Below are 60948 nucleotides of genomic sequence, written 5' to 3' on the forward strand. Positions count from 1 at the left end.
ACTGTTCAGTCACATTCAGCTTTCGTTGGCAGCAGAGGAACTGCGGAAATGAACCATCTTTTAAAAAACAGCTGTGAAGGTTCTGCTGCCACTTCGGCTGAGCAACAACAGCTCTGTTGTGTGTTTCACACTCTGCTGGAGGAGCCAGGTGGGACGGCTGTAAAGGGCAGGGCGGTGTAACGAGGCCGGCGTTGTTTTTTTCCCCCCCTCGAAGCCGAACGAAAACGGCCACCGCGTTCAGTAAGAGACATACAAAATAATAACACTTTATGATGAGACAGTGTTTACAGACTGTCCCGATACAACAGTACTCTGCTCATAGCGGCGAGCGGCATGCTTCTTCCTCTATGTAGCATCGGATGAGGTTATTATAATGTCCGCCACGGCAAATCCAATACACCTCATGCACATCGTGAATGTACAGCTTCAAAACATCACATTGGCAGGCAGCTACTGGAGAGCAACTGATGATCCTCGTGTAACCAACAGAACACTCCTATCTCTAAGTCAAAGTGCATTTTTTTTTTTAAAACTATATAGATTTTACATGAAACAAAGAGGAAATGCATCAAAAGTACAAAACATTCAATGGGTTTCTGCTCCAATGGACTCACCACTGCAGCTAAACCGGCGCCACTTCTGACGACATTTGGTGACCTCGGCGGTGTAAAGAGCACTCGCCAGGATCCGACTGAGGATACATTCATCTGTATACAACAGTAAAACAAAAAAAAAGAAGCCATGGCAGGTCGGAAATGACGTTTTCACAGCTGATGCTGCACAGCTCGGTTTGGCGGTGGGTGAAAAAAAGAAAAAGTGAAAGGAGGTGAACGTTTCTTGGTTTTAAGGATTATCACCAGTGTAACTATTACTAAAGTATTTTTCTTTTCAATAGCAGATCAGAATGGTTTGGTCCCACTGAGTTTAGGAGTGCTGATTCTACTTTTGAGACCTTGACAAAAGAAAAAAAAAAACAAACAAAAAAAAAACCTAAATTCGTGCAGACAGGTGAACTCAATGTTTTAGTGACATAAGAGAAGGAATTAAGATTAAAAATGCTGAGTGAGTCCTTCTACACAACTTGATACCGTATGACCTCCAGGTTTATCAAACTATTTTTGTGCTCCTGTTACAACTGAAACATGTGACTGTGCGGCTACATCTCTACTATTATGAACAACATGGACTTTCAAAAACAAATCAATCCCCCGTGTTCTGGTTATGTCTGAGTGGCGCATTAGAAAAGCTGGACGCAAGAGCAGGTCTGCGAAATAATCCCAAAATCCAAAGGCAGCGAACCAAAAGGCAACAGCTGAAGAGGACATAAGCAAAAACAATGACTGGATTTCTATATATAAATACAACAAAAATGGAAATAGGCTGAGAACCACGTTTGTAAACCTGTAGAAGCTTTTCTTTAAAGAAATTTAGATAACCTCCTGGCAAAGTTTTGAACAGCTCTCACTACATCACGGGTCTGTGGTCCTGTTCTGTTCAGGGAACCAAATGGACGAGCACAGACTCCGCCTTTCGCATCGGGTTTGTTAGGAATGACACTGAAAAGGCCTCGATCTCCAACTCTGCTGCAGAGCTCATAGAAAAAGTGGCAATGAAAGGTAAACACCTCGCCCATTGGAGTCAGCTGGGACATCATTTCTCCCTATCAAAGCTGGAAAACAGGACACATGGTTGTAAAACTACTTGAAGAAAGAGCCACCCTCGTTTCACTGCAGACACTCGGCGTTAGGGCGTTTGGTATCCATGTAATGGCGACTCAATTAAATCAGAAAAAGGCTCATGTAGATGTCGCTTCCTTACTCCTAGAGGTACACGAGAAGTGGGATCTTAAAAATCAGCTTCACCTTCCCACTACAGATCAATCGGCTGTGGATCTGACACAGTTGTAACATGTGAGGGCCTCTGTGTGCCACTTCTGTGCTTCTTTACACAAAACCTAAAAAAAAAAAAAAAAAAAAAAAAAAAAAAGGGTCTTCTGGGGCTGCCCAGATGGTTATGTAAGTATAAAATCATCACAAAAAATGTTCTCATGAAGGTAGCAAACACATCAGAGCTGTTTTCTGTTTGCTCCCTCAGAGGCTGCGTCCCATTATGATGACGTCTTTGGGGAAGCCCTCCATTTTGGCCACTTCGAAGCATCCCAGCTTACTATAGAAGTCCAACATTCGCTTATCAGTCTGACGGACCTTACAGAACGCACCGTGGGACCCTGAAAGCGAGACAAGAAGAAAGAACAAGCGATCAGGACACTGTCTGCTCAAGTGACCACGATGATAGACATTCTGTGAGCAGAGGGCTCTTAAAACCCCAAATGGACGACTGAGACACGGCTGTCATGCTACCTACCATTAGCCTTCAGAGAGGATAATAAACATCCCATCATGCTCTTTGCCACACTGGGGTCGGTTACTTTGGCGTGAACGTCGACCTTGATCAGGGACGGGAAGTTGGAGAGGAAAGAATCGGGCAGACCCTCCTCTTCTTCGTGGAAACTCAACATCATCTTCTGCAGGAGATCATGAGGCAAATTCAGCATGAAGCGACAAACTGGTGGCGATACTGACGACCGACCGGACGGTGCGGGATCCTACCTCAGCCTCCGTCAGGTCTTTCTGGTCGTCGGGCTTGTGGTACTTCTCCTGCATGAAGGGGAGCCAGTTCAGCTTGCACTTCTTGACGAAGGGTTTGACGTCCACCGTGCCGAGCGCGTAGCCGCAGATCCCGTCTTCGTCCTCCAGCACGAAGCCGTAGTCTGAGCTCAGCGTCAGGAGACCGCCGACTAACCTGAGGAGCGGGCACCGAGGAGAACGTCACCGCTGCGCAGCAAAGACGAAACACGAAAGCGACCTTACGAGAGTAAGGTCGTCTCACCTGTCTCCGATGAGGTCCGGGTCGTCGTCAGAGAACGGGGCGTCCTCCATTCCCTCACAGTACATCTCTTTACAGATTTTGTAAACTGCAACCTACAAACAGAAGCACATATGTGACGAAATTACACAAGCTTACCTTCTGTGTAAAACCTAAAAAAATGTTTAATAGCTGCAACATGTATTCAGTATCTAATCTAATTTGCAATATATTTCCATACATGGTCCAGGACCAGCTGTAAAGTCACCCTCGAGTGTCTCACCTCATCTTTGGGAAAGTACGGCCTGATGGAATAGATTTTGGAGGTTGGCATTGACGGTGGAGGCTGGTAGAAAAGATCGTTTGCCCCGTCTATTGGCAACAACCTCTGTGGGTATCAAGACAGACAGGGTCAGGTGGACTGAGGCGAGGCGGCGTGGCGTTGCGGCTGACAGCCTGGCTGTGTATTTGCTCAGCCGAACCACTGCCAGCCCAACAAGGAAAGACCCGAGACAGCAAAACTGCTTTTGGAAGACAGAGAAAACACATCGCGCTCTAAAGTGGGAGTTCCTTGCTGGTCTGACAGTGGACGGCCGAAGCAAACTGCACATCGTTCTGCTTTTCGCTAAAGGAACATGGCACAACAAACACAGACATTTGCTTTGGAGATCTAACAAACGAGGGCTGCATTTTGGTCTGACCAAGGCTTTACTGACTGAAGGAGATGCTCCTTTCCCATTGTTTTTTTTTTTTTCTAAAGGCATCGCAATATTTCGCTGCGCAGGACCCTCCTGTTGAGAAAAATAATGATGCTGGCGCAGGGAGACAGAGGGAACTCCAGGAAAAAAAAATCAAAGTGGAAAATGAGAAGAATTCAATGAATGTTAACCGAGTTACTCTGCATCAAATGTAAGTCTTGACTGGGAGGCCGTTTGACTGTACAGGTGTGTGTTTTTTTTTTTCGTGGAGTTCTCCCATTGCATACATGCTTGCGTACTCGCTGGCGCTGCGATGCTTTTTGCGCGTGCGCTTGCAAAGGGGCTGACGTGGTAATTTGCGCGCTGTGCTTTTCCTGCAAAGAAATGAGATGTCATGAAAATAAAAACCTAGCCATGCTCGCTTGCGCTGCGCGCGCCCAGGGAAAAGCAGCATCTCCTTGGACAGTCGCTGAAAGAGACTATGAAAATAAATACAATGAATGAGAAAAACGGGCTGCGCCAAACTCTGGCTGCAGAGGACGGGTTTTCAGGTCACCCGCTCCCCTCACGCAGGCTGATAAAATCCCAAAAATAATGCAGGGACACAAGCCTCTTTGGTTTTACAAGTCTCAGGGAGTGAACCCGCATGTTATTAAGCCTGGCCCGATGCAATCAGCTCACCTTTGACAGACCAAATCCCTTCATACCTTTGCATATATCACCATAGTCGTCTTTGCTCACAGCACTCTTTTCTCTCTTTTATTTATTTTTTTTTTCCATTTGATTGCTGTAAATTCAGTGCATTAGATACCTGGAACTCTCCTGCTAGACCTCCCCTAAAGGCCCAGGGCTCTTGGTCTCCTCTAAGGAATTGTGCTGAGGACTGACTACGACACCCTGTTAGGAGCAGAGCCAAGCGGACATTGTTACCACAGGATGGGGCTCTCTTACAAAGATGAAGGGAGTGGGGGGATGGGAATGAAGGGGGGAATATGTATCTAGTAGCATAATCAGTATAGGTCAATTAATTTTGGTTTTAATATATTAAAAAAAAAAGGACTGAATTTGGATTACATTGGACTCGGAGAAAACATCTCAGGATGAAATGGGGCTCAAGCACCTAAAGCTTAAGTTTGCAAAGAGGAGCCATGTGCGCGATTTCAATTCAAACTTCATCTCTGCATGTTTGAATATCAAACCCGTGGACTAGGACGTTCAGGTCTGAGGTTATTATGTGCAGTTTTGTGCCAGAGTACGGGGCAAACTGTCTGAAAAGCTGATCCACTACTTCAATAATACAGAGACCACCAGCACTGACACTCATGCCCTCCGTGAACAACAAAGGTAAGCTTTAGCTGCTGTCACCCCACCGAGCTCAGCACCCCGTGTGAAGTCACATTCTCATCTTATCTGCCTTGTCACATGACGAGGGAGCATGAGCCATTAAAAACCAGGAGGACAGTGTGATAGGTAGCAGGGACTCGTCTCGAGTGGGGGGGGGGGGAAGAAAATGCCTTTCTGCTCACTATTGAAAGCCACAGTGAAAACAGACCAAAGACAAAAGACGCTACAGGGACAAAGCAAATCATATGACTACAGCACTTCGAGAGTACGTACGGAGCAGCTCGCTGCTTCTAACAGAGCCTAACCCTGGTTGATGAGACGCCCTGTCATGTGACCAGACAAATGCAGCGCGTGCGCAGGGCACCTAGACATCGCTTTACATTGGAACCTCGCTCTGAGCCCTAAAGCAATTCCTCTGACGAGTGGACATGACGACACCCAGATGCACCCACAAGAAGGAATTCTCTACTTGGCTGTACGGATTTTTTTTAAAACAACAACCCGTAAGGAAGATCTCTTCCTGGATTCTATCCACCCGAGTCCTCTATTCAGACGGCTCCCTCCTACTACAACCAGTAAAAGTGGATACTTCTTGTTTTGTGGCTCTCAGGTTGTGTATGAGACTGTAGAGCGAAGACCCCAGATAGGGGCGGGTTGCATTTTCAAAGTCAAGCGGACATTCCCTTGAGTAGGTGCATCAGACTGGTCTGAGCCATTTCTACTGACAGAAACAAAAAAACAAGTTAGAGGGGGATGCTGCCGAAGAGAAATTTGGGAGTTAACACTTAGAATTCAAACCCAGATCGCTGCGCAAAATGTGACTTCATCCAGAGGGCTGCTTCCTTTTCTCCAAATCAGTCTTGTAACATTTTTTACTTTTAGTTCAAGAAAAGAAAAGAAAAAAAAAAAAATCTAAAAAAAAAAAAAAATCATTTCAAAACACAAAAGAAAGAGACAACGCCTGCACTGTGCATACATCGGCCACTGTCGATCCAATAGCAGTAGAAACTTGTACTGAGGATTCTTCCATCTGTACATAATGAAGGGAGAAAACAGTAGAAAATAGTTATTAGTAAGTGTTCTCAGTACAATAACCAGGGAGGCTGTGACCAAGTGCCGGCTGCACAGCTTCCACATTTGGGGGGGGGGGGGGGGGGGGGGGAAACACGGGGGGCTTATTAAGAACCTTTAAGAGTGACAGCATGTGTCAGCATCCAGGAAGTGACACGGCAAATGCAGTTGCCACAAATGCTGGAGAAACTTGACATGAGGCACTGCTTTTCAGTGATGGTGGAGGTTATAAACACACTCATTAGTGCGTGAGGTCCGTTGTGTTGATGTTTGATGTGGCAGTGCCCGTGTGGGTATGCTGCCTGCTGTGTACTACGGGCCAGAGGCCTCAGCTTTACCATAGAAGCCGGGCAGGACAGAAACCTGTGAATGAAACTGGGTTACAGGGAGTAACCTACAGGCCATGCTGGTGCTTCAGAAACATTCAAAAAGAAAAGCACTCCAGAGGAGTTGGAGGGATTATCACAAGGCTGGATGTCACTCAAACTGTATAACAGTGCACCATCTGACAGAACAGAGGACGAGAGAGAGAGAGAGAAAGAGAGAGCAAGAGAGAGAGAGAGAGGTTTGTTTTTGAGGCGATGGATCACACCGTGATACAGATCGAACAGAGTTTAAAATTCACCAAGTGCCTCATTATGGAGACTGCTCACAGCGAGGCCACATCCTAAGTGATAGAGTTATACACTCAAGTTCCTTCCTGTTAAAATCATTTCCAAATCTTTGCCGTTTATGCACCAGAATGGCCTTCCACAGTTGGTCAGTCAGTCGACTTGCTCTCCAAGCTCGCGTGCGCGCAAGGGCATGGAGGAGGGTGAGGGGGTGGGGGGTGGGCGGGGGATGGGGACTTCCCCCTGGCGCCCATCCCCACAGACGGAGAAATGGCAGCAAGTGTGTCTGTGTGGGAATGCAGCGGTAACGTTACTGGATACACAGCAAGCAGCAGTAACCCTGCTGGGACGTTCTCCACAGAGGCCCGGATTAGATATCGTCAACATGATGAGAGAATAAAAGAGGGAGGGGGTGGGGGGGGCGGTGTTCGCCGTGCAAGCGGCACATAGTCATGGCAGAACAAAAAAAAAAAAAAAAAAAAAAAAAAGAAAACACTCAATACGACTGAAACAAATCAATTAATAGAAGCAGAACTACAGAGTGGTGGTGCGTTTGAAAATGACTGAAATAAGCTGATTAATATCAAAATGCAACTTATGAGTTTTAACTGCAGATCCGCAACCTGCTTACAGGTCCAGAGGATGATCAACAGGAGCTGCGCTGTTTTAAGACTCTGATCAGGAACACTACCATCTGCTAACAGGCGGTCAAATATGTGTAATGCAACTTAGATTAGGTTACAGAGGTTTGGACTACAAAAAAAAAATAAAAAAAGAAATAAGAAATAGGATTCCATGCAGCTAATTATTACTTCAGCCTCATCTGAATGCTTTCTAATGATTTGTGTGTGAGTGAATCTCCGGGATCTAAAGATTTGAATCCGTGCTGCTGCTCTGTAGGGAAAATGTCCCGAAGGTTCCCCTCATACATACCGAGCCACTGGACAAAAGACTTGACCATAGAAATGATGCTCTTGATGTCCCAGATGTAAGGGTAGAGGTCATAGAGGATGGTGCGATTCGCTGTGTTAGACAGCCGTGTGAACATCTGGATGACCGAGCAGCACATTTCTTCAAACTTCTCGGCCCTTGACTGCCATTCTGCGACCTGCATCATGGGAGGAATTAAAAAAAAAGAGAAAGATTTAAACAGTAAATCTCAAATTATTTTTGACAAACATTAGTTTTACATCAATTGTTATAATTGCTCTGACCTACATATACAGTTCCTGTGAAACAAAAAACTCCATTCAACGTAACTACACCCCCCAATGGCCAGGATTGGTACTACACAGCCACCATTTTGTTTTGATCTGCAGCACAAGCAGGTTGATTTATCACACCGTTTTTATTTTTTTCTTACTAACACAGCTTTCTCTGAATTCGACCAGTGTTGCCGTTTACTCCAATCCGCCCACCTTTTCGGATTCCTTCCTCTTGCAGTTGACGCTGACGACGCTGCTGTTCGCCCGGAGCCAGTTGAACTCCTTCAACATCTGCATGGCCTTGGGCCCGTGTTCGTAAGGCAGGTAGAAAAGCTCCGCCAACAAGCACAGGTCCTCGATGGTGATGGGCTCGGCTGTGAACAGTGGCTTCTCGTTGGGCCCGGGCACAAACACTTCCTGAAGACCCACAGTGACAAAAATGACTTTACAGCCAATTCAAAATCTCATTTTTTTTGTTTAAATTGAAATGGCATATCGAGGCGATGACTCACCAGCGTTTGAGGCACCTGTTTGAGCTGATCGTCCGTCTGCATGGGTGCAATATCACTCCCAGAGTCCTCCTGGATGGATTCCTCGGGAGACTTGGACTCCGCCAGACTCTCTTTGTCCGTGTCCATCGGCTTGAGCTCTTCGGACATCTTGTCGGCGAGGATGGGGCCGACGAGCTTGTCCTCTGGTTCGGCTTCTGGTTCCGCCTCGTCCTGCTTCTCAACCACCATCTCCATGGGCTCTTCATCGGAATCCTTCTTCTCCACCTCCACCTCCTCCTGCACAGGATAAAAATGATAATAATAAATCACTTTATTCACCACATTAACATCTTTAATAGAAGATTAGCAACGGCCTCGACGTCATCTTTTCTCCTGCGGTCTCATTAGCCTCACCTCCTCTACTTCTTGAGGTCTTTTCGCCAAGGGGTGTGACAGAGGATCGAGACAGAGAGGAGGCATTGCCGGAGACATGATGGGCTGCTGGAACACAGTCGTGACTGTCGTAGAGGAGCACAGAGACGGAGCGGCCATGGATGACACATCTATGACTGTGCTTTTGGCACCACTCTGAGGCACCTGTCGGCCTGAAAAGAGAACAGCATTATTACACCCAGTCTGGACATACTCCGTGTGTTTCAAGTAACATTTCTAGGAATTACTATGTATTATACAATAATCGAAAAGCACTTACTGTTGTACTGGTGAGGCACACCAAATTCTCCGAGCCACTCGGTGAGAGCCAGTTTGAGAGCAAGCTGTGGACTGTACAGTATGTCTGTCTCCAGCTCTTCGTCACTGCCTTCATTCTCCAACTTGATCTGGATGGACACGGTGCTGTCCTCGCCATCGGCTGAAAGAAGACGAGACACAGAACCTTGATGAATAGCCGGTCTCCTGGTACATCTCATGGATTCACAATCACCAGAACACAAGCGGTAAGAATCAAGAATCATACTTACTCATGACCACGTCCTTTCGTACCCCGTTCATATTTGACTTGTACCAGGTAGCCAAAGTGTGGATTGCCACAAAGTTTGACTCAAACTCGCAGTTGGGATTCGTGAGGACTCCCTTCAATCTGGGGATGAGCTCTGTGGAGCGTCCCTTGTATGGACCCAGAAAAAGCCTCTTCTGATCATAATCATTAGCGTGAATATTGTCCCAGATTACAGGAGCTCTCCTAAGGATTTTAGACACCTCTTCGATGGACTCAACCGAGATGTCTTTAGACACCACTTTGGGGCCTGTGACGAAAACGACAAATTACAATTAATCCCAATATGTTTGACACTTATAGCACATTCATATCAGAGGTAATGTTGTTGATAATATGCAAATACACCTTACCTGTCCAGAGCACGTCAATGCCAGGCAGGAGCTTCTCTCCGACTGTGTGGAGGTAGGGTGACTGAGAGACACTTGGGTAACAAAATGTTCCACAATACTCTGAAGTTTAGGGAAAAGTTTAGGGAAAAAAAATCCATGCAATAAATGTCAAGTGGTCAAAACAGCATGCTAATGTATTTCACAAAAAACATTGATGAAGCTACAATACCTGTGGGGCAGAAAAGGAAGGTTTCAGGTTCTCCCAGATACTGGTAGATTTCGTTGGTAATGGAAACCTGAGCGTGTGCAAATGAGCTGAAGACCTCCTTGTCAGCAGGGCACATGTTGTGATCAATGTCGTCAAAAAGTAAGGCAAATGATTTGCAGCCAAAATGAGTAACCTGCAACAGATGAACAACAAACAAAGTTAACCTGCCATCTTGTCGCGTTATTTGATCATTATTGTCAAATTTGATCATAATACCTGATCAAGTTTCCTCTTAAGTGCAGAAACCTCTTTTTGATTAGAGAAGGTGATGTCCAGTCCAGGAGAAATGGCATAGATGAACTCTATTGCATGCTCCTTTGCAGCACCAATTAATGTCATGAGTTGTTCTAGGAGACAAACCCCACCCCAAAATCATTATGCTCTAACAAACTGTATCAGAAATGTGCAAACTATTCTTCATCATTGGTGTCAAAATTGTTAAATACCTGCTTCTTCGACTGAGTACAACTCTCTCCAGAACATTCGGTGTTTGTAGTCATCCTTGGGAGCATAAAGGTATGTGTTCAGCCCCCATTTCTGCTGCCTGTTTAGAGAAATGTTGCACAAAATCAGTACAATTCAGTATATTCCTGCAATCAAAACCATTACCATGTGTCTGAAAACAATGCACCATACCTTCTAAATAACTCTTTCCTCTGCTCCATTGTCCAGGGTCGACCATAGAAACCTGCAGGAGGACAGCCAAACATTCAGCTTGCATGGTGAGGAATGTGGCCTGTGCTGCTGGCAGCGCAGCAGGATGTAGGCTTTGTTTCGTGTCGTTACTTCTTGGGCCTGACCAATTACCAATTAATTCCGATTGGTATATAAACCTGTTTTTTAATGTGAAAATAACGATCGATCGACAACCAGGTTCTCGATATTTTACAAGATGACAAGGGGGATTGCATTTTAAATTACAACCAAAGATTATCGCAGCATTTCTACATTCTGCTCCTTTGCAATCATCGAATTGATTCACACTGATATCTTATTTGTCAAAAATACCTTCAACGACTCCACTGATGAATTTCCTGAGGCCCATCTGCTCCACGACGATGCCGGATTCTTCCACCGGGCCGGGGGCCTCCACACAAGCCTCTCCGGAGACTGGGCTGGGGCTCGACTCCCCGTCCACCTGCGGCGTGTCTAACGTCTTATCTTTCTGAACCATTTTTTTTTCTTTTTTTGCAGATTCACTTCGGTGCCAAGCGGAAAGATTAATATAAAGCGCGAGAGAGCGCAGAGGCGAGTTTTAATGCGGGTTAGCGCGGCTGATGCGCCGAGCAAAACCAGCGAGAAATAAATCGCGTCACCGACCGTCTGGCGCTGGCTAGGTTATTAACGAGTCTATCAAATAAAATCGAAAATACAATCAGGTTTTGCAGAACATCGTTCGCGCCGGTTAATATCTGGAGAAAACTGCGCGGTTGTTTGGTTCTGGTTGGATCATTCTGTCGTCTCTTTATGGCAGATTTAACCTACTTTTTCTCCTTCTCTTCCTGTTTACACCGAGTGCGCATGCTCAGGGGACCGGCTCGAACCGGTTCACTCCGGATCTGCGTGACAAAACAGAGCAAAGATGTCCAACTGCGAGCGAGATGTTTCACTCCGCTACTGGGAAACGACACAAACCAACCACAGTTACACACTATAAAGTGTTTGTTCCTGCTACCTTGCACAGGAAGCTAATGAATATGTATTTACATTACGTTTCCACAGGATCTGACACTACTTCCCTGTTTAAATTTGTGATAATCACAATAAACGTCCATTCTATCAAAATCAGAAGATACTCAGTTTACCTTTTAGACTTTTGAAGATAAAACATCAACTGGCTGATCAAAACAAAACATTAAATTACACACTATAGGGGGGAAGTTCCCGATCTTGCTGCAGACGTTTATTTATCGGTTCATTTCAGAAACTGAGTTGACGATGTGTGGAGCCGCGAAACATCTTGACATTCCTGCCCATGCTGGGAATGCAGCGGAGCTCCAAACCTCTTTCAAACAGAGAGGAGGAGCCGCTGCTGCAGCTCATAACATCAGCTTCGTGTTCCGTCAGCGAAAAAAAACAAAACAAAAAACACTCGCTTTGTTCTTCACAACTGGATACATTTTTTAAAGAAACCAATGCATAATGCGCATTAGGAAATGCAGGCATGCGCAAGAGGAATGGGCTTTCTGTTGCCAGCCGTCTTCCCAGTAGAAATAACCTATTGTGAGGTGTTATTTATGTATAAATATTTAATGAAATTGTTTCCCCAACATGCCCTAGAAAGAAATGTTGATTAAAATTGACAAAGCGGAGTTTGAAACCAATGCATATTTTATTATAAAACATCAGAACTCTATGTAACTGTGATTATATATGCCAAACTCTTTAGACAGTTTGATACAACAGGGCCAGACCAGTAAAACTAGGTCAACCTAAATCATGAAAGACAGCAACTTCAAATGTTTCAAACTCTTTTTGAAAACACACACATTTGTTTCACAAATGTCAAGCTGAAGGCAAACACTATTTCAAGCATGTTGGTGCAGTAGTTAGTGCCTACAGTGAAGTTGCCATGGGTTTAAATGCTGGCCTTATTGTTTGTAGTCTGTATATTCCCAGGTGTGCATGCGTTTCTTTGTTTGCCCTGCGATGGCCTGGCAGGTTATCCCGGGTGAATCCTGCCCTCGCCCTGCATGAAATAATGTGATATAGAAGATCGATGGATGCTATTAATCCTGATTTATTATGCTTTGAAATTTGAAATTTCGTTGCACTTGTAACTTCGGTAACCTGTTGCGATGACAATAAATATGATCCTGCTTCTTGCTGATCAAGTTTTAATCTGTATAAAATAGTTAAAAAAAGGAGCAAAACTGGGGCATACAGACAGCACTCCCCATCTCTCGCCCCCAAAATTGCACTCTCTATCAATGTTAATGATGGGAAGAACATAAAAAAGCACCACAGACCTGAAAATAAACATGACTCCGTATGCAGCAGAAGTTCAATTTTATCATTGAAAAGACAGGTGCAAGTATGAAAACACTGGGGTGCCAAATTTAATTAGGTGCCACACACACAACCCAATCCCATATACAGTGAACCAGACCAGGAAAGCAATGGCATTGTAAAACGTCAAGTTTCTCTCCAACTGCTTCACAGTTCGATGTTGCCTCTCAGATCCAAATTTTTGCATGCTGGAGTCCAGCATCTATTTTCAAATGCTTCTACATGACATTATTTTGCCAATCTATGCAAGTATATATCTTTCACTGCATTACTGATCTGTTGCAATAAGTACAGCAGCCATCTGCTGTTTACTTCATGTCTCAGTTATGACCTCCATACATGCATCACTGCTCTGCCCATTCTGGGACTGCAGCTTGAAACTTAGTGGGCGATAATCAGGTTGCTTTGGACGGGTCAGTTTTTCCTTACTGTTTTTTTTTTCCTCAATCACTTTTCACCTGATTCACCTTCAAACCGAATCAACTCTGCCAGTGAATCTTTTTTGCTCTTTAGATTGATGCTGTTTTTGAACTACTTCAACAAACATTTCATTCTTAAATGAATTCTTAAAGTAAAAAATAAACCACACACGTTTCAGTATCACCTTTTATTTTGGTTTATGATACAATACAATCTCCCAGCAATCAGGGACTTCAATTTCATCCATTTTAAAAATTATTCTCTGTCCATACAATTCAAATGTATTTTACATTTAAATAGCTTTAAAAAAAATTACTTCCCATATTTATCTTTTTTTTTATAACTTCTTTTGCTTAGTTTCATTATAAATCTTCACTTCAATAGAAGGTGTTAGCTTGTGGGAAACAAATGATGAAACATGCAGTAAAAGGAAAAAAAACAAAACAAAAAAAATGCAACAACTAAAATGTAAAAAGTGTTGCAGGGGGAGGAGCCCACCGCCGGCTCTGAGGTAATGGTCAGCTGAGTTCTGCTGCAGGCCTCCTGTTACCTCTTCAAATTCTGCTGGGCCTGTTTCAGTAAAGTGTCGAAGTCTAGTGCATGATACTTGCCTTTCCCAGGCAGCGGATCGTACTCTCTATTCGAATCTGAAAGAAATGAAGGCAAGAAGAAATACTGATGAGCTTTTACGTACTTTTACTGATAATGTTGCGTGTAAGAATTGAAAGCATACCCAAGTCAGCATAGCTGGACTGACAGAACTGTCTCCTTCCACCAAAACAGAGATCGAACGGGAGCTCGTCCGGTTTGCGCAGCTTGCCCCCATTCTCGATGGCCGTGAAAGCAGCCTTTTTGTCGTAGTAAGTGACGAACCCATAGTTGTCCCTGTGACAAACAGTCAAGACATTAACAAGTGTTTTACAGTTTGACATGAGCTACTGAAGCAGTGCTAAAACGTTCAAACAGATTTGACATGTAACTTGCTTTTAAAAGAGCGACCTGGGAGTGTTGCCAGGAGGCCCCAGTTATGAACAAGTCTGAGTTTGCTTTGGCACTGTAGCTTGGCCTAAGAGGTCATGGGCAAGACCAACAAGGTTCAAAGACAGTGCGTGTTTCTATCATTAAAATCCTCCTGCAAAAACGCTCAGTAAGTTCTGTGTGGACTCACCCCTGATCTCGAAAGTGCAGGGTACATTCCTCAATTTCGCCAAAGTAGGAGAAGCGCTCCTTCAGTTCTTTCTGGGTCATGGTTCCCCGAATCCGACCCACGTAAACAACTCTGCGCTCCTCCTGAAACAGATCATTCATCATTATAATACTCCAACAGGAATGTTGATTTCAACAAATGTAAATCCAGATAATATCCACTTACAATGGCTTTCTCCTTGCGTCTTTTCACCTCTTCCCCATTGGACTTCGTACCTTGACTGCAGTAGGACCTATATGTAGGGCTGAGGAGGGGAGAGGAGGACAATCAGTCTTTAATACACATATCAAAGCGTTTGTAAAGCTTTAGTGCAACAGTTACAGAATGGATCATAAAAATACAAGCTGGATTGAGCTGGAGTACCTGTACAAGTTTCTGCTTCTATTGCACTGTGATCGTCGTTGAGGGGATCGAGAGCGTGACCTTGAGAGGCTCCAAGAGCCAGAACGAGAAGAGGAATAGGAGTATCTCCTCCTCCTGGGAGGGGAGCGGGACACGGAGTCGTGAGACCTGGTGGAGGAGCATGAAGAGGAGCGGGAGCTGCTCTCTGATCGGCGCCGGCGGTACCTGGAGACGGAGAGGTAAATTGTCCGTCAGGACCGAGACAGGCTTTATAAAACTCAACACAGAGATTGAACAAACAGGATGGACCTTTTCTTTCTAGGAGAAAATGATCTCGAGCGAGATCTGGAAGAGCTGGAGTCCGACTCTGAGCAGCTGGACATGGGGCTGGGGGAACGGTGTGATTTCCTCTTTCCAGATCGCCCTCCGGTCCTCTCTTTGGGACTTGGCGTGGGGCTGGGGGAGTTGGAGGACGCGTGGTGACGGTACGACCTCTCGAAATGCCTTCTCCTGGGACTCCGCTCCCTGAACGTGGATTCGGTCTCCTGTCGAGCGGGAGAAGCGTCGGGAGTCTCCAGTATGGAGTTCTCCTCCATCTTGACGCTGGCGCCGTTCTCCTGAGCCGGTGTGGTTTTGGCTGGTTGTGGAGGATTTGTGGCAGCCGGAGGCGGCGATGCAGGAGCAGCTGAAACTGGTTGCGCAGTGGCGACGGCGTGCGGCGTGATGGGTTTGATCGTGATAAAAGACTGCTGTTTAACATTCCAGCGCTTCCCGGGCTCTCCCGCCATACCACCTTTGCTTGAAAGGCAGTAATCATGATCCATACAGGCCACGCTGGCGTCCACAGGAGCGGCTGCGGGCGTGGGTTTACTACGGGACTTGATCGAGGGCAAGGGCCGGGCTTCGATCTGGATGACCTTGGAAGGGGCCGACTTTGATACTTCGGTGATCTTGTTCTTTCCCAGGAGGGCCATCGGAGCCAGAGGCTTCCACATTTGGTGGGGAGGAGTGGCTGGAGGAGTCAGAGCTGCGGCGAGCGTAAAGAAATGTTACTTAGCATTCGCTCTGGGCAGCAGGTTCAAAACAGCCACATTTCACTGTTTATTGAAGACATGGAAGGATCCAAGTTACAGTTCTTTCTTAAATGTAGAGGCTTATTCACACATGCTGAATTACCTGCAGTACTTAAGAATTCATTAGCTCGCACGCGCTCCACGACTGATTTCTCAGGAACTGGTTCAACGCTGCAGAAAGAAGGAGTGCTGTTAGTAAATCAGCGGTAATAATGTCGCTCACACCTCCGCGCTCAGATACAATTCAGACTTGGCAGGTCCATTAGTGTGGCCTGACAGCAGGGCTTACGGTAGGTCTCGGCAAAAAGTGGACTTGTGACACCCGCAGACACACACACATACACACACACACTTGCAGCAAACTGGTCTTACTCTCCTAAGGTTTCCTCAGTGAGACCATTAATCACTCACACAGAGCAGCTTTGGGGGGCTGTAGGGTAACTAACCTCGAGTTTCCTACAGCAGCTGCTCTACCAGAGACCTCCGGTACACATTGCTCCTCTTTGGCTGAGGGGAGAAGGAACATCAGTGTGTCAGCGCACGGGCCGGCCGAAGAGACGGGAATGTTAACAGTGTCACTGGAGCCATCGGTAAGACGAGGAAATTTGGCAAATATTAGAAATACAGCGATTTCTGTTGGTTCACCGAATTTCAGCTGTATTTGACTTTTCATAATATATGGAAAAAAAAAGTCACTCAAAAGAATAAAACAGAAGTATAATAGCAAACTAAAGTGCATAATGGGCAGGTGGAATGAAGTCTAACTGCTTGCTGAGAGCTGGGCCCTGTACGTCAGCCCCAACAATGACAGCAGAGGGAGCGTTAAATAGATTTGCGGACGGGACAAAATTCCAGCAGCTGAAGGGACAAAAGCACAACGCCGCTCGCCTGACCCCTCCAGCATCGTCCCTCTTAGAGAGAAATGTTTCAGGAGAAGAAGTCCATTTCATTTTCCACATTTCTTTCAGCATTAAACACTTCTCCAGGAGGAACTTATGAACTCCAGATGATTAATATTCTCGTTCCATCATCATGTTTGTCAGATTTTAAACTACTTTACTACATTATAGCTGACAGAGCAGACACCAGATGGTTAAACACTGCAGATGTCAGTTCATTTTTAAACTGATTCAGAGGGCTCTTTAAGCCAAATTAATCCAACACACTACCTCAATACTGCACAGCAAATATAGCACTTTGATGTTATTGGCTCTGCAGGATCATAACAAAACCAGAGTAAGTGATACCCCCACTACATTTAGCTACATGTATCCCACTGGGCTGCTGGCCAGTAGGACCACCGTCACAAAAATCACTCCACAGAGCAAACACCTTAGCTCTATTAATTACCTTGGGTCTCTTCAAACTGCTCCAGTAAACTGGTTAAATCAGCAGCTTCGATACCTTTAAGACAGAAAAAGAAAAGTGAAACTTGCATGCAGGGTGCCTGTAAAGACAATAAAATAATTCAGCAACTGCTGATACGGGGTGGAAGAACTGAGCTCCAGCTCTTTCCACAAAGCTCAGTAACTAACAGCAGAGGTACGGAAATGCACCAGTCTGGATTTACAAGACTCAATGAGAGCGGTCACAGTGTGGTTTGGATGTAGACAACCTTCAAAGATAAACATTTCACATGATCTGCAACTCAAGTTGAATTAATTCATCAGAAAATGTTCCTTAAATAAAAAAAAAAAAAAGTTGACTCTTTAACTGAACCGGCATAAACTGTAATAAATTCTCACCTATTTCACTGGTGAATGCTTCAATAAGCTCCTGTGTGGGGTCCCGGGCTCGTCCAGGCTTCAGGGCTGTAGTGGGTTTCTCTTTAGTTTCAAGCACAACAGGTTTTTCCTTCATTCTCTGAGGGTCACACGACGAGGAGCACAGCAGGGGGGCGCTGGAAGTGGGTTTACTGGACTTGCTGTCAGATATGACAGGGCTGTGTAGAGACGCCGTCTTTGCGGCCTCAGACACCCCCGGTGGGACGACGGTGGTCTTCTCTGAGTGACTGGCGGGAGATCCAGCAGCAGCAGCAGGTTTGATCCCTGTAGTGGTTTTCTGACACGTCTCAACGCTCTCAGTAGACTTAGAAGGTACAGACTGCGATTGGGAGGTTTTAATGAGTGCAGTCTTTCCACCTGAGAGATCAGTGTGGGTGCTTTCTGCAGAAGACAGGGGCTGAGAGGCAGGTTTCACAGACGGCCCGCAGCTCTCGGGCCCTGCAGACTGACTCGTGGTTGAATTCTTCACCGAATCGGGGCCGGGTACTGAAGACTGCTGGGGTGATCTGGATGGTGCGGGGGCGGGGGCGGGAGCTGAACTTCTGCTGGATGAAGCAACCATGTAGGCTGGAGGCACGAGCAGCGCCTCGGGGGTGGGCGGTGCCGCCGGGCCCCTCGGGTGCCAGGCGGGTCTGACCTCCTCGGTGCTTTTCTTGGCTGCGTGGGGATTGCTCCGCCTGGGATCCTTGGGGCTGGGGGTGGGCAGGCAGGGAATGGGGGTCAGCTCTCTGGGCAGCTCGGGAAGGCTGGGCCACTTCGTACCGTTGGCGAGAGTTTTCTCTACCGGGGCAGGCTTCTTCTGCTGCCGCAGTCGTCTGTACTCCTCCAAACTGAGCGATTTGGGTTTGGGTTCTGCGACTGCCGGGGCCTCGGCAGGGAGGACCTCACTCACAGGAGGGGTCGTCTGGGGGGGTTCACAGCTCGCAGCAGCTTTAGGACTCTCTGAAGACGCTGGGGAGACGGCAACGGCAGGAGGCGCAGGAGCCTCGACGAGGGATGCCTGCTTTAACATTTCATCGGGCAGCTGGGAGCTTCCTGCTGGGGCTGGACTGTTCTCGGCACATAATGGTCTTTCGTCCTGCGCGGGAGATTCAGTCGCAGTAATTTTAGATGACAGAGCTGTAGTGGTTGATTCAGCTGGGACTAGAGTTTGGTGATGCTCCCGTTGTTTGGGTTTGACTGGAACTGGAGGTGATGCCACAGGTGTCTTGGAGACTTTACGTTCCTTCTCTGCTTTTTTTGGCTCAGCTTCAGTCTTATTGGTTGTCTTCTGTGCAGCCCGCCTCGCACTCCTCAGGACTCTTCCCTCCACAGGATCAGGCTGGAGCTGCTCTTTGCATTTCTTTTTCTTCTTCTTCCAGGAGGCCCTTTCTTTTCTCATCTCTTCCTTTTGACTCTTTACAATCATTCCATCTTTATCATCTGAACACGGCTCTGCTGTCACAGGGGTAACAATTTTCAGCGGCGCCTCACCGACCTTCAAATCATCATCAACAACTATAAGTTCTGAACTGTCTTCATTATCCAAAACGTTGTGGTTATTTTCAGGGGGCAGCTCATTAGGCGGCAAGGAAAACGGGAGATTCATATCTGGAATGGCCAGGATGGGCTCTCCGTTTTCCCCCTGGTCCACCACCTCCAGCACTATGCCTCCCTCAGGTAACATCTGCTCCCCTTCCTCGTTCTCCACACAAATAGCCATACAGTATGGATGCATGTGCCGGACCAAGTCCCCCAGGCTCACTGAAAGACCTTCGTCCTCCTGCTCGGCCGCGGCGGGCAGCGGCAGGGCCAGGCCCTCCCAGTCCAGGAGCTCTGTGTCGGGGCATGAATCAAGCTTGATGGGGCTCAGGGTGAAGGAGCCATCTTCCTCTTCCTCTCCATCACTCCTCTGGAGAGATTTACCCTGTATTCTTGGGAGACTCTGGGATCAAACGGGGACACAGGCATCCAGTCAAACATTGACATCTGTCTACAAAAGAAGCTTCAATACTTTATGGGGAGGAAAACAAAAAAAATCTACCTTTCCAGTTGAGAAAGTTCTGCCACATAGTGCGTCTTTCTCAGGGGGAGAACGGGACAGACACAGCAATCTCCTGAGCTGAGAGGCAAACAACAGGACATTAATGCTGCCGCCCAGTGGGAAAGTGTAATGTTCACAATCGTAGGTCAGCGGGGCAGCTTTTCACCGCCAGGCACTCTCGGTGCCTACTGCCCAAAGGCCACATGGGGGAAGTCAAGAGCAGGAATCTATGAGATACTCTGAGAGGCATGCATGACAGCTGACACTAACCGGAGAAAGTTCCCTCCCTTTCTGACCCGACAGCAGCTCTGCATCGGGCAGCGTGTCAAACGGGGACAGGTTCTCCTCATCCACGTTGTCAAGGATCTCCGTCAGGGCGGTTAGCAGCGTCGCTTCACTCTCGTCGTCTAGACCTTTAGTCTGCATATACGGATCGACAAACAAGAAATTAGATCAAAACACGAAACTAAACTGCCGTGAAGGCAGTCCATTTCATGTGAATAAGTCAAATTATACATGCCTCTACTGTTGGTGTGTCTTCAAAGATGGAGAGAATGGAGGGGTCTAAGCAGCTCTGCAGGGCTTCCAGAGTGTTGTCAGAGCTCTGCCCTGCAGTCTGAAAAGGACAGAGCACAGATCACATATTTCCACTGGCAAACGCACCAATCAAAAGTCAGGGAAAAACTAATTCTAACTAAACTAAAAAACATTCAATAGCAAACAAAATTAAATGTAAAAATATATTGCACATTACTCTTCTGATACCACTGAACAGTGGATTTGTTAAGAACAGTCCAAGCTGTGTGGTTTGTTGGATTATCAAATAAAATTCTAGTCTGAACTCATTAAAGGAGCCATTCCCAACCATCTACAACGCACATATAAACCCATTTTTACACCGCAAGCAAGGCAAAGCTCAGCCGCCTTTGACTCTACTCAGCTTCAATTTCATTATTGGCTATTTCCTGTTACTCAAAACGAAACAACACAGATGACCTGAGTAAATGTTGAAAACACTACAGAGCACTGAATGTATAATCAGTAGAGAAATCGTATCAGTACGCTCCATGCTACTCCAGTCTCACTATCTGCTCTTCACAAAACCTCTTGTGGCGATCTCATTTGTCCTGTTGGTGAAAAACACCCCCAGTAATTTAAAACTGTCACAATGCAGATGAACGATTCTATCTGCAGTAAACACAAATACTGAGCACTAATAGTGAGCATTTATGACGTCAGTTGATACTTTTATTCTACAGGAAAAACCACTGGGCTGTATTTCTACCACACACCCAACGGTCCCGTTTTTCTTGTTTAAAAAAAATCCAGTTCCGGCTTCTACACGCCGTTTCCTTGTTGCTGTTTCACACTTCACCTCATTGTATGAGGGCATTTAATTGTATATGGAATTTTTATATCGAGTTTTATGGACTTTATATGAAGTTAACATTTAATCTACATGGAAGTTCCACCATAAAATAGGCAGATGTAGATATCAGCCTCTTTACTTTTGAACAAACCAGACCCCCTGTTTGATAAATGATACAAGAATTTCCTACTGGGATTTAAAAAGTGTTTCTATTGTATTCCAAAACGGGTAAAAGGGAGCTTGAAATGCCCTGAGAAGATTGATGGTAAGTTTATGAATCACACACACATCAATTTGGTGCAACAGAAACCAAAACAATAAAGTGAGATAAGAGTGTAAAACTACTGATCAACTCCAAATCACATGCACTGATTGAGTTGTGCCAAACGTGCAGGAAGCGTTGACAACCTCATGATCTTTGATCTGACCACGCAGTGGCCTGTTACAGTCACCCACGTGTCTCTGTCTACATGCTCACAGTGCGCAGACATGTTTGATCCTCACCTCACCCCTTCCACTGGGAAGCCCTGGAGACCACGTGAGGCAATACAACAAACCTGAGCTGGGCCCCGATCGCTCATTTAACCCGACCAGCCGTTCATTAAAAGCCCGATACTAACGTGCGTTTCGACACGACACACGAAAAAAACAGAAACAAAACAAAGTTATTCCTGTACTAAAAGTACCGACGTGGATGAATGAACTGTCTCATCTGCGCATGTGTGAAGACAGCCAACATGTGATTCATCAGGCTAAAGCACGTGTGGACATACACACATCCAAGATATGAATGAAAACTCGCTATATACATCTGTGCAAAAAGCACAGCAGTGTGTGACTTCAACAACTGCATCCATTGTGTAGGATGAAGGTCGGCTCATTGTGTACTTCAGCATTAAACATGCAATACCGCAACGTGCTGGCACGAAGCCTGTGATCTATACAATGAGAAAATGTATATAGAACCGATCAACTACCGAGCAATGCAATCAACCACGCCTAAACATGGAAAACACGACAATACAAGCAGACCGAGATCCCACAATGCTTTTATCCCACGTGTTTATGAATGAACGGATGGACAGTACACAGAGTACTTTTTACACAAAAGCCTACCGAAAGAGCTTAAATGTGCATTTCTGGTGTAATTCGTTCGATGTGTGGTCACACCGAGGCATCAATCAGCAGAGATACACAACTGTCACGGCATGTTTTGGACAAATGTGCATTTTGTAAAGGGGGAAATGTGGGTGAGTGTGTCTAGCCTGCCGGGTAATACAGTCTGAATCACCAGCAAACAGACAATAGAACGCGATCACATGTATAACCAGGCAAATATCACGGTAGAATAAACACGAGAACCAAATCTATGAATGGATAACATATACACGATATGTACTTTGGGGGGTAAGTTAGAGCAGTGATAGTGCGGTTGCATCCACGTGTCACTTTTCCATGCGCAGTGAGTACAGCTCCCGCAAGAAACCACGCTCCGCTTTCCAATAAAAAACACACGCAAAACCGCTAACGGCAAACCGACACGAGCGGGGAGTGAATACAAGACATTTCCTCTACCTCGTCTAGTGTATCCATTTGGAAAAAGTCCATATTGCACGCGGTTAAAGTCTCCTCGCCTGCGCCCCACCGCGCCGCCATCTTGCAGGTCTACTCCCTGAAAAGTAGCGAGGAGCTCGAGCTGAGCAACAAGCACGCCGGCTCCGGACACGTGGTCCCACATTCCCGGCAAAATGACGCAGAGTGACGCGGTGGGTCAGAGGGCACGTCGGAGCCCGGGGCGTGTTCAGAACCGAGCGCGCCCACGTACGCTCGCGAGCGTTCGATCGCGAACGCCTGTGCACCCGCGAGCGTAACTTTATTTTCTTTTCACGTGAGAATAACTTTCAAGACATGCTTTTTTTTTTTTAGAGTTTATAGAACAGGTTTAAACTGATGAAGTGACACAAATTAATCATCAATCTTTACAAAGGTAAGGGAATGCTCGTTTTAATTCAATGTTTGTTGTCTTCTGGGTAGTGTAGTTTATTTAAAATTGTGCAGTAGACTTTTTAATTTTCCATGGTCAGCTAAGATCGGATTTCCTTTTGATTGTGTCGCTTTTTTCAATATATTTGTTTCTGTGCAATCATGACAGATCGCTAGAAAGACAGATAGATTGATAGATTTGAAATATCCGTGGAGAAATTCACATGATGTGCCTTTCACAGGAATCTTTGGCAGAACATTTTGATACACCACAAAATGTAACAGTGATTTCATTTTTTGTCAACACAGAAAAATGGCTACAGTTTCAGCATAAAGACAATTATCATGAGGGCAAAATACAGTGGAATGGTCCTAAACTTGTCCTATAACCCTTGCATTGTGGTTTGCAGTGACTATATGTTTGAGACTGATGCTCATCTGCTGGCTTTTATGACAACATCACTGATATCTCACCATCACTCTTAATAAAACTATGTACACACAAAAAAATAAAGAAAGAAAGAAAAAGAAAAAGTAATGGTTTCTTTGAAAGATTTATGATTTTTTTTTTGTGTGATTTTGTGGGCTGGATTGGAGACTCTGGAGGACCAGTTTTGATTCACAGACCTTACACTTGACACCTCTGATTTAGTACTTGTTCCAATTACATTCATGCTTGAGGTAACTTCTCTTTCTATATTACAATGGCTGATTACAAGAGCCACAAAGTAGTGTAATGAATAGCACTCTCACTTCACCGAAAGAAGCCTGAGGCTTCATATTGAGAATCTTTTAATTGGTGACTGTAAAGTGTCATCTAATTTCATTGTTGTACTGCCTTTCTGTGTGAAAGTGAATGTGGATAATTGTGTTTACGCTATGTGATGGAGTGGTGACCTCCACGGTGTACCCAGCCTTCTTCCCCACTCTCAGCTGGAGTCTGTTCAAAGCTTCCTGACCTTATGTTCCATATAATAAAAGATTGGCAGAATGGGCTGGGTGGCCGGTCAGATTGCAGGGGGAGGCGGGAGTCCCTCTGTGCCACTATGGAAGCGCTGCCCTTTCTCCTGCCATTGTGAAGCTGCTTACACACAATACCTGCAGCATTACTAAGTGGAGCTCACCACCATTTTCATAATTTTCTGCTGTATAATATTTTGTCTCCAAAAGTCCTAAAACATGTTTCTGGAAAAAGCAACTACTGTTGCTCAGCTTTCCTTTCAAGACAACACATTTTAAACCACAAGCTGGTTGAAATAGATAATTTTTGTAAGCTTCTGGTTTCCAAACTTCAAAATCAGGCATTTTCTTAAACAAAGCACGGCATTGCCATTAAGATACTGTTAAAAACAGTATTTCCTATATATCACTCACAGTTTTAGTCCCTAATAGTTTTCAGTGAGTTTGGAAATGAGGGAGTGCGGAGGGCTCTTCAGGACTGAAGGACACTTGTGCTGTTCATTGGATTAGAAAAAAAAAAAACATTATTTGTGTGGAGTGTTTTTTTTTTCCACAAGCATTTTGTGCCAAAGCTAAAGCAGACACCTCTTCTGAACATTTTGCTCTCGCTGACGGGCAGCGTGAGTGCACTCATGAAATCCCAAATACATCTGCACAATCTAAATTTCATCCAGTATTGAGTTCTCTTGAAATCATTTCCAATATTGAAATATTATGGAACATTCACATTTAAAAAGTGCATCTGAAATTTAAAGTGTGAAATGCTATTGTTTATAATTATTTCTTTATGTATTTAAAAGTTGTGCGTAGTCCAAAAACCATACCTTACACAGAGATGTGGATGTGAATGTCTGACTTTCTGGGGACTGGTAACCTGTCCATATGCACACTGTTGGATCATCTGTAACCTTCCGTGAATGTCAACTGGTATTTGCATGAACTGAATTCAACTTTGAAGCTGTCAAAAAAAAAAGAAAAAAAAATGAGTATCATTTCTGCACCTTGATGGGGGCTGCTTTTTTGTGTTGCTGTGCTGGTTCAGCTCTGATACAGTAATTAGTGCCCTTTACAAAAACCCACACAGCTTACAAAGTATTACACCACTGTGAAACACATCAGTCACTGGTGACTAGCTAACGTCGCACTGAATGGATTGATTGTTTCAACTGTGGGCAGGAGTAAACAAAATAAAAGATGTCAGTGGGTGTCTTTGTGTTACATGAAGAAATGATATAAGTGAATGAGAAGACCGGCTCAACGCAGGCAGGGATAAAACTGGGTCAAATACAATAGTCAGGGTAATGTGTTTCTCATTAGGATTCGCACAGCATGGCAAAGAGAAGCCATAGGCAATTCCCTGCGTCCCACAGGTAGAAATGGATTAGAGGTGAGCTCAGCCACAAGCACACTGTATGGTCTTTCATTGTGATGTACTTCCTACTGTGCAGTTTACTCTTGTCACTTATGTGAGGAACGCATCGGTAAATAAATGTTGGTGTCATTTGTATAGCGTTCTTCTTTTGGAGCACATCCGTACAATAACTTTGGGGGGGGGGGGGGGGGGGGGGAAGCGGCCTTCAAACAATAGACTCATTAGATAATGCAAATTTCATGTCTCTGTGCTGTATATTCTCTGGCATGCATCCAGAATACCTCAGGCAATAATTACAAGTCTCACTGATTTTCTTTTGAAGGACAAGACCGTTTGGTTGGAGTCTGCAGCAATCAGGAGAAGCCGCTGAGACCTGCTGGGGCGGCGTGTATGCCTTGGTGCTGTGATTCATCACCTGAGGTCTTCAAGGTGCCAGCTATCACGTGGCTCTATCTGGTCAGAAGTTTTCAAAATCAGATTTGCACATCACTTTCAAGATTCTAGACCAACCCCAGAAACCTGCCTATTTGACTTCAGAAGCCAAGGAAAAACATCGGGAAGCACATCCTTGCTGCACTATTCTTAAAGTTTATGTTACAGACTATTACATGCTAACAGTTCTTTATTCTCTCCTGATAAACTGATACATCTTTAGCCAATGTCCCCTAAGTTTCTTGAGACACAGGTGGACTAAACAGTCTGCTCTTCCCAGAGTGTCCTCCATGCCCTAATGAGTCTCTATCACTTGTATTTCTTACTGCAACTTTCCCTGTTGTACCAGATGCTGTGTGTCATTACATCTGTGGGAGCTGTAAGACTGATGAGCTCGTCTGTGTGTGTGTATGTGTGTGTGTGTGTGTGTGTGAGAGAGAGAGAGAGAGAGAGAGAGAGAGAACGAAGAGGAACACCACTGAGCCCCTGCACACTCCCTAACTACTACCTACCGCTGCTCTGCCGTTGCCATGGTTACAGGGCCCCTCTCTCTCTCTCTCTCCCTCTCTCTCTGAGTATGGAGGGATGGGGCTGGAGAGAGGAGAGGAGAAGTAGCTCTAGCCGCTGCCTCTGCGTCATATTCATACCAGTGCAGCTGAGAGCTGCCCCCCCCCTCCCCTTCTCCTCCTCTTCCAACCTTCCTTCCTTCCTTCCCTCCTTCCTTCCTTCTCATCATCCAATTTGCACACTGCGAGATCTCACCCCCCTCCATCCGTTTGTGTTTCCTATCTGCATCTGCTCATCACAGTCGTCCTCTCTCTCTCTCTCTCTCTCTCTCTCTGCTGGTCCAGCTTGGTTTCCTCTGTGTGGCTGACCTGAGCAGACTTTTGCGAGCGAGCGTGGGGAGAGAAGAAAGAGGAAGACAAAGGTAAGCGTTGAGATTGAGTGTGCCTGTGAGAGTGAGAGTGTAGAAAAAACACACACACACACACACACACACACACACATACACACAAAAAAATGGGAGAGCGTGGAGGCGTAAAACACCTGCAAGACAAAAGATGAATGGTGAAGCACTGATGGCATGAACTCATGTAAAATATCAAGTGTGCCACCAGGAGGCTTTTTAAACATTTCGTGGGTATTTTATACCGAGGCAGCGCTGTCAGTGCATGTGAACAAGTGTTTGTCCACAGCATGAGGACGACACATTAAAATGAGATCTGAGCCAGGCAGTCAGTGTGTCTCCGTGTGTGCAGACACTTTGCTGTCTGTCACATACTGTTAAGGAAGTGCTGTTGCTGCGTGTTGCCACAGCGGAGAGACAGTAGGCGAGCGGAGAAGGGGGGACTTGAATTTTCTCAGTGAGCTTTTCCGAGGGATGTGTGGATGTGTTGACAGAGTGGGAATCTCTGTATCTGCAAGAGTAGGAGAGTGAAAGAGAGAAAGAGAGAGAGAGCGAGAGAGCATGCCCAACAGTGCAGTTTGCGCTGAAGTGCTCAGCTTCAAAGCCTAATCACTCCTGAAAAACAGTAGCCATTTCCTAAATCACATTCACATACCCCCTCCTCTGTTTCTACTCTGGCGCTCTTATCTCCTCGTTTCTCTTTTCTCTCTTGCAGTGTTCAGGATGTCTCTTTCTCTCATATCTTTTATCGTTCGCCGTTTTACAAAGGCGGGCTCTTCTTTAAATGTCAAGCTGACAGATTCACCTGCAAGTTCACGCAGTTCGTCTGCAAGGTGAACAAAAAGATGGTGACAGAAACAGAGACGGAGAGATGAGAATACCTCAGAAGGCACGGATCTTGCTTAAACAGACACGGACAAAAAAAGGTGTGCGTGTATAAAGAGGAAATGAAAAAAGGTGGAGGTGGAGAGGTGTGCGTGTGGGGGGGTAAGTAAAAGGGAAAGAAGAGGGGGCCCGCAGGGTTGTTCATTGTGTCTTGGTCCTGAGAGCGGTGTCTGACATGGTGTATGACATTTAACTGTGATGCCTCTGCCAGTACGCTGGTGTGTGGGGAATGTGCCTGTCAGCTTTCGTTTCAACGGAGACAGTTGTTTGTCTTTTGTTGGTATATTGGCTGTGAGTGACAGAGAGCAACGATGTGAGGCTTGTTAAATGGGCCTTCAACCCACTGGGGGGTCCAGGGAATAGTGCAGAGGATATACACAAGGCCAGTAGTTTGCTACATTTTTCACAGTGTTATTTGAAACAAGGAGCCTCTGGCCGGAGAGAATCACACACAGTCATTAGAAAACTGTGTTATCAATGTGTCTGAGCTTGCCTTAAAAGAGTTTCAATATTTGGATTTCTGTGAACCTCAACTGTTTGCATATATTTTTTTATCTTCAAGTTTTAAGTTGTGCTTTTTTTCTTCTTCTGTTGAGTCACTATTACTCAGTGACAGATCATCTCTCTCTATTATCCGTGTGAAGGGATCATCAGACAAGCAACAGAGACATCCAACTCATGGGAGTCCGTTATATGGCTGTGTGTTTGTGTGGTGAAGTGGTGAGATTATGAGATTATTGGCTTGGAGAATAGGAACACTTGAACCAATGGAAGTTGTTGAAAGAAAAGGAAAGAGGAAACCAGAGAAGCGGAGGAGGGGAAAGGAAATGAGACAAAAATCACATCAAGCTGCAGAAAGGTTGAGGTATTATCAACAGGGTGAGGTGATTAAACTGACACAGTGACGTGTGATTAAAATGAGAAAAAGAGACGGAAAGAGTGAGACGCTGCCGAACAGGCGTCTGCAGCCTGCTCAGACTGTTTACACGCTGCTCCTGTTAGTAGTGAGCATGTGTGTGTGTGTGTGTGTGTGTTTGCATGTGCACGCATTTCCTGCCTCCCATGGGCTCCCAGTGTCCCTGCGCTCCAGGTGGGCTTTGCATTTTTAATCGATACTGTCTGTAGTGATTAACACCAGTGTTCTCTCTGCAGCAGAAAAAAAAGAAAAAAAAAAAACAAAACAAAAGGAAAGAGACCGAGAGAGAGATGGAAATCCGTCATACGTGAGGCACGACTGTGTGAGTGAGAGTGTGTTGCTGCATGTGTGTTTGTTTGACAGTAATGACCCTCTGCCTCTGGGCTCCCACTGAGTATGTTTATCTCCCACAGCAGCACCGGGCAAAAATAGACGATGCATCACTGACACACACACACACACACACACACACACACACACACACACACACACACACACACACACACACACACACACACACACACACATACACACACATACGCACGCACGCACGCGCACACCTTGTGCGTCTTTTTCTTCTTGTTTGCTCTAATTGCTTCCCTCCTGCTTTCTCCATTTCTCTCTCTCTCACACACATATGCACACACACACACTTTCTCTCTCTCTCTCTCTCTGCTCTGTATTACTTACTCCAATTTCACATACTAAAGCTCCTTCTTCCCATTTCACTCCTCTCTCAATTTCCCTCCCACTTGTGTTGCAATATGCCTATTAATGATGCAGCTAGAGCACCACTGCCAACTTCCTGTCTCTGACGAAGACAGAGAGAGAGAGAGAGAGAGAGAGCGAGAGAGAGCGAGAGAGAGAAATGTAGTTGTGTTGTACATGCCCTGCTTTGTACCACTCCCTCTTATCTCTCCTCCCCTCTTCCTCTTTCTGTGTTGTTTTTCTCAGAGTTAGCCCATGCGAGCAGCGTGTGGAGTGAGTGCAGCTGTTTCTTTCAGAGAAGAGCCCAACATGTGAGAAGATGTCTGTTGGAGGTTGTGCTTGCCCCGGTAAGTGCCCACACTTTCTCTCTATCCTTTGCTCTCTCTATCTCGCTTTCTCTCTCTGTCATTCGTCCCCTTCCTCTTCTTTCCCTTCTCGGTGTACCTCTCTTTTCTGTTTCTCGTCCTCAGTCTCTCTCTACTCAGTGGTGCTGTCAGAAAGATGACTTATGTAAAAGTACTGCAAAGCCCCTTAGGGCCAGCGTCAAGCTGTGTGAGCGTGAGTTTATGTGTGCATGCATGAGGCCATGCTGCACCCTCAACACAAGTCTTAAAGCAACGTTATCGACTGAGGCTACCACACTTCTGGACTGAGATGTTCCCCGGACTTTCTCGCTGAGCAGCAGATCAATGGCTTTTTGAGTTTCAGCACATGCAGACCCTGAGATATTTGCTTACTTGTTTCAGTGTCTCCTGCATCTTCACACGGCCACTGCAGGCACGGTCACTGATTATGTGGGTATAATTATATATCAGTGACACAGAAATTATGAATGAAATGTAAAGATCTTTAATTTACGTGCAGCAAAATGCTGTGAGTTGGTATCTCATGGTGGATTTGAACCATATAATGAGGCTATTTAAAGGATTTCCCAAACTATTAAATTTGCTCATAGAGAGCTCCTGCAGTCCGCTCTCTGTCAGTATGAATGTTGGACAGTTTTTTTGCATAGTTTTGTAAATTGGACTTCTCTTGAATCAAGATTCTTTACCTCTTACTTTCATTACCAGATGACATTAAATATGAATGATTAACACCGTTCAATGCCTGTTTACGGTCTTTGCCTGGTTCCTTGCGCTGCTTTATTAGAACGAGAACAAGGAAATGTAGCTCAGTCGGAGTGTGTCTCCACATGTCGTTCTTTGGCAAGCAAAATGTTTTGGCAGTTTTTATCAAGTAGATCTTATAATCTCTTCTCTTCCATGGAGTGTTTGATCCTTTTTTGACTTTGGGAGCAATTTTCTCTTTAATGGTTTCCCACTCAGAGCAGGCAGGCTATAGAGATGTTGCCTTGTGCACGCTGAAAAGCCTCACGGTGCCAGGGGACGAGCTCCGTGCAGCACGAGGGAGCGAGTATCGGATAGAAATTGAATCGTAGCATCTGCTCAGGGGGATCTGAGAGAGGGCAGATTGAATTAGGGTGTCAGTATCATTTTAATGGGGTTGCTGTGATTCATTGGCAATCGACTATCAGATGGAATAATATTATGCTTTTGCTTGATGTTCCTTCAGATCTTCCCTCTTCTGTAGTAGCTTGCTTCCTGTGTATTTCCTAGTATCGGTTCCTCTTTCTTTCACTCTGTTGAGAGACTTTACTGGAGGAGCAAAACTTAAAATAACATCCACATGTTTCTGAAGCATGTGCAGGGGATGAGGTCCATGTCCAGGTTTTGTGAACCAACATGCAAAGACAGACTCTGGCAGGCATGCCTGTGGTTGAAAAGCCTGCACATACAGTTGCAAACACACGTGCATCCTCCTGCTATGACAGGTTTAGGCCTGTGGATTTCACAGATAACCGCAGAGCAACAGTGATCAACACTGGTTTGCAGCCCCCCCCCCCCCCCCCATGTGTGTGCTGTAAATCATTATATTTGAAGGCTGGTTTGTTTACATTCCTGTATGACGGTGCATGGAAGATCCTCCCTGTTGTGTGTGTGTGTGTGTGTGTGTGTGTGTGTGTGTGTGTGTGTGGATCTGCTTTGTGGGAACAAATCCCCTCTCACCAGAACATCACTTTTGCTTTCATCCGGTTGCGGTCGTCTTTGTTTGGTTATCGGTTCAGAATATTACATAATAGAGGAATTTGAATTGATATATTTGCATGTGGCAGAACATAAGCCATAATAAAGACCAGATGTCGCCCGTGCAGTTCGCTGACAACCATGTGACATTCTACTGTTGTTGTGACATTGCCATGAATCAGCCTTTTTAAGGCTTTGTTCCCTCGCATGAAGCAGATTCGTCCTAACACAGTGGAGCCAATCACATCCTTTGTTCGGGCTAAATGGTAAAAATAGATTGCCTGAGAGCTAAAGACCCCCCACCCCTCCATTCTCACATGCACCCACTCAAGCATTCGTTCTCCTTTGCTCACCACTCTTTCTGTCCCTCACTCATCTCACTCCCGCTCATTTCTGCTTTCCTCATCTCACTCTCTACTCTCTCTCCCTCTCCCTCTTTCTGCCTTTCTCCGTCACTCCTTCATCCCTCATTGACTGCCTTTTGCAGTAACACTGCTGTTACCTCATGCATAAAGTCACATGGCTGCTGATTGGGGGAAAGTGACTTAAAGCTGAGCCAAGATGGCAGCCAAACAGCAAGGTTTTCTCTTTTCTTTTGATTACTGTTACACAACAAGGAAACTGCCTCAGCTTTATCTCACTCCACTGTAAGCCAGAGCCTCTCGTTCTCTTCCTGCTCAGTTCTTCACTTCTCTTCCCCGCGTCCCCTCCTCTCTCTACCCTTGTGCGTCTCACAGACCCTGTTTGCTAGATCAAAATGGCTGTGTGTGCAGAGGCAGAGAGAAAGAAGGAATGCGTGGGAGACAGAGATGCTGGGGAGTCAGAGAAATGAAAGAGGGGGGGTTTAGAGAGGAGACGAGCTGTAGTGATGTCACATCTGCTGCAGGCCGACAGGATGGCAGGAGAAAAGCTGGCATGTGCCACACAGCCGAGAGGCGGGAGGGAGAAAGCGTCAGTGTCTCGGAAGAAAAAGATCTGATACCAAAACATGTCTGTAATTGCGAGAGATGTACGAGCTGTAGAGTCTTAAATGCAAGAGAGCCGTTTTGGTTCGGAAATGGAACATAATGGTAACGCTACTCAGGTTGAAAAAGGAGAAAACTGAGGATATGAGAAGAGCTGCAGTGCTGTTTTGCTTTTTTCCTGGTACTTGCATGGATGCGATTGTGTGAGATGAAGACTTTGCAAATCTCAGGAGAGCTCATTGAATGCAGCACTGAAACAGTCACATAGATTTAGATTTTTATATATACATCCTGAAATACCCAGTTTGTATTTTTATGATTGGGAGCAAAATATATCATTCAGGCAAACTGTTAATGATATGATTTATATTTAATTTATTCTCAAATAATCAATAATGTTGCCTGTTAACATTAAAGACATCTGTATATTCACCTACTTGTCCTAAATCTTTTACACCTGTAACAGAAAAAGACTGACTGACAGTACATCTGTTTGAGATATGCTGTTATTGTGAGGAATTTCACTGAAATGGAGTGTTGTGTCGTACCTGTGGAGCAGTCCCATGATTAGTCACTTGATAACATCACTGCAGTCTATTTACGTATGTTGTTCAGCCTTAAAAGAAGCTGTTAAATAGCAGATTTAGACTATTTTCACGTTCATGCACAGACCTCAAAATTGTACATTTCATTGAGACATGGATACAAAGACACATTATTTTGCTGTTCGCATGTTAGCAAAGGAGGAGAGGCTTTAAAATATGATTCATTAAAGAGGTTAGAGATTCACTTTCAAAACCTAAAGTCTGAATCAAAAGCCTATCTGTCAACAGCAATCTGCTACGTTGTGCCCGAGGATTTGGCTAAATCTGTTTGGATTCAGATCAGTGAACTTTGTCATTGCGAAAGTCCACAGCAAATGGATCTCACATATCAGGATGTTTTTTTGTGCTTTTCTTGCGTTCATTTATCTTGAAACACATGCTGCTTAACTTCCTCGTCGAGCCACAGTCGCATCCTCTGGGTGCAGGCTGTGTTCGTCATGTCTGCTGCCTTGTTGCTATCACTACCAGTCAGGTGTCACGACAGTTTCCCTGACAGGTTTGTGCTTCCACTGTGGAGTCGAAAAAAAAAAAGAGAGAAAAAAAAAGGCAGTAAGAGGAATCTTGCTTTCATGAATACCGCTCTTCTTTCTGAGTGAAACGGTTGTACAAATACATAATATATGTATATGCTTTCAGAGGATGTTTTCCAGGCATGTAAACATGTGGTTAGTGCAAAATTACCTGGCTGTGGCGGTCATGGTGAGTTCCCTGGTCGTCTCGCTATATCAGCATTTTGTATGATAAAACCATTCGTTGCAAATTGTTATTACCCTGTATGATAATTCATGGATATCTCCACTCTAAATACATATGCTGTATGAAATGAAGCTTACAAAGTGACGCTGGAGCCAGCTATCTATGAATACCAGAGTGTATATCAGATACTTTGTAGTACAAGACCAGTTCCTGAATATACGGTCTGTGATGTTATCTCAGTCTGCCAGCCCTGCCTGCCACGTGAATGAGCGAACATGACTCACTGACTGTCGCTGAAAACTGAAGATTTAGGACAGGCAGAAAGACAAAAGCACAGCAGTGCATGTAATACCCCACATTTCATGCTATACATCCAACGCCACAATTTGTCTTACTGCTTTTACACGTCTATGCAGATGTCTGGTTATATTTGATCAATGACTTTATTCAGATGTGTGAGTCCTAAATATAGAAAGAATCAACCCTTACTCATTGATGTCATTATTAAATCAGGAAACAAGAATAAAGCAACAGCATAAGGGAAAAACCATTGATTGTTAACAGTCATAAACAATTGCATTAGCTGTAAAGACAGCGCAGACTGGTCTGAGATAAAGTTCATACTATGTTCCACCTCTTTCTTTCTTTCTTTCTTTCTTTCTTTCTTTCTTTATTTATTTCTTTCAGCTTTCTTTATCTTAGGGTTGCAGGTGCTTGAGCTGTTTTCAGCTGACAATGGGCAAAGTCACACTCATTGAAATTTATATATCTGGTCAAATTAAAAATTACATTCATCATGTTCAAAGCAAAAAATAATTAATTTCAGGGTAAGTTACATAAATTAAGTTAATCACAGGAAAAGGCTGAAATTTTGACTTGAAAAACTGCACTGCACAAAAATAAAAATAATCACGTTCAAACGTTATTTTTATTTTTTTTAAGTTGTTTTCACCATGAGCCAGCAGAGGGAGATGCTGTTCCTTCAAGTGACTCCTCCATCAGCACTGAACAGACAATAGACTGGGGCATCATTGCATTCAACAAGTGACCCCACACTTTGGCCCCTATAATAGTTCTTACAATTTATGAACATTTTCAGACAGTGTGAGTGCATTTTTCTGCTCCCTTTTACATGGGTTTCAACACTAATGTATTGCAGCTTGCATTGTAATCTTTGCACGTTTTTATATTGTATAACACAACAGGATGGCTTCAACCAGACGTGATGTTTCGTCAGACAATGGCAAATTAAATGGTCATAACTTGAAAACACGAATATATAGGTAAGGCTGTGACCATGTAATTAAGTAAGCCACTATCAAAATACAAGGATTGTATACTACACATCATTTGTACCTATTTTTTTATTATTAATTTCTCATTGATCCTTGGTGAAGAATACTGCAGATGATTTGCGCTGATATGGGGATGAAAAGAGTTTTCTCCTGAAGCAGTGGGTTTTCTCTGAAGTCTTGTAAAAAGTTTCAAGCGACTTCAAAAATCCTGTTATGATGTGGCACTGTGGTTTAGGTGTACAAGTTTACAACAATGTCTCATCATGTAAATGTCTGATGCACAACTTATTTTCTTTCCACTTTGGTTTGTATTATATGATGAATCAGTTCAGGCGATTATGATTACTACACAAATGTAAAAATGCCAGTACATTAATGATAATTTCTAACTTCTAACAGATTATTCTGATCATAATATTAACTTACTACATTTCTGAGTTCTAACTACATGTTTCCACATGTTCTATACCTATGAAGACATAAATAGTATAATATAAATCCTCCTTTATCTTTAAATTGTAAAACACATGGTCAATTGATACAATTACTGTTCTTTTTTTTTCTCTCCAAATGTCAGGTTTATGAAGGGATAGTTCAATAAATGTGAACTTCTTCAATATATATATGTATATTTTGCTGCACTAAAACAAAGACAAAGATTTAGAGTTCAAGTTAATTTTATATTATAATGCTATTATTTACAGGCTGGGCCATTCGGGATCAAATTGCTCACTATATGGTCCCTGGAGTAAAATAAGTTTGACACTCCTACCCTAAATAATACTCCAAAAAGTATATTTAAATAAAAACTACTTTATTACGATACTACTCTTAGTTATTTCCAACCCGGTATATAAACGCGTGTCGCAGTCAGACTATGGACTAAGATTAAATGTGCGGACCCACCTTGGGGGGGCCCTGCTTCTCCCAGGGGTCCCGCTGCAGACAAATTGGGGGCCTCAGTCGGGGAGGCAGGCCTGTTTTTGTCCCGGCCTGAGCGGCGGGATGGGCGGAGGAGCCCGGAGGAGGCGGGGCCTTTGTTTGTTCGCGTCTCGGCTGGCAGGAACAAAGGGTCCGGTAGTAGTGGAGCGCAGCAGCAGCAGCGTCCTCCACACCGATGACATTTCAGACGGCTCTCCGGGTGCCGCAGGTCGAGCCGAGCCGGGGGAATTAGCGGCCGCCGTTTACTTTCCGTCGCTTGCCGCCTTGTTCCGGATCGCGGGGATTGAATTAGTCGGCCGGAGCTCCCATACCAACCAACCATCCATCCATCCATCCGTCCACAGCAGCCGCTCCGGCTAGCACCGAGGCTAGCTGGCTACAGAGCCCCGAGTCGAGGTGCTGAGCGACACCGCGCTCCGGTGCACGTTTCTCTGCAGGTAACTCCAACTTCCAGCCGCCCCGGCTGCTCCGCGCGAGCCCCTGGAGGCGGCCGTGACCGGGCAGCGCGGATTAGAAGTGGACTGTGGGGGTTGTGTTACTTTAGCAACTGGGTTAATAGCTTAGCAATGGCATCCGTCCTCTGGAAGCGGCTAATGAGCGCGGCCCTGCGGCTCACTTTACGCCACATCCCCGATGTTTATTTGTATTTATTTATTTTTTTATAAGCGCAGGTTACACAGTGAGCATTCACGCTGCAGCTGTAAACACTGCCAGTATGTCCAGAGTGTGTGCACATAGCTGTGGATGTTTTATTGGCTCCGGGCCATCCTCTGGCTGCAGCTCTATTGTTTGCAATGGGCAACTCGGGCGGACTAAATTGCAGCAAAGTCTCATTATGTAAAAGTTAACCTTTGGTTCAGCGGCGATGCATCAGGAGCTCTGCTCTGATCTGAATCGAGATGCCGAGAGGCTGGAGTCATTCATCTGGGTTTGACATGTGGAGCTGCTCTCAGGATGCTTCCCTGATCCGTCCTTCACCAGGACGTGCTGCCTGGTGTTTGTCACTCAGCCGCTGCCAGATCTGCTCTAATAATCTGCTTATTGTGGGTGGGTGGGTTGAATGCTGATACCTGGGCCTCCTTCTAGGGTGTGTTCATTAGGAGTGAGAATAATCTGTGTCAGCATTTTCCCGCAGCTTTGTCTCAGAGTATGAAGGTATTGTGTGTTGGTCGGGGGAGATTCCTTTTACGTGCCTGCTGCTCACTTTAGAAGATTTAATTATGGTGAAGAAAGTAGTTGCCATGAATATTGCATTTTCCATATAAAGCAGCATCAGATTGAACAAAGACTTATCATCCTGGGCTTGAAAGCGATCTGAGGCTAATGGCTTGTGGTGTTGGGGGGGTGGGTGTATAGGTCAGAGGTACTGCATAGAAGCCCATTGTTGGGATCCCCACAGCAGGCTAACCCCCCCTGGTTAAAGGGAGGAGAAGATGACCTGCCATGACTCTCATGGGTCCACAGAAGCAAGAAAGACAAGGCTGAAAATAAACGGAGGTGGAGTTTTCCAAGGAGGAGACATTAAGATGTGAAGGAAGACAACATTTTCATTCTTTCTGTGTTTGTCTGGACTTTTTGTGGAGTTTCTGTCCCTCTAAGTCTCCAATCAGATCAGCGAAAGTGATGTGGAAATATATAAAATGCATAGCTTTGAAGCTTTGCTGGTGTTGGCAGGCCATGTTTCTCCCCCTGCTGGTTTTAATTAGATACAGTCTCTCTTTCATGTGCCAAGCTGACAGTGACAGACCGTTTTGGAGAGTAATTGTGAGTCTAATTATCATTATGTTGCCTTCAGGTGCCTGTTGGGAACACTAAATCCACAAGGTGGTCATGCACTAGTCAAATTGTAAAGTGAGCAAATGCAGAATATTTAGGAATGTTGAGGTTTAGCAATACACTTATTTATACAGTTATATGACCGACACAATGATTATTATATTTACATTTAGCGTTTCCCATTTTACAGTGTTAAAGAGAAGGTTGCCTGGAGGGGAATTGTGACAGGCCGATTGCCGCCAGGTTTCCCAGGAGTTGTTTTTCCAAAGTCCCATCCGGTCTGCTGTTACATCAATTATCTCTGTTCACACTAAAATACATGAAGCTGCCGTTTGTTCCAGGCCAGAGTAGATGTTTTCACAGCACCACAGACTGTTTGAGAATGAATGCGCTTATCTGGACAGACAAGGGTTAACAGCAGCCTGGAGAGGGAGTAGGGGGATGGGTGGGAGAGGCAACTAGAAGGGGAGACAAACACACAGTGCAGAGGAGCATGGGGAAACACACATATCGGGATTTTATGCGTTGAAAGAGGTTTCCAGTAAAGGTACAAATGTGTCAGTGATAAAAATAGCTTGCTGGGCCGTCTTTGCGTGTATTCCCCCATTTCACTGATTGTTTTCTGATATGCGGAGGCTAATAAATATCACATTTTTTTCCCCCCCTCCCGCATGATGATTTGTTTTGTTGTCCATTTAGCAGATTGAAGATGCATTAGATAATGAAAGCAGCAGGAAATTGTTTTGGCAGCATGCTTTTTATTTGAGAAAAATCAGCCAGCATTAGATTACTTAGATGATGCTGTGATTCGAATGAGCTAAATCCCAAGTAATCTAAATCTCCTATAATTCTCCGCCTCCCCTACCTCTCTTCCTTATTTTCCTCCTCTTGGTTTGTATGCAGGCTGTTCGTCAAAGTCATTCAAGCTGTACTCTCCTAAGGAGCCCCCCAACGGTGGCAGCTTTCCCCCTTTCCACCCAGGCGCTATGCTGGACAGAGATGTGGGGTAAGTGATCCGTCAGGAAGAGGAAATGCTGTAAATTAGGACATTTTTGACATTCATTGAATCATTAAAACATGCTACTTGTCAATTTTCCTTTTTGCCCTCCGACTCCAATAAGTTTTAATATCGCCTGCAAGTGTGTATTGTACCCGAAAATTCCCTCATTTCATTTTTAACTATAAATGATTTGTTTTTATCTGTTATAAATGTTCTGTTTCACTCAGCTCAAGACTTTAATTTTGATGATGAATACTGTAAATAAGTTATATAAAGGCTACACATAAACAGATTGCTGGAATCCCGTTTTTATGGCAATAAATGCAATATGCCACCTAATAAAAGTGATTAAGTCAGACTGGAAAAGCTCCACTAACACATGGGTTTACAGGCATTCAATTTGCTGTACACAATTTGACCCCGAAGGGAAGAGCCAAGGTTCAGAGAGGTCAAAGGGTGAAACTGACTGTCACCAACAGTTATTCTGGTTTTATTGCTTTTTGGAAAATGCTGAGTTCAACATTTTTCTATAGCTGTTTGCCTCATAGAGTTAAATGCTTATATTGTAAAAGCAACAAATTCAGTTTCACTTCACTTGTCTGATCCTAACATTTCTTTTACAAATATTACAGTGAAAGATTAGTGAAACTTGTGTTTGACTCACTAAATGTTTTTGCTCCTAGGCCTACACCCATGTACCCCCCGTCATACATGGAGCCTGGAATGGGGTAAGAACACCAACGATTAACATTTATCTGGACTTTCAGGGTAAAAGCCCATCTTAAATTTAACCAAAACTTGCAGTCGGTGAACTCTTGCTTGATGCTACTTATATGGATTGCTACATGTTCTGCGCCGAGTGCTGAAGGCCTCCTGTTTTTCAGGAGACCCACACCGTATGGGAACCAGACAGACTACCGGATATACGAGCTGAACAAAAGACTACAGAACTGGACAGAGGTGAGCGTCGCGTCTTCATTCAGAGAAGACCCAACACATCAGGTCGATTGTGACGACAGCCGTTACAGTCTGCAGTCTCCCATAGAATATTTTCTATGTGTATGTAACTGTGCTGGGGATTCTATAGGTAAATAAACCAGAGAACTCATAGACTTATTATAAATCCACACTCTAATAGGATTATCTGGTCAACCTGTCTGAACCGTAATTGGAGTGCCAACTGTTTTATGCGCCAGAACGTGCAGCTGAATAGCGGTTATGTCCTATTTTTTTTTCTGTGTGACTGTTTGCTGGCGTGTCACACACACACAGACACACACACACACACCACGACACACTCAAGGGAGAATCACTGCAGGCAGTTTGATTATAACTGTCTAATCTGTAGCGTATTCAATAAGCTCTTCCTAAAACCTGTACTCGAACAAAAACATTTGAGGGAATGTTTGGAATTACAGGATCACTGTCATTTTCTCATTTGTAATGAAGAACACATCAAACTTGTGACTAAAAATCAGAAATAAAAAACAGTAGAACAGTAGAACATGTTGTAAAATGACGGCAACGATAACTTGGAGTTGTTGTTCTCCTGTGTTTTGAAGGACTGTGACAATCTCTGGTGGGACGCGTTCACCACAGAGTTCTTTGAAGATGACGCTATGCTTACCATCACTTTCTGCCTGGAAGATGGTCCCAAACGATACAGTAAGAGTCCTTCACGCTTCAGATGTTGCCTGTGTGCTTTCAGTTTTCTCCTTGCAGATGTGCCGGGTGTTCTGTCTCAGTCTTGTTCGATACAAACGGTGTATATGATCACCTTTACAGTCTCTCTTGTCTTGGTGAACGTCATGCATGCTGAGTCTCGGTATTTTGGGGGTCCAGGTTGAATTTCCCTTCACTTTCTCTGCAGCCATCGGCAGGACGTTGATTCCTCGATACTTCAGAAGTATTTTCGAAGGGGGCGCCACTGAATTGTTCTACGTCTTGAAGCATCCTAAGGAGTCCTTCCACAGTAACTTTGTGTCTCTGGACTGTGACCAGTGCACCATGGTGACTCAGAACGGCAAGCCCATGTTTACACAGGTACTGAAAGCTCGCCGCAGAAAAAGCTTTACGCGGTTTTCTTTTGTTTGCTGCCATTGTCTGACGCCGGGTCTCCTCCCCGCGGGTTAGGTTTGTGTCGAGGGCCGTCTGTACCTAGAGTTCATGTTTGACGACATGATGCGGATCAAGACGTGGCACTTCAGCATCAGACAACACCGAGAGGTCCTACCGAGGAGCATTTTGGCTATGCATGTGAGTTGTGCCGCCGTGAACCCGCCGCACGCGCTCATTGTCATTCGTCTCGCAGACTTGTTAATCCCATATTTTTGCCCCTAATCTTGCAGGATCCCCAGATGCTCGATCAGCTGGCCAAAAATATCACCAGATGCGGGCTGTCCAACTCCACACTCAACTACCTCCGTGTAAGGAAATTTTCAGCCTGTTTGCACTTATTTCTCACCTAGTTGACCTCAGTGACACACCCATTCGCTCTTTATTTCCTCCGAAGCTTTGTGTGATATTGGAGCCCATGCAAGAGTTGATGTCCAGGCATAAGACCTACAGCTTGAGCCCCAGAGACTGCCTGAAGACCTGCCTGTTCCAAAAGTGGCAAAGAATGGTCGCGCCTCCAGGTAACGCCCTTCAGAAAGCGTTTCCATTAAGCTCATGAATGCGTGGCGCATCCGGCCGCAGACGCACGACAGATCCTTATCTGAAGATGACCCAGAAACCACAGATTTAAAAGAGATTCCAGTACTTTGACTAGGAAGCATGTCTTCTCCTTGTCTCTCCGCACAGCCGAGCCAGCAAGACAAGCTCCAAACAAGCGGCGGAAAAGGAAGGTGTCCGGGGGAAGCACCGTGAGCTCTGGCGGCGGCAGCAATAACAACAGCAACAGCAAAAAGAAGAGTCCAGCGAACAGCTTTTCACTCTCCAGCCAGGTACCTGTAAGCATTACATCCACTTGACGTCTACCGGCACAGAGATGACAGAGGGTGGAGGGGTTTCTGAGACAGAGCAGGGGTGTCAGAAAGTTAGAAAATATCAGTGGGTGTAGTGGGGCACAGCTTTAGCATGTTAGAGTCAGGCTGAAGGCAGTTTAGAGAAGAGGTGGGGGAATTGGTTGTTTTGTAATTCAATAGATGATGAGAGGATTTAGTTAGCAGACCCCCTCATGTGAACCAGTGATGGGCAGTCCCTGGTCCTCTGGGACCACAGGCTATTGGGTGTATTAGGAGGTACAAGTGACCTCTGCCTCTGAAAATTGCTTGATATATTCTGGGGCCTTGGGGTCGGGTCACCTTTGCTCTTATTTCCAGTGGGACAGGTTTTCTCTCTAAACCCGCTGTGTTTGGAGTTACCACTGAGCACACGTTTCACACAGCGCTGCTTCCTTTGCTTGACTTGGTTGCTTGAATGAGAGAACGAGACCCGAGGTGGAATGAAAACCCTCCCGTTGATGCAGCACTCGAGGATCAGGGACGCCCACTGCTGGCCAGTAGGGAGGCCTCCTCAACCGTGGTTCTTGGAACGGGGGCTGGGTGTCAGGGCCGCATGGACTGCTGAAGAGTCGGGGCGGATGCCCTCAAAACATTCGGTTCAAAATAAGAGGAGGCCAAAACCTCAAGATTGGAATCCGTTTCTTTCCAAATTTAGCTTGTCTTGATTGAAGTGCATTTCCTGAAAGAATTGATTTGTAACATTGACCTCAGGTAGACTGCACGCAGACCTCAAAAATTAGCAATAAAAAAAGAAAGAAAAAAAAAACCCATGCGTGAAGTTAGTCATTCCGCGCAACCCCCTTTATGATGGGGATAATATGTACCGGCCCTTGCTGTCCCCTTTAGGATGTGATGATGGTGGGAGAGCCCACTCTGATGGGAGGGGAGTTTGGTGACGAGGACGAGCGTCTGATCACGCGGCTGGAGAACACGCAGTTCGATGGGGTGAATGGCCTGGAGGATGAGGACAGTTTCAACAGCTCACCTGCACTGGGGGCGCACTCCCCCTGGAACAACAAGACTCCTTCCAGTCAGGAGAGCAAGAACGACAACTCCCAGTCGTCCCAGTAGAGAGAGAGAGCGCCGAGGCTCCAGCCAGCCTTCTTTTGTTTTTTGCTTTAGCGCTTAAAACCTACCGGGAAGCCGACACACTAGCAGAGGGAGTCAGAGAGGGGAGGCCCAGAGCACTTGTGTTCTGTTCATTTTATTTTGTTCCCTTGCGTTCTGATGAAAGCTTGAGCGGTCAGGCGAAGGCAGAGCGGCCGATGGACTCCGGCTCCCTCACACTGTCGCACGTGACGGGCGGCGCTCGGCCTCGGCCCTTCAGTTAAAGTCAGTCCTCTCGCGATGGCGAGGCGAGGCGCGGCGCGGCGTCACCGCCCGCCGCCGGCGATCGAGCCAAAGTTGGCGCGTCCCGTTGTCAGAGTGCTCGCGACGGCGACCCTGTCCGTGGGTTCTTGTTCCAACCTCGGGTCTCTCAGCTGTGCGTTTTTGTTTGCCAACGCACCCCCGTTTGTTTCTGTTGTGCTCATGTCACAGGGAAGAAATGCTTAGCTTTCCTTTTAACTTATTTTTTTGCAGGCTGCGGAGAGCTGTGTGTACTCTTAGTACCAAAATTCAACCTCCGGTTTTTAAAAACTCAATTATTTGTTTTTGTAGGACCTGGTTGGAACAAAAACCTGTACAGTGCCGGAGCTTGAGGACCGGAGTTGAGAACCACTACGCTAAATCTTAAACTCACACACACACACACACACACACACACAACACACACACACACATTCACACACAGACACGCACACACACACCAGGCAAGTGCACACACTAACACACACACACTGTCACCCACACCCGTCGGCATAAGACAGTGAGGTACTGGAGAGAGGCGGTACGCAGCATGTCTGGACCAGAGCACCAGGCGCTACAGAAGTGTGTTTTTATTTTCTATGTTTTCGACTTCTTTTGATTTGTTTTTTTATTTTTGTAAACAATTTCTAAAAAATAAAACAGACAAGCAAGCAAACAAAAAAAACACCCCTGAATATTCTTTGCACTGTTTTTTCCACTATTGACGGCAATCTATTTTTCTTATGAATTGACGGTGTATTTTGTTTATCTATTATTGCTAATGTAAGAACTGTAAAACATCCGGAACCCTGCAGTATATTAATGTACAAGTATTGCTGTTAGATCATTCTTATTGTGATGGTTAAAAAAAAAAAATACAAAACAAAAAAACGTTCTTGTAAGTCTATGCTTGATATGTCATCCATGTGCGTCAGACATCACACTGTCATTAGGCGGGGAGAGGAAGACGGCCCGCTGGAAAACCACACTCACTCAAGCAGCCTGCTTCGGATCGGTTTCCTCATCATCGCAGGACAGTTTTTGCTTTGTCTCGGAAGTCTCTTTATCTTTTGGGGGTCCTCTGTTCAGAGAATATAATCACAGGAAAAAAAAAAACTTCTCAAATTTGCTACTCGATAAATATTTTAAAAACGAGTTTTGACAGGATTGTAAAATAAGAAGAAGAAAAAAAAAGACTTTTTGTATTAACTTAAGTTCCCAGAAAATGTTTTTAAGTACAATTAAGAAAGCTGCAGACCAAGGAGCTACATGTAAAGATTCTTATACTGATTACACGGCGCTGTTTTCTGTTTTACGATGAATCATTTTGTTGGCTTTACTCCTCATGTTTGTGTCTGTGCTTGTATATTTTTAGGTAGTAATTTCTGTAAAAGTTATTCTATGTATTCCTCCCTAGAATTATGAGAAACTCAATCTAATGTAAAGAGATTAAAAGCCTCTTAAAAGTTTTTTTTTAAACGTGATTTTAATGGTACAATCACTGATAAAAGAATTTTGCCCTCATTTTAACAAACTGTATTTATTTTTCTATGTACGGACATTATGTTTAGGCTGAACCCACCTGTAAAATACTCATCTATGGAGGAATTTGTGGGGCTGCTGAGTCAGTTCATGCTTATAGAGGTCATTCCATTACTTGTGTTGTTTTTTTGTTTTTGTTTTTCTCTTTGAGATACAGCTCCCATGTCATACTGTTGGTTCAGTATTTTTCTTTCATTGGGGAGATATTTAATAGCAGTTTCTGTTGTTTTGGTTTTCTGGTCAAATTAAGGCTCGTCAGAAGCTTGAAAACCAATAAATTCCCGCATTTAGAGAAAACACCGACTTCTCAGTTGTCTTGTTTTTCTTCTACAAACACTTTAGATGCTGGAAAATAGTCGTATCAGTAGATTTCTTCCATGTTGAAAAAGGAAAAATTAAAAATTTGTTACTTTCTAGATGGATTTCATAAAGCTGATAAACATTTAATTCAAGAAAAACAGATTCCGACCCGTCCTGTGACAACTTACCCAGAGGTTTGTTGTGAAGGCACAGCAAAATGTCAGAGTAATTTGCAGACTCTCCCAGCAGGGGTCTCTCAAAGCTCTCAGAAGATCCCTCTTCTGTGTTGATCCTCACTGAGCTGCTGGCTGTTCACTCACATTTTCTTTGTCTCCCAACACCTGTGGTCTAGTTTTATGGGGAAACATTCAAGGAAGCAGAGAAAAGATTTAATCTAATGAGGAACTTAGCGACACCCAGTGTTCTCTAAAATCAAATTAGGACAAAGAGAGGCTGTGAGACAAATGTTCAATTTAGAAGCAACCATATTTTACTGTTGTAGCACCTCATCGTAGGGGTGATTTTATATCTCTATTTTTGCCATGTTTCTGTCATTCATGTATGGTATCAATAAAGATGAATTTTCACTGAAAACATGGTTGTCCTTTCTGTTGATTATGGATTAATTACACGAGAAGAAATGTATAAGCATATTATATTAAAACTATATGTTTGCATTGGTTCTTGAAAAGAGGATCAGATAAAGTCAAAAGATTAAACAGGCGACAGAACGGGCCGTTCCTTGTTATGTAACTTTATTTGAATTGCATATTTTTGCCAAAGGGCAATTCAAAGAACTTCACAACAAATATGAACAGAACATTCAAATGCAGAAAAAGAAAGCAAAGAGTGGAAAACTTAACAAACCAGAAGTGAATGTATACAAAAAAGATGAAGTGCAACTCCAGACAAGTGTTTGTTTTACTGAAAGTCAGCAGTCAGTAAGCCAGCTCTTCAAAATGTTGGGTTTGTGACTTTGTTTCAAATGACTACAGATCAGAAATGTGTTCTGGGCCTAAACGATCCACAACTTTGTTTACCAGAAGTTTTTTTTTAGCACACATTGATGATTCTTAGAATAAAAAGCAACAAATATTAATATTGTTATAATTACTAATAACAATAAAAACAAACGCAGTAATAATCAAATGGATTTTTTTGAGTCATTCAAAAATTCAAATAAAAAACCGGAAGTATCTATAAAGGTTGCCATGGTGACCTGGTAGTGCTTTGTGCCTCGTGTCAAGTCATACACCAGAGTGCCTTTCTGCTGAGCCAAATACAGGTAAGTACACATCTGTGCCAAGAATCCTTATGTAATTTTAAAACTTCTTTCATAACATACCCTCATACAATTATGAAATATTTGAAACATAGAGTTCAGTATGTAATTAAAATGTATGTTTGAGGTCTGCAAGCTGACAGTTGAAAGCTATTTATCATCCCACTCTTTCAAACCTGTAAAATTATCTCAAACTGTTGGACTTATTCAACCTTTAAATGGAAGACTTACACTACTTATTGTGGTCACTTCATCCTGCATTTTCGAATGACTTGTTTTTGAACGGTGTCGTTGTTTGGCTTTAACCGTTAGGTTCTCTTTCCGGGCCGCGGCGGTATTGATTGCTGGTCCTGAGAAGTATTATATAATACATTCACAGAACGTTTCTGGTTTGGATTATTGTATAAATGTATACAGACACACATTTATATTGATTGCACGCTGTTGTTCAGATTTTTTCCCCACATTAAACTACACCATGAGTGGGGATCGAACTCACCACTTGAGTGTAAACATACTGTATTGGAATGCAGGGGTAATTGAGGGTCTGCAATCATATTCATTAAGAGGATAGTCTGGAGAAACTGTTTTTGTCTGATTCTTTTCTTGATGTCTGTGAAATTGCAGACACCAAAGTGTTTCTGTCCTATCAGTAGTGACCTGGTTGCACATATTTGCTTGCATATGTTGCTGTAATAAATGTTGTATAATGTGAAGAATGCCAACAGGCCATCTGTGATGGACAATGACTTTAAGATACGAAAGTATTTTTTTGTTGTTCCCATTAATCCATTTTCATGCTGAATTATTCTGTTTCCAGAATATCTGTTTCGTTTTTCAATCAGGGTTGAGAGTTTGGTTAATTAGTGGGACCCTAGAAAGATCTTTGGATTTTCTGTGGGTCTTGACATTCTTGAGTTTGGAGTGGCTGAGTAAATTTGACTCTCGCCTACATATAACTGAGGCTGAGATCTCGACGCTGCAAAGTCACCACAAGTTCTATGGATAAAGGCTAATGTCAATACTATTTACAGTCGGGCGTCTTTTAATGTTCCAGTCAGATGAACAGTGTTAGTTTAGGGTTAAGGTCTTGATCCTCCTCCCTCTGTAAACTGTAACAACTAAATCTAACAAACACGCAGCTGAACATTGACAAGGAGAGACGGCGGCCTTGTGAATGACACGAGGGAACGGCTCACTCAAACTTAGGTAACTAAGTGCTGGTAATTGTATTGCAGGATTACAGGAACATGTTACTTCATGATTCACAATACAACAATGTCATATTATGAAACCTGATAGCTTTACTAGAAATGCTTAATAGGTAATTAAAAAAAATTGTACGAGTTTTGTCCGTTACAGACGAATGAACCTTATCAAACACATAACCCCGTGGCCGGGCCCCTTGGCCCTGGTGGGGATGATAATCGTACCTTTGTTCTCTTCAGATTGGTTTCAGTATTTATATTATGTGCGCCATGAAGTTTGGAGAAGTTCACCAGGAAGTCACTAAAAAAGTTCCTTAATTGTTATGTTTGCTTGAGTTCTCTTTTCTTTTGCCCTTTATAATGACCTCCCTTTTGTTTCTGTTCGGTGTCTGCTCATCGCTCTGGATTGTTCTCGACTCACCTGTCCCCTGATTCCTTGATCAGTCTCTCCTGTGTATAAATGCTTCTTCTGTTTCTGATCAACTTTGCTTTCTAGTGTTGACCCCTTTGTTTGGTTCTTGTGTGCTTTTGCATTTTATCCTCACTTGTTGTTGTGGTTTTAAATCTCATCACTTATGAGAACATCACAGGTACAAAAAGCACATCACTCACGCTCTAGTAATCTGAAACGGCACTTTTTTACAGAATGAATCATGAATTTCCCCTCTGAAAGACAGAGAGATAGTAAAATATCCCCTCTCAAACATCTGGTAGCAGGTGTGGTTAGAGGAGGCTCAGATGAGCTTGAGACATTTGTTACTGCAGACATTGATGACAATCAGTTAGTGTGAGCATCGCAAGGCCTCGATAGTCTCCACGTGCCACTTGTTGTAAGTATTCCTTTAGTAGATTAAAGGATCAACTTGTAATTGACGGCTTAGGGTTAAGGTGAGCCTTGGATGAGTGATCATGCACATCTGAAAGGAGGAAAGCGCCCCTTCTTAAAAGTGAAGTGAAATCAGGCCTGTTCCTATTTCTGTAAATGTCTGTTTTTTTTGTTTTTGGGGGATTGTTAATGTTGTCGGGAACCCAAAATCACCATTCAGACTGGAGAACTAGTTTATAATAATATTATAAAAAAGTCCATCTCTGTTTCTTGTCGAGTTGGTGCAGGAGGAGGTTAAAGGTATGTGTAGTTGGCTCAATCTCACCTCTGGGTGTCTGTTATTTGTCAAGAGTTCAGCACTAGATTTGGTTTTTATTTTGACCTGTGCAGCTGCAGCTGTGTGTCTTCATTTTCTGACTGTCTCGATATCATGGGTAAAATGTGATATCCCAGCTGTCCACAATATTATACTCTCCCTCTGAAATATGTTGGGAGAATTTCTTGGCAATCTCAAGATGTCATGTTCTCATAGCTCCTTTCCCCTTGTGTATTTCTCTTCGCTATCTAGTCCCACATATTTGGGATGGGTTATCTGGATACAACATCATGACTGACAGATGTGGACTGAACTTATTTGGAGGGAAATTATTTCGAAATAATACAGTCATCTTGATGTTTAATTCCAGAGTCCTGATCTGAAAGAAACATACTTTTTTTTACATTTGTCACATGCTTATTAAGCATGACAATCTTTTTTTTCTTTACCAGCCACATTTTAGTAATGCAGGAATGAAACTAGGAAATGTATTTTGATGGTAACTTGTTTACACGCTACTCTCACTCCCACATGTTGCTTCCTCCCTCTGACTGACTCTATTTAAGACCCTCCCTTTCTGCCTCCTCTGATCCGTCTCTCTTCTCCCTCCCTCCCTCCCTCCCTCTCCAGTGTTGTACGGGGACAGCACGCACATTATCCAGCAGAGCCTCTCGGGTTTCCTGTTGGGAGGACCGTGAGAGCCCCACGCCTCATTTCCACAGCTGCTGGACCAGAGGAGCGCCTGTCCTCCGCTGGCCCAGCTCAGAAAGGTGAGCCGATTTAACCAAAACAGCTACAGCCTGTCTCCGCTCTCTTGTTTCAGCCTTCCTAATTTCCCTTAACATCTCACTTCTTTTCTGATCTTTTTACCTTGTTCTCAGCTTCTTATCTTCTATTTTTTTCTGTCAGTCTGCTTTGGGTATGAACAGGAGAACACGTATTCAGTTTAATTATTATCTTGAGAGGAACTGTTCTGAAAGAGGTCTGCTCCTCGTAGAAAAAGTGTAATATAACAATATCATGCGCGGGATTAAAGTAGGGAGTGGACACTTTCTCTCTGTCTTCATACTTCACCGTTCTCTGTAATGACAGAGAGGCATGGTTCGGGATAAAACAGAGTCGATGCAGGTGTATGAGTTCATCTGGGTGTTTACACTATAAACAATCCTTCACGTGTGATGCTGGTGGTTTTCCCCCCCACTTTCCTCTAACTTTTGAATGTCAACTTCTTTTTTATTCACATGGCAGAATGTCTCCAGATACGTGTACAGTAGTATGGAATAAGAATGTCAAGGGAAATGTTCTTCCTCATGAATGAAGCAGACATTGGTTTATTATTCAGATTTTCCATTTATGAAATGTTTAGGCGCCCCTGGAACATAGCAGTTTATTTCCACTGTCATGCTGTACCCTCTCACTATCTTTCCCTCTATGACTCAGTTTGTGAGTTTCTGTCTGACTTCGCTTTGTTCTGTAATTCCCCTCTCGTATAAATGTACCATTGTATTTCCTGTCTGTTCTTTCTGTAGGACTCATCGAGGTGGATCATCTGCCATGAGTTGATCACCGGATCAGCCTCCCGTTTCCTGCTCGGTCTGACACTTCTTCCACCTGTAAACATGAGGTTGTGTGCTAACGCGAGGGCTCCCAGACAGGGCTGCAGCGGTGCTGTAGAAGCGATGGCTTTGCTGCTGCTTCTGCTCCTGGGGCTCAGTCAGGCCCAGTCCGTGCCTCAGCAGACAGCCTGTGCGTCCTCAACCCCACAGAGCCTCAAGCAGCCTCAATATCAAAATACCACACAGGAGGACACCGGTGTGGGTTTTATGGCAGCCCTGGTCCAGTCCTTCCTCCACACAGTCCAGCCTAACCCCTTTCCTAAAGGTGAGTGTCGCCACAGTTTCTCTCTCTCTCTTGTGTAAGATGATTTTACTGTCATGTTTATAGTTCATATCACTTTATGTGCTTTTTCATAGCATTTGTCTTCTGACCTCCTGCTTCAGGGCAACGGGCAATCGAGGGCAATTCAAATGCCAGTCAAATTTTAAGGCTTTGCTCTCTCAAAGTGCTGAATTTCATTACATGATCATGAGCCAATCTCACGACCACCTGTGAGCGAGGCTCCAGTCCTACTCATGTCAGCAGAAAAAAAAAAAAAGAGATTGGTTAATGTGTCGGTTGATGGGAATTCTTGTGTTCTGCCCGGTTAATGTATAACCTTCAATTTGCTCAATTTTTAGGACACTGTTTACTGTGTCACACTTGAGTCACACCTGTCTTTTCTTTTGTCTGTTCATGAGCTCCTCTGTACACGGTATCCTACTCTGTGTCGATTGTTGAAATCGATGGAAAAACAGAAATACTGTTTTATGATCTGGTTAATGGGGAAAAAGAGAGAATAAAGCCCTCCATGTTGTCCAATAGGTGTCACCGATTTGTTTGAACACGGCCTTTTTATCGCTCTATGACAACACAATAACGCAAATGGCTCGATAGTTGTAAGTTTTACGATTGACACTGGGGCTAGCATTACAAAGAAATCAATGCACTCAAGTAAAAGACAACAGAATTGCGAAGTGGTGAGGAGAAATGTAAATTTACAGAGCCAGTGGTGGCAGGCTGCCATCTGACGTGACGCACATCTCGCACGGAAAGAGCACCTGAACAACATCTCTTCTCACTTTTCTGTATCTTTATTTTAGCTGAATATAACCCACAATGACAGGGTTCATTCATGGCAGACTTTGTATTGTACTTCTTGGAAGGAACTATCCAATCTTTCCTTAAAGCCGTTCTGGTCTCCTAGTAACCACGAGATTGAGGTGTCAGATTTCCACCCCTACATTGTGAGAGATTAGAATGTTTGCACAGAGCACAGGACACATTGTCCCCCACGCACGGACTTCTGTACAACAAGGGCTGCGACAAGCGCGCAGCATAGTCAAAGCTTCTCCTGTAAATAAAAACAGCTCTTGCTGATTTGTCTCCGAAACCCAGAACTGCACTCATGAATGTTTTCTGTCTTGTATTTGTAGATCTGATCCTACAATTAGTCCGGCAATATAACTTCAGTGAAGATCTCATCAGAGACGTAAGTGAATAGACGTGTTCGCGTTTTTTAAGATGCTTGAATGAAGTGTTGTGTGTGGGAATGTGGGAACTTATTTGAAAAAAAAACAAAAAAAAAAAAAAAAAAAACAGTTACACCCTCCTCACAGCCCCTTGGGCTGGAAATCTGAGAGCACTTAGTATTAAAACATCCTTCTGTGTATAAACTCCAGTCCGCTGAAGTTACCAAGACCCTTTCATCCGCTGTGATTGTGAGCTGTCGCCACGGTAAAATAAGACTACTGTTCAGCCATGTCTCTGCCTGTTTTGCGTCATAACAGTTCCCAGCACTGAGCCGGTTTTCTGCCACCGTGGCCTTGAAATTGATACTTGCGCCATTATACTTGTTACACGTGTCGCTTTCCTGCGTGTTTTCCGTCAGGTTCTGCTGTACGAGGTGGGTTTCCTGGTGTGTTTGGCCATCGGAATCCTCTACATCGTCCTGATGCCCATAGTTGGTTTGTTCCTGGCCTGTTGTCGCTGCTGCGGCAACTGTGGCGGGAAGATGTATCAGAAGCAGACATCCTCCACTCACTGTCACAGAAGAGCCCTTTACTGGAGCGCGTTCGTCACCACAGGCATCATCCTGTGAGTTTGTGTTTGCGCTTGTGTGTGTGTGTGTGTGTGTGTGTGCGTGCGCGTGTGTATTTTAGTCCTTTATCAGCAGCATAATGATGCTGTGTGGAAAAAGACAGCTTGAATATGCATGGCTCACTGCCAGAGTGCATCATCCTCATGTTCATCACACAAATTTAGTGTCTGCATCTTCTGTCTGGCTTTATTTTCAGGGCTGGGAACGTTTGCATGTTCAAAAGCAATGAAGCTCTCAGAGTGAGTGTGGATCAGAGTCCCGTGGAACTCCACAACTCCTTGGACAACATCCACACCTTCCTGACCTCTGCGCCTCAGGCAAGAAAAAAACTCTCTGTTGGTCCAAGTTTGGAAGTACACAAAGGTTCAAAGTCAAGTGACGTCAATGTGGCAGCGTTTGTCATCAGTTTAATTTCTCTTGACCTTGTTCATGAAGTTCTTAGTTTCTGCTGAAGATTGGTCACATTAAGTCCTTCTGTGTCGCCATCAGTTTATTCACACTGTGACAGCTTTTGTGTGAGGCGCAAACAGAACTCAACACTTTACGAAGTCCGCTGATTATTGACTGTATTCTGCCGAAATTTAGATCGAGACACATGATAGCGAGAAAAGGTCACACGGAAAGAGAGATCAATCTTCTGTTTGCCGTTCTGTAGTTGTAAGCGCTGCCACGTATGATTAACTCATGTGATCAGTCAGCCCACCGCACGCTGTATTGCAGCTCTTATCTTAAGCACACATTTTGAAATGTTTGTCTTTGCTCTGCCTCTCTTCAGCAAATTGACTCTGTGGTGAATGAGAGCTACAAAACAGTAGAGAAGGTTACAGGGAACCTCCACGGTAAGACAGGGAACTGAATAATACTAAAGCAGGAGAACCTGTGGTGGATGGATTGACCCACCTGTTCGCTGTGTCTGTATGTTTTAGACATCGGACCTCAGCTGGGAGAAGAGATCCAGAAACAGTTCAGAGGAACCCTGGATCCAGCGCTGAACTCAGTGAAGCTTCTGGACCGAGGTACAGTCTGCCTGCATGCTCGGTCTTGATGCAGGGTGAACGTGTGGATACCTGCGCACATATTTTATGGGAAGATCAGTAAACAAGTTAGCCTTTCAGGGAAATGTGCTGTTAAATAACATCTCGATCCTTCTTTGAGAAATTTAAAATGGGATCGGACATCTTTGAGAAGTTTAATCAGCTGTCGCCCAATATTTACAGAAATTGGCCCTTTGTCCCAGAGAGCACCCTTCCCCGTAGACCTACTTCTGTAAAGGAGTACTGGACTCAGTTTCAGCAAACAAAAGAGAGTCTGCTTTTGGAGTGCTGTAGTTTAAAAAGGCTCAAAGCAGAGATTATCTTGACATGAATTAATGTTGAGTGTTTTTCCAATGATTTATTTAGGTCAAGTGTATGAATGGAAGGCAGAGAAAGTTTTCTTAAGGACCTTCCTCAAATGATCACAGTTATATAATTCCAACATTTCAGCATATTCTCCAAGTGTTTTACAGTTTTAGTCACATTCGCCCAATGGTGACAGCTCCCACACAAAACTCAGCCCCCACTGGGAGCAGTTTGTGTTTCATTGTCTTTGCTAAGGACGACTAGATGGATAAATAGAGAGAATTGAGAGATCTGACCTCCATAATTTGACCTTGACATTTTAAAATGACCGTCTGTCGTAGGAGCCACAGCTGCCCCATAACGGTCTTTATACCATCACCTCAAAAAAAAAAAAAAAAAAAAAAATCCAGTACATAATTCATTCAGTGTGTGGATAAATTCAGTCTATTAGTAACAACCACAAGCAGCAGCTCTTGGGCTTTTTGACAGAATCACTCACTTTAATAATGATTCCCTACAAAGCCAAAAACAATACCAACATTTTTTTCCCCCACTGAAGTTCACAAACTCTGTCCAAATATCAAAACTGATTCATCGCTTCACTGAGCTGTCTACAATACAGTCTGCAATATATCAACAATAATACACTGAAAAATCATTCCTTTAATTGTCTTTAGTGTTGCAAGAAGCTATTAGTGTTTTTAGTTTTTCAATCATTCAAATTTTCACAGGATTGGTAGTGTTGCAACTCAATGAGGTATTTTCTCTCTTTTGTTTTTTCTTTTGGGCTGCAGCAGCTTCACTATTTTCAGGATGATTACTCAAAGGTCGATACATCATTTACTGACTCATGACTCAACAAAGCATTCGCTGCTAGACTAACTAAGGTCGTTCCCAGTGGAAAAGACTGCTTTAAGTTATCATTTTTCAATACAGTTTTGATGCCATTGTATTTTTATTTGTATGAACAGAGACCGTTGACCTCAGCGACAGACTGAAGAAGCTGAACTCATCGTTGGAAGAGCTGCAGTCCAGCATGGACCTTCTCCAGGCCAACGTCACTGCTGTTAAAACCCGCATCAATCAGACCATATCGAAGCCGGCCTGTTCGGGCTGCGAAAACGTAAAACCAGAGCTAGACAAAATAACAGTGGACACCTCCATTTCAGTAAGTACTCTCTGTTGTTTGTGTTTTTCTCTTGTGTGGATGAATCGGTTCCGAAAAGGTCAATAAATCAAGCAAGGGAAGCCGGTAGGGTTGCAGAGTGCCAGAGCCGATTCCGACCAACAACGCTCAAACATTACACAGCTTTATGAGCCTAGATCAGATTTTTAACCCATCACAGGGCTAAAATAGGGGAGGAATTATCCATTAAGACTCACTCTTGCAGCCAGTCTACAGCCAACAACAGACTCTAACCAGGAAACCGACTGGGCGTGAAAGCAAACTGCTGACAAGCCCAGAAAAAAACCCCACACAGGTACAGAACAAACATGCAAACCGTGAGTCGACGACACTGATAACAGCACCACCTTGATACTAAATTAAAGATCTAAGCAAATGAAGTGAGATGGGCCTACACCTCTGCCTTTGGGAGTCAAAGTGTTTTCATGCAAAAACGATTCAGATCCAACAACAAAGTGGAGAAAAATAGCCAGTGCAGTTGGAGATTTTCTTCCTGTTATGAAACAGGAAAAGCCATGTAGGAAATCAGTGTGACGCAGACTGACAGTGTGACACACGATATTAACGCCTCATTTTTAGCTTCGTCGGGACAGCTGATTTGTCCTCCTCCCATCTGTTCATCTGTAGAACTCCTACACTTCTCTGACACATGCAGACCGTCCTTCCCTCCTCCAGTCCTGATCCCCCCTCCGCCCCTTCCTTGGACTGGTTTCATTTTATCATTACGACAACAAGATGAAGATATGAGAAAACCTTCAGTCAGCTTTTAACTTGTCTTTATTTTATTTAATAGCAGCTGTGATCTTGTGACTCTGAGCATAAAAACAGATTCTGTGTCTAATTTACTACTGTTTGCTGCCCCCTTCTGTTACTTTAAGGTATAACATGTCTACGTGTATTCATACTGTAGGTTCCTGAATTGAATGAGTTTCAGTCTGCGGTGGATGAAGTTGTCAAAAGCAATCTGAACTCCAGAATCAGTGAGGTCAGTGACCTTTGATTGAAACTGTAATGTAATAAATATAACAGTATATGTTTACTCGTCTGCGTCGACAGATATAAAGAAAAGTGGTTGGTGGTTTAAACCAAAGATGACATCTTGAAATGTGAAGAATTCACCTTGTCTTCAGCTTTTTAAACTCGTTTCACTAAATGAAAACTAACGAGCAGAAACTATCACGATATAAAATAAAACATGCCTCATGCCTTTAGGTGGAAGATTATTTCCAAAGCATCCCTCAGACGGTGACCGACGAAACCAAGGACATAGTTCAGGGTAAGTCGATATGATTCTGTTGTTGGGAAAATCATGTCTCAGTAAATTATTTGAGTTTTCTTTTAGTAACAAGCATAGCAATAAATACAAACAGCCCTAAATGTGCTTCTTTTGCACTTTCTTTGCTTGTGTAACCCTCAGACAGCATCCAGGTTCTTGGTAACATGAAAACACAGATCTCCCAAGTTACCAGCGACATCTCTCTAACCAGTGTGTTCCAAAACGTGTTGGGGCAACTGGGAACGGCACAAATGGAGATCAATCGCGTCTTGCCGCAAGTTCAGAAAGCTGAGAACATCAGGTAAAATCTCTAAAAGTACAAATATCCTAAATTACTACTGGAAAAAAAAAAGCACAGACAGCTCATCATGTATGCATACTTTTCCAGATGGGCGGTGTGTGTGGTGCTGTGCTGCGTGGTGCTCCTGGTGGTGGTGTGTTACTTCCTGGGCCTGGTCCTGGGTCCTCTGGGCCTCAGCCCCAAGTCAGACCCCACGAAGCGCTCGTACACAGCCAACTGCGGAGGCACCTTCCTGATGATGTGAGTGCGTTGCTCCGATGTTGGGTTATATCTGTTTGGAGTTTCTCACTTCCAGAGCAGTCGTCTGACCGACGACCTGGAAATGTTTGCAGGGGCGCAGGCTTCAGCCTCCTGTTCGCCTGGCTGTTCATGATCGCGGTGCTGATTCTGTTTCTGCTGGGTGGAAATGTTTATACTCTGGTGTGCCAGCCCTGGAACAACGGACAACTGCTAGAGGTATTTCTATACAATCCCAATAAACAGCTGTACGTACAATTACTGGTTTAACTGATTTGATATGTGTAATTAATAAACTCTAAGCAAAATCAATTAATTCTGGTTTATTTAAAAATGTAAAACTCAGATATATCAGTCATTGTGTGTCTACAAATACACATACAATGACTGGAAACTTGTTAGATATTCTGTGTTTCTTCTGTCCACAGTTTATCGACACTCCAGGTTTAATTCCAGGGTTGGATATCGGTCCAAGTTTAGGCTTGAAAACCAACCTAAATTTAACCAGTATCTACAGGTACGTGACACCAGTTCAGCTTTCAAGTGCTACCTAACGTCATGACAGGTGGTTTGGTTTGATTTCGTTACACAGTTTGCTTTTCCAAGATATGACAGGACATTTAGGGCTCAGGTTCACAGAATCATAATATCAACACATTTGACAGCTTTTTCTGGAGAGTTATTTGTTAAATCCGGGAGGCAGACCTTTTTTGTGATTGCATTTGACAATCATTGGTTTCATTTTATGTTTTTCCAGAGACTGTGAGAAGAACCAGCCTCTGTGGACGACGCTGCACCTGCATGAGCTGGTGGACCTCGACGATCTGCTCAATGTGTCTAAAGTTAGTGTCCCTGCCCCCGAAACTGATTTAAAAAAAAAAATCCCCCAAACTTTCCATGCTGTGAATACAGGTGCTGCGATTCTCTGCTGTTTCCACACGAGTCAAGATGTGTGTTTGTCTCTTCTCACAGTACACAGAGGAGATCGAGAAGAACTTTGAGAACGCGGTCATCTCTCTGTCCTCGGTCACCCTCCTCAGCACCGAGGTTAAAACCAAACTCAGGAGCGTCTCCTCCAAGGCTGAAGACTTTGACCCCACTCCCGTCACTCAGCAGGCAGGCCTCCATTCACGCTCAGATTTATAGTCATCATCGCCCACATCCATGTGCAGCATGTGACTATTTTCTTTTTTAATCTCTCAGATTAACGATTTCACCAGGATCAGCCTGAATTCAACAGCCGATCAACTTGACACGCTTGCTGATACTCAAGTGAGTAACAGCGATTCATAATCCCACTGAGACTTCACACGTTACTCCTTTACTTGAATATATTTGGAATTTTTGTCTTTTCAGTCAGACGGTGATATTCAAAGAGAACTCCGCGGTCAGGCCAGAGACCTGAGGCAAATCCAAGCCAACATAGAGCTAACCATCATCCCACAGCTGGTGAGTGCCCGCCTCGTCCTCTCTGCCATTTCCTCTAATCTCCTTGTTCATGTTTTCACTCACTCCGTCCAATCTCTGGATTCACTGCTTTCCCCCACAGGAAAGCCTCAACTCCACCATCAAGGGCTTTCAACCCACCGCCGAAAAAATCAACGTGAGTTCACCGTCTGATATCTGGAGCTGCTGTGAATGAAGATCTCGCTCTTGTTATTTTAAAAAATTTTTTTCCTCTGCGTTTGGCTCCTTCAGGGAACCGTGGGGGAGGTGCTGAGCACAGTGGGAGCGGCACAAGATTTCCTCAACACAAACACGACACAGATCGTGAAGACCGTGAGTAGAGCCGCGAGTCACATGAGCGAGCGCAGCGCTGCTCCATGTGGTCTGTTAATGCCCGAGGTTCAATCGGTCCTGTGGAGGAGGGGGTGGGGGAGAGGGAGGGGGAGGGGGCGTCCCGCCATGACTCTCTTACCAGGGTGCCTGTTGGCAGTCAAGTGACCAAAAAAAAAAAAAAAAAACTGGTTAAAACAACTGGTTAATAGAGCATCAGAGGAAGGGTTTAAAAACGAATGAAAGCTAAAGTTAGAACTAAACACGCAACGAAATTAATTACATTACTTTCTGCTTCAGCGAAGAAAAATTCAGACTTTTTAATCCGCTACATTTAAATGAGGCATTCACTTTAATTACCCGCCTTTCACTTAATATTATACACATGGTTGTAACAGCATTAAGGATTAAATAAGGACTATTTTCAGCCATGTGTTGATATTTATTTGCTCCTCGATGTGGTATTTACAGCAGCAGGACCGTCTGACTCACAGAGCCCATGTTCATTTCAATGATTCCCAGATGAATGAAGCCTTGGATGTAAAGAGACCACGGTGCTAAAATACTACAAAGTCTCAACAGTTTTAGTACATTATTTAAAGGATATTTTAATTTGCATTTTTTTGTATGATATAACGTATTTAAAAAGATGCCCTAGTCGTGTCGAATCAGGTTCCTGCTGCAGTTATTTCGGGGCAAATTCAGAGGATTGAATCCAGATTCCCTCTCGGAGATGGTTGGGCTTCCTCTGACTCCCTCATGACTCTCCACTGCAAAGCAGGGAGAAAACGTCAGGAATTGACTCTCTCTTTTCTCTCATGATGGCAGGAAAGCAGAAAGTTCTTGGACTGTCAGCTGGATTACTTTATTCTGTACGCGGACTGGGCCAAACACACTGTGAGTTCCCGTCTGGGTTTGCACTTTGTAAACACACACACGTCTGGTTTCTGTCCATTGTTACTGATGTGTTTGCTCTTTCGCAGATCACACAGCAGGTGGGCCGCTGTGGGCCGGTGGCCGGAGCTGTGGACTCGGTGGAAATCGTCCTCTGCGCGTACATGGTGGAGTCTCTGGTAAGGATGAGAGGAAACCTGCCATCCTGTTCTTTTGTTGCGACTCGGAGGTGTTTAGGAGATTATTTTTCTGCAGAACGTTGGCGAGCCTAACCCTAACTCCCTCCCTTTGACAAATACAGAGAAGTATGGAGTGTTGGAGCAGTATATAGAAATGTAAAATGATGCGATTTGTCCTCTGCTCATCCTCAGAATGCGTTCTGGTTCAGTCTGGGTTGGTGCATGATCTTCTTCGTCCCCGGCATCATCTTTTCCATCAAACTCGCCAAGTACTACAGGAGAATGAAGTACACGGATGTCTACGAGTAAGTGGCCGCATTCTATTCACACTCTCCGGTGTTTGTATGCACACGGGAATCACATGGCGGTGGCGTCCCCGCCTCTGACCGCTGTTAATGTGTCTGCTTCCAGCAACCACGCGGCGGTAAACCACATCCCCCGGGCACACACGAAATTCACCTGAGAGGACGGCATCATGTGCAGTTTGGCTGGAAGGGACTCCAAATTTAAATGCGACATCAATAAACTCAATAAAGCACCTGGAGCACTCCTGCACAGATGTGGCACATTGTCACTCCTAGGTAAAGACTGGAAAGGAGAGAGAGAGAGAGAAAAAAGGTGATACTCTCTTCTTAAAGTTATTTATTTTATATTTCAATTGGTCACTGTGGGATGAAACAGCAAAAAACCTCTTATAGAGTGATGGCAGTGTTCATACTGTGGTGAACATGAGTGTATTTTTTACAGCAGCGTTAAACTAAACCTCAGGAGGACACAGGGGGTCAGGGACACTGTGTTGATCATTTTATTTTACACTTCATCTCTGCATCACCTCCATGTCTTGGATTCATTTCATGTATGAATGGAACGGCCGATAAGTCCCTTGGAGCACACGCTCTACCTTTCAAACTCTAAGCAATATCCCATTTCATCACCTGTGAACGTTGCTGGACATTTCTCTTATTAAACAGCATCTCTACGTTCCAACGAGGAACACTTTTAAACTGAATTCTTCCTCTTTTACTTGCACTGATGATGAAAATCAAAGCACAATATTGTGTGTTTTCTGTATGAACGTTTAATGATTCTAACTGGTCTCATAGATTTCGCCATTGCTGTTGCTGCTATTTGCAAACTAATGCCACAAATTTTACCTTTTATACTGTTTTTTCTGCAAATACATGGCTGTACGATTTCTGTTTTTCACTGTGATTCGACGCTGCCGTTTTTTTTATTTATACATTTTGTACTTGAGAGTAGATGTGTCTTATTTGGCGTTATGCGGCACTTTATAAAGTCCATGTTGTGAAAATGACTGTGAATAAATAATTACCACTGATCAGCACATGCAGAGTCAGTTTTTTTCCTGTCTTTTATTGGTCTGCGTTCACTAAAATGGGAACGTGCGTGAAGGTCACGCCGCGGTGGTTTCGTCCAGAGTTTGCATGTTCTCCCTGTGTGTGCATGCTTTTTCTCTGGTTTCCTCCCGCAAACCAGAAACTTGTGGTTGCGGTTTATGATATGAAACAACTGTCTGAAGTGGAATATATGTTTTTAATTTTTTGGAAGGAATTATCTGCATT

At 44.2% G+C, this 60948-nt stretch overlaps 4 protein-coding genes and 1 non-coding gene across 11 annotated transcripts; 2 read left to right on the forward strand and 3 right to left on the reverse strand.

The window, feature by feature from the left end:
* Positions 1 to 477: 477 nt before the first annotated feature.
* oga (O-GlcNAcase) lies at positions 478 to 11426 on the reverse strand. Of its 3 annotated transcripts, none has more exons than XM_030106203.1 (19): positions 10909 to 11426; positions 10537 to 10588; positions 10347 to 10444; positions 10117 to 10247; positions 9862 to 10033; positions 9654 to 9752; positions 9266 to 9550; positions 8998 to 9156; positions 8700 to 8890; positions 8307 to 8576; positions 8008 to 8211; positions 7523 to 7697; positions 5884 to 5937; positions 4375 to 4460; positions 3149 to 3253; positions 2890 to 2981; positions 2610 to 2802; positions 2365 to 2524; positions 478 to 2227 (listed from the first exon to the last, which is right to left on the reverse strand). In XM_030106203.1, the coding sequence occupies exons 1-19, from the start codon at positions 11072 to 11074 to the stop codon at positions 2091 to 2093; spliced, it is 2829 nt and encodes a 942-aa protein (XP_029962063.1). In that variant the 5' UTR covers positions 11075 to 11426; the 3' UTR covers positions 478 to 2090. The 3 variants fall into 3 exon arrangements, with proteins under 3 accessions (XP_029962063.1, XP_029962062.1, XP_029962064.1); XM_030106202.1 differs by having other exon boundaries at positions 8307 to 8582; XM_030106204.1 differs by lacking the exon at positions 5884 to 5937 and having other exon boundaries at positions 8307 to 8582.
* Positions 11427 to 13528: 2102 nt separating this feature from the next.
* Positions 13529 to 22900, reverse strand: pprc1 (PPARG related coactivator 1). The gene is made up of 14 exons (XM_030106153.1): positions 22703 to 22900; positions 20279 to 20374; positions 20029 to 20178; positions 19759 to 19836; positions 17697 to 19659; positions 17302 to 17355; positions 16398 to 16458; positions 16055 to 16122; positions 15188 to 15905; positions 14900 to 15103; positions 14702 to 14780; positions 14498 to 14619; positions 14063 to 14214; positions 13529 to 13976 (listed from the first exon to the last, which is right to left on the reverse strand). Exons 1-14 carry the CDS (start codon positions 22781 to 22783, stop codon positions 13876 to 13878), a joined length of 3927 nt encoding a protein of 1308 aa, XP_029962013.1. The 5' UTR covers positions 22784 to 22900; the 3' UTR covers positions 13529 to 13875.
* LOC115399910 (small nucleolar RNA SNORA50) lies at positions 14301 to 14440 on the reverse strand. The gene has a single exon (XR_003932742.1). It is a non-coding gene; the product is annotated as a small nucleolar RNA SNORA50 (small nucleolar RNA).
* A 3777-nt stretch (positions 22901 to 26677) lies between the features above and the next one.
* ldb1a (LIM domain binding 1a) lies at positions 26678 to 44195 on the forward strand. 5 transcript variants are annotated; one of them, XM_030106154.1, is made up of 12 exons: positions 26678 to 26802; positions 29537 to 29637; positions 38557 to 38659; positions 39337 to 39381; positions 39538 to 39613; positions 40216 to 40318; positions 40524 to 40696; positions 40787 to 40909; positions 41002 to 41079; positions 41166 to 41289; positions 41456 to 41604; positions 42505 to 43310. In XM_030106154.1, exons 2-12 carry the CDS (start codon positions 29610 to 29612, stop codon positions 42727 to 42729), a joined length of 1227 nt encoding a protein of 408 aa, XP_029962014.1. In that variant the 5' UTR covers positions 26678 to 26802; positions 29537 to 29609; the 3' UTR covers positions 42730 to 43310. The 5 variants fall into 5 exon arrangements, with proteins under 5 accessions (XP_029962014.1, XP_029962016.1, XP_029962018.1 ...); XM_030106156.1 differs by having other exon boundaries at positions 41456 to 41598; positions 42505 to 42729; XM_030106158.1 differs by lacking the exon at positions 42505 to 43310 and adding an exon at positions 43318 to 44195 and having other exon boundaries at positions 26680 to 26802.
* Positions 44196 to 49094: 4899 nt separating this feature from the next.
* Positions 49095 to 60710, forward strand: prom2 (prominin 2). Its single transcript, XM_030107248.1, has 24 exons — positions 49095 to 49249; positions 50009 to 50360; positions 51512 to 51567; positions 51967 to 52172; positions 52373 to 52493; positions 52952 to 53015; positions 53103 to 53192; positions 54488 to 54684; positions 55613 to 55687; positions 55915 to 55978; positions 56120 to 56279; positions 56367 to 56519; positions 56612 to 56735; positions 56945 to 57033; positions 57274 to 57358; positions 57489 to 57632; positions 57720 to 57788; positions 57873 to 57965; positions 58066 to 58119; positions 58215 to 58295; positions 59121 to 59189; positions 59276 to 59365; positions 59558 to 59670; positions 59777 to 60710. Exons 2-24 carry the CDS (start codon positions 50099 to 50101, stop codon positions 59826 to 59828), a joined length of 2511 nt encoding a protein of 836 aa, XP_029963108.1. The 5' UTR covers positions 49095 to 49249; positions 50009 to 50098; the 3' UTR covers positions 59829 to 60710.
* The last annotated feature ends 238 nt before the right edge of the window (positions 60711 to 60948 follow it).

Source organism: Salarias fasciatus, chromosome 13 (genome assembly GCF_902148845.1).
Source record: "Salarias fasciatus chromosome 13, fSalaFa1.1, whole genome shotgun sequence".
Lineage (NCBI taxonomy): Eukaryota > Metazoa > Chordata > Actinopteri > Blenniiformes > Blenniidae > Salarias > Salarias fasciatus.

What these genes read in the sequence shown, in the direction of transcription:
- prom2 (XM_030107248.1), top strand. Translation starts at nt 50,099, where the DNA reads ATGAGGTTGTGTGCTAACGCGAGGGCTCCCAGACAGGGCTGCAGCGGT. An exon ending in TCCTGACCTCTGCGCCTCAG is followed by an intron (nt 52,494 to 52,951) that starts GCAAGAAAAAAA and finishes GCCTCTCTTCAG; the next exon opens with CAAATTGACTCTGTGGTGAA. An exon ending in AGTGAAGCTTCTGGACCGAG is followed by an intron (nt 53,193 to 54,487) that starts GTACAGTCTGCC and finishes TTGTATGAACAG; the next exon opens with AGACCGTTGACCTCAGCGAC.
- oga (XM_030106202.1), bottom strand. Translation starts at nt 11,074, where the DNA reads ATGGTTCAGAAAGATAAGACGTTAGACACGCCGCAGGTGGACGGGGAG. An exon ending in GTACTCAGTCGAAGAAGCAG is followed by an intron (nt 10,248 to 10,346) that starts GTATTTAACAAT and finishes TTTGTCTCCTAG; the next exon opens with AACAACTCATGACATTAATT. An exon ending in CGTACTTTCCCAAAGATGAG is followed by an intron (nt 2,982 to 3,148) that starts GTGAGACACTCG and finishes TTCTGTTTGTAG; the next exon opens with GTTGCAGTTTACAAAATCTG.
- ldb1a (XM_030106154.1), top strand. Translation starts at nt 29,610, where the DNA reads ATGTCTGTTGGAGGTTGTGCTTGCCCCG. An exon ending in TACATGGAGCCTGGAATGGG is followed by an intron (nt 39,382 to 39,537) that starts GTAAGAACACCA and finishes CCTGTTTTTCAG; the next exon opens with GAGACCCACACCGTATGGGA. An exon ending in GACTACAGAACTGGACAGAG is followed by an intron (nt 39,614 to 40,215) that starts GTGAGCGTCGCG and finishes TGTGTTTTGAAG; the next exon opens with GACTGTGACAATCTCTGGTG.
- pprc1 (XM_030106153.1), bottom strand. Translation starts at nt 22,783, where the DNA reads ATGGCGGCGCGGTGGGGCGCAGGCGAGGAGACTTTAACCGCGTGCAAT. An exon ending in AGAAGCAGAAACTTGTACAG is followed by an intron (nt 14,781 to 14,899) that starts GTACTCCAGCTC and finishes TCCCCTCCTCAG; the next exon opens with CCCTACATATAGGTCCTACT. An exon ending in GTCCAGCTATGCTGACTTGG is followed by an intron (nt 13,977 to 14,062) that starts GTATGCTTTCAA and finishes CATTTCTTTCAG; the next exon opens with ATTCGAATAGAGAGTACGAT.